The sequence below is a fragment of the Phascolarctos cinereus genome, unplaced genomic scaffold, assembly GCF_003287225.1.
Source record: "Phascolarctos cinereus isolate Bilbo 61053 unplaced genomic scaffold, phaCin_HiC Scaffold_2;HRSCAF=192, whole genome shotgun sequence".
Classification (NCBI taxonomy): Eukaryota; Metazoa; Chordata; class Mammalia; order Diprotodontia; family Phascolarctidae; genus Phascolarctos; species Phascolarctos cinereus.
In genome coordinates, this window is record NW_027555625.1 from 247,847,365 (window position 1) to 247,908,312 (window position 60,948).

Genomic DNA, 60,948 nt, shown 5'->3' on the forward strand with positions numbered 1-60,948 from the left:
AGTAGGTATTTTATTGAATTCTCATAATAGGAAGAGACCTAGGTCATATAGTCTAACATGTATCTGTACAGGAATCAACTCAGCAAGTGGTCATTTGACCTCCACTTAGATACCTTAGGTACTGGTGATGGGGAATTTATTACCTTATAATGCAGCCCATTCCTCTTTTGAACCATCTCAACTGTTAAGAATTTTTTGTTAGTTAGTTTTTGCTTTAAGCCTAATGTACCTCTTTGCAACTTTCTTGCATTGGTCCTAATTCCACTCTCAGGGAACAAGCATAAGAAATCTAATTTCACTTTCACATTGGACTTGAAGATGGCCACCTTTGAGTCCTTCCCTCCATTTCCTAAATTTTCTCTTCTTTAGGTATTCCCATTTCCTTCAACAGAGACTCACACAGCCCAGTTTTGAGTGTCCTCACCACCATTCTGCTCATCTCCTCTGGCCACACCCCAGTATATCTTCTTTCTAAAATATGGCACCTTGAGATGAATACAATATTCCAAATATGGCGACACCAGCATAGAAATGATGGAATTCTCCCTGCTTGGAGGTCTTCAAGTAGATGCTAGAAGACCTATCACGTATGGATCCTTTTCAGGTATAGGTAGGACTAGAATCTCACTAGATAATCAGTAGCACTTCTTAACTCTCAAACTCTCTGGGATTCTGTGTGACTACAGTGGGACTATCATGTCCTCCACACTGCACATTATGCCTCTATTCCTACGGATTGTAAACTGGGTGTTTTTGGCTGCCATGTCACACTGCTGACTAAAAGGGAGTTTGCTGTCCCATAAATTACCCCCTAACAACTAACTTTTTTTTTACAAGGTTTGTTTAGTCACGTATTTTTCGTCTCATACTTTGCAAAGGGTTTAAAAAACTGAAATGCATTTGTGGAGCCATCTCTGTTGCTTCTATACCCACCAGTAAATCTTCCAGAGACCACACCCTGAAGGAGCTTTGGAACTGGCTCCTGATGAATAAGAGAGCAAAAGCAGGTACATTTATTAAGTACTGGAAGGGGGAAGGGCTTATCTGGGTGGCCCCAGATCTGACACCGCTTCCTCTCCTGATTGGTGAATCCCTCACTCAGGTCATCATCTCATGAGGGGCCCAGGCCACCCCCACTTCACTCCCAGATCAACTTTCAGGACTTCATATCCTCACTAGCAGCTTTTCCCCCATGTGGGTACCCTCTTCTCTTCCAGCTTTTCTGTATATGTATTCCCCACTAGAATGTAAGCTCCTTGACCATTTGCTTTTATTTGTATCCCAACCCCAGTGCTAAGCAGAGTATCTGGCACATCTGGTACATCAGAGTATCTGGTCCTGGGTGGCTAGGTGGGACAGTAGATAGACTGCCTGGTGTGGAGCCAGGAAGACCTGAGTTCAAATCCAGCTTCAGACACTCCTGGTGTAGTAGTAAAGTACTGGGCAAATCACTTAACTGTTTGCTTCAGTTTCCTTACTTGTAAAAAATGAGCTGGAGAAGGAAATGGCAAATTACTCCAGTATGACTACCAAGAAAACCCCAAGTGCAGTCACGAAGAGTTGGACATAACTGAAAAACAACAGCACCTCTTGCCCTGGGAACTGTAATCAAATCAATATTACCATTGCTTTTGGCAAAAGTGTGTCAATTGACTACCCTGCCCAGGCCAAAACTCCCCTATATTCTGTTTTTGTTGTCTCCTCCTATTAGAATGTAATCTCCCTGAGGACAAGCACTCCCTCTCCCTCTCTCTCTCTCTCTCTCTCTCTCTCTCTCTCTCTCTCTCTCTCTCTCTCTCTCTCTCTCTCTCTCCCTCCCTTTCTCTCTCCCTCCTTCTCTCTGTAATTTCGTTCCCAGTGATTTAGCACAGTGCCTGATACACAAAAAACAGTTTCTTTTTTTTTGACTTATTAACTACTTTATATTTATCCCTATTAACTTTCATAAAGCTAGATTCAGTCCATTGTTCTGACTTTTGAGGTCTTTTTGGATCCTGATTTGATCACACGGCATATTAGCTATCCGTTCCAGCTTGTATGTTGACCTGCATTAGACAGATGGATCACTAATGGTAACTCAGGTGCTGGGTGGCCTCTTTTCTTCTTCCCACCACATATCTTATTCTTTTCATTTTTCTCTTTCCTTCTGTCCTTTTCTTTTTCTCTCTTCCTCCCTCTATACCCCTATCCTCCCTGCATTTCCTTCCTTATTTCCTCTAGCTGATGCCTTTGTCCTGTCAGTGACTTCCTGCAAGCTACTTCCCAGGACGAGTCTATACCTTGGGCTAAAACAGTTTCTGACCAGCAGTCAGTATATCAAGATCTAATACGGAGATTGAACAAGCTGAGAGAAAAAAGTCCAAAGGAATCAGTAGATCCAGTAGATCCCCAAGGCAGCCCAAGGCAGGAAGCCTACTGTGAAGAGTTGGCAAAACTGTAAGGACTACCCACTCTTCCTGAGCCAACCTGGAGAATAGGCAGTGTCTGCTCCCTTCTGGAGGAGTCTTGAATTGAAGTTATCTTCCTCAAGTTTTATAACACATGTTTTAGCCTTTCTCAGATGTGACATTCTCCTATTAGATGTGCCTAGGTTTCCAAGTCTGGAGGGTAAAAATCTAGGCCCTTAAATAAAAGGAAAAAGTGTCAGCCATCAAATGAAAACTTAACTTTGAAGGTCAGTGATTTTATTGGGGTGGGTATTCCCTCAATGGATACAAATTCTGTCCCCTCTGTGCCTTAGTAAATGGATAGTCTTTACAAGTTACAGCGGCTAAAAAAATCGGTGGCCAGCCCTTTGGTGATGCACCACTCTTGATTTAGATAGGCCAGTCCTTGGTCTGTCCCTGAGCCTATACTTGAAGCCTTTCCAGTCTGGTAGGCCCTGCCAGATCTCATGCTCCACTGGGGTAGCCTTTGAGGAGCCAGGATCACCTCCACAATTAGACATTTGAAATGGATTTTTGAGGAGGTAATGAAAATCATGTTATTGGAAATCTGTAGCCAGAAATCCCCTAGCTCTTCAGAGAAGGAAAGCTAGAGGCCATATGTGGGAATAGTATGACCAGGTGAGGAGAAGCCGAAGGTCTCTTGGCCATTGCATGGTAAGAGATGACTTGCCTACAGAAGAGGCATGGCTGCTCCGACAGATTTTGGCTGAAGCCTAAGGGCCGAACTGCTGACCCAATGACCTATTCAGCCTGATGTTCTACCCACTTGAGATTGACATTTTCTGAATACCACTTTTGGGCTAATGGAAGCTCAGGGTAATGTGCCAAGAGATGGTGTCTGGTGCTGCTTGCTAGCTCCAGGATGTCCTGCCAAGGAGCCTGCCAGGCAGGAGGCAGCTGGTTAGCTGCTGAGAGGGAAGCAGGCCCTGAGCCAGTAAAGCCAGTGAGGATGGTTCTCTGGAACCACACGGTGGCCGATGAGAAGAATGCAGGAGGAAGCAAGCTCTCCTGAGGCCTCCTGGTTACTTTACGGAGGCTGTTGAGAGAGGTGGGGTGAACTGTTTGCTTTGTTTTCTCTCTAAATATGTAGTATAATATGCTCAACATAGGCTTTGTTCTCCTAATGCATACTCTTTCGCATCATCTTTCTCCCAAAAGTCGTTTGATGATTTGGCCCACATGTAAATGTATTGATAGTCTTAATGTAAATAAAAAGATATTCTAGTTTTATGTGAGTTTGAATATCTGGGGAAAAGTTAGCTAAGGTGGATCTTGATTTGCACCATAATGACATGTCTGCAAATAGAATTGTAATTGTAAATAGAATTTGTACAAATATATTCTATCTTAAATGCATGGGGCTAGAGGTGGGGGGAGCTTCTTCACTGAAGGAAAACAACTATGAATCCTTTTAGAAAGTACACAATCACTTCCTAATTTTTATGATTTATGTGTTAAAATTCAGGGTTGCCAGGTTTTCTTAAAGTTAGAGTGTACCTCTGTTTATAGCGTTCATAGAGGTTTCCCTTTGATACTATAACTATTGTTACCAGCACATAGTGGCTCCACATCCATAGTGGGTGGATAAGTTTAATGTGACCTATAGAAAAGAATGGGCTGCTGGGCAGTGCAGTGGAAAGAGCACCAGGCCTGGAGTCAGGAAGACCTGAGCTCAAATACAGCCTCAGACATTTACTCACTGTGTGACCCTGGCCAAGTCACTTAACCCCGTTTGCCTCAGTTTCCTCATCTACAAAATGAGCTGGAGAAGGAAATGGCAAACCACTCCAGTATCTTTGCCAAGAAAGCCCCAAATGGGGTCACAGAGAGTTGGACATGACTGACAATGAGTCAACAGCAACGATGAAATAGAAAAGAGTGGTTGTAACCCAAGTCTACGTTTTGGGTGTGTGCAGTCTGTAGCCAGTTACCAGGGACAACTTGTGTCGAGAAGCAGCCCACAATATTACATTATGACACTATAAAGCTAAAAAAGAAGACATGGAGAAAATTGGAAGACATGGACAGAGCTGCCAAGCTCCCCGAAGTATGTGGGTGGTGCAGCAGAGAGGGTGCTGTGCTCTGAGACAAGAAGACCGGAATTTACATCCTGCCCCAGAGACTCCCTAGCTGTATGGCCCTGAGCAAGCGACTTCACCTTTCTCAGTTTTAGGGTTTTTTAATCTGCAAAATGGCGATAACAATACCTACCTCACTGGATTATTGTGAGGACTGAGCAAGATGACATGTAAAACACTGCAAACCTTAAAGCGCTGTATATAAATTCTAGTTATTGTTATTCATCTAACTATCAGTTCCTATGAGAACAATACAAAGCGTCCCCTTCCCTCAAGGCAAGCCTTTAGGGAGGAATTATGGGGGGAAAGAAGGGCAAAAATGACACAGAATGAAGAAGCATGAAGGGGCCATAGTTTGGCTTGAGGAAGGGACTACCTATGCAGAGGAAATCATTGACCTTTCTAAGTATGAAAGTTCAGAAAGGAGAAAGTTCATGGTTTTACAAAGCTTACCCCCGTTAATACCAGATCCAGATGTTGCAAAGCCCATATGACCCAAACACATAACATACATCTCCCCCAGCCCCCAAACAAAATATAGATGTGTTTAAACACAGAATTTGTGTTTATAAACAGAGTGGGTCTGTAAACATTCGGTGAACTCACAAAAAATACTGAGCCATTTTTCTTAATAAGCATTCATCTCTGTAATCCTTGTCCTGTATTACATTTCAGTAAAATCACGGGATCGTAGATTTAGAACTGGAAAGGACCTCCAAGGTGTTTCAGCCCAACTCTGTCATTTTACAGATAAGGAAACTGAGGCCCAGGGGTTAAATGACTTGGTCAAGCTTATACAGGTACTTAGTAGCAGAGTTAGGATTTGAATCCTAGTTCCTTTCACTACAAATTCAGTACTTTTCCTACAGTATAAGACTGCCTCATTGAGAACCACTGAAAGTCACAGGCTATATGCCCATTTGAAAATGTTTATTGCTGCTATTTTTTCTATTTTTTTGCTGGTATTTTTTCAAAATCACAGACTGACCCACAGAATGAAATTAATATTGATCCATTGCTTAGCAGTGCCTGACATGTAGTAGGTGGTTAATAAGTGTCTACTGATTGATCAATTGACTCCAATGTACCAACTTTTGTCAAAATTAGCCAGCTTCTTTGAAAGTTATTGCAAAACAGAAAGATAAGAAATGTGGGATTCTGCTAAGGCAAGGGAAAACAAAATAACGAAAAGACTTTACTTCATTTAGCCAAGTCATTTCTTGATTTCAGACCATTGATTGTTTATTTGTACCGAGCACCTACCATGAGCTCAACATTGTGTAAGATACAGTGCAGGATTCAGAAGAAATTGAAGATTTGATCCCTAACCTCAAGGAACTTACAATCTAGTTGGGGAGACAAGACTAGCCATGGGAAAGAAGTGACAGCATATTGAAGTGCTGAATTATGCAGTACATGAAGTAAATTACCTAAGAGGAAAGAATTGTCATAGAAAAGAGTGGTACCTGAGAGGTGAAGGTGACACTCACCTCCTCATGGAAGAGATGAGATTTGGTCTGGGCTTTGAAGGAGAGGCAACATTGGGATGCACAGACAGGAACTAGGAGAATATTTGAAGTGGGAGAAAAAAGAATGAGAAAAACTTAATTTTGTTCATATTTGGCATATCAATAAGATATAGACCCTCCCATAAGTTTTCCTGGAAGTGAAGACTGAGTTTGAAAAGAGAGCTGTGTGGTGTTTAGGATGAGAGAGTATGAGGTAGGGCAACATGTGCAACTTGAGCAAAAGAGAGAAGAGAGAAAGGGGAGCCATACCCACAGAGATTGTTCGATGGGGTAGAAAGCAACTGGACTTCCTTTAGGGAGGTTGGCGTCAGAGTCAATGGCAGCCAGACAGGAATACAGCAATTGGATTAGAGAAAGGACCTGAACAAAAGTGCATTCTCTCCATCTCAAATGAGTAGAGGATGAAAGACATCTTTTCCCTTCCTTTTCCCTCCCTCCATCTGTTTGGTAGGAACTTAAAAAAAAAAACTACCTGTGTCCCATTTTCCAGTCCACCAGGACAGGATGCTGATGGTGTTTTGGAAGACATTCCCTATTTAAAAATAAATTAGTTTGATCCCATTTTCTGCAGGCATGTCATTAATGGAGATCAGAACGTGTGTGAGGTGGTGGTGGTAGGCAGGGTGGGCAGGTCAGTCCTAAGGCTTCTTTGTATTTCTCTCTGATAGGACCTGTAGTTCTAGTGTGGGAGATTAAAAGACCTCCCCGTGTACTATCTAGTCAAAGCTTGGTTTTATGAATGATTCTGAAACTCTTCCAAGCAAAACTCTAAAACTTGAACTCAGGATTCAAGGTACTTCATTTTTCTGAAGGAATGGATTGGAGGACTGGTGTTTGTAGGATGTGAGTACAGGTCAAGGAGGCTAACTCCTCCTTTTCTCCAAGAAATGTAGACCTAAGAGGGATTAGAGGAGAAAGTTCAGCTTCTGGGCTGGTCAGTAGGCTTGGTCCATGAGGATTTCAAGCTTTCCTTTTTCAATTGGCAGGGGAAAGTGAGAGAATATAGCATGTTTTCCTTTAGAAGACATTCTACCCAATCCCTCCTCCCCACCCCATGCTTCACAGTGACATCTAATGTTCAAAGGACTGGAGAAAAGGCAAGGAAACTCAGGAGTACAAAACGGCTTGGCAGTTGGTGGGAAGGGGAACATAAAGGAGATGATTTAGCAGGAGCAAGGAGGCCAGAGGATGCTGGGAGGAGCACAACCAAAAGTAAGGAAAAAGATTCTTTTCTTATCAAGGCCAATGTCAAAAGGCTCTTTTCCCACCATCCTGATGGACAGAAAATAGGACACAGGTAGTTTTGGTTTTTTTAAGCTCTTACCAAACAGATGGAAGGAGGAAAGTGGAAGGGAAAAGATATCCTTTACACTGGTGAGCATAGTCTCAGACTCTCATTGCCTCTTGGTTCTCCAGGGAACTGCCCAGAAAGGACATCATCTTTTAATAGTAGAGTCCCAGTACAGACCTTCTGTTTTAGACTTCATTCAGAGCATCATGGAAAACAGAGTTGGGGAAGAAAAGATCGTGGCCCTTTGGCCTCCACCTTGTCCTGTGGACATGTACATTCGTTTTCCATCTGGCTTTTGGCCATGGGGCTCCACCCTTTTCTAGGGAATTTTAGCCTTTTTTAAAAAGCAGACTTTTGATGAGAGAATAAAGTGACCTGACCTTTCTTCCCCAAGCTGTGCTGGGCTTATATGGAGCACAAAATAGGTCTGTTTACTCCACAAGCATACAGAATCCTAATTAATGAGAAGTCTCTCCATGGAATGTCTTCAATTTTTATAAACTGAATAGTAACTTGAACTCTATACTTATTCTATTGTCATCCTACTCATCAATATCCAACAAACTTGATATGAGACATCTGAGGCTGAGCAAAGACAGTTTTCTCAGAGCTAAATTTCTAAGAGATGATTCTGATAGGGACACACGGAAAGCAGGGCATAAACATATCTCATGCCTTGGTACCTCACTACACCAGCTCCAGAAAACTTTTGGTTCAAGGAGAGCATAAACTTTGCTCAGCCAGATAAATGAATATTATTTTCAAGTCACTGATGTGGGATCTCATAAGAGGACTTTATTAGCGAAAAGAGCAAAGAAATTCAGCTTCTCTGCACCAGATGTTATTTGAGCTCTGCTTTTTTTATAATGCTGAATGCTTTCAGTTCCAATTAGAACCTTGGGCAGTTGAAACTTCTGCCCTTTCTTGAACAATAGTTTACTTCCTGGCGGAAAGCAAGGCCTGATTTGTTTTCCGTTGTTTACTCCTGGCTGATTAGCACTACTTGGAAGCGTCAAAGCTTTCTCTAGGACATCTACACCAAATCTTTCCACAGCTGAATGTGCTGGAAAGCAGATTTCAGCCAATGGCTCTAGAGTAGAGGATAACATGATGAAATTTTTTCATTCGACACAGATACGTGGAGTGCCTACTGTGAAAAAGGTACCATGGTCAGTGCGGAGGCGGATACAAGTACAGGTAAGACATAGTCCCTGTCCTCAAGCACCTGACATATGACCAACAGGGCATGGAAAATGGATGCAAGGTTCCAATTCAGCCCCCTAGACTTCAGTTACTGAAATAGCTTTGAATGCCTTGCTCCTGGCAAGCTTTCCCCCAGAGACTGTCTCGAGTTGGCTCCCTATAACCATGTAAGGGCAGTGTTGTCTTATTTCACCTTAGTTCAGCTCATTCCCTTTCTTGGTTTGAGAAGGGAACTATTCTTGTCCCTGGGCAGCTAGGGGGCATTTTGCCTATCGTGAGTCCTTAGCAAAACTATCTTTAAAATACCTCTTTGGAAGAATCCCAGGCAAACCTACTAAGCACTTTTTTTTATTGTGAAAAATTCTGGCCACACTCTGACCTTTTTCTTAACTTTTAGAGAATCAACTTGTTTTTTATTTCAAAAAATGCCTTTTTTCCTTTTGTTTAAATACTGCTTCAGTTTCCCCTCTGCCTCCTTCTCTGTTTATTCTTTTCTTCCCTTGCCATACACTTTTGTGGTTTTCAAATAAATTGAACCTGAAGAATGGGACAGCAGCTCTAGAAATTCTGGTTGTTTTATAACCTGTGGCCTGTTACCCCCACCCTGTCCCCACCCACCCACCCAAGACTCTGGCCACACACAGACCAAGTTCAGTTCTGGGATATAATCCCCATAGTGTCATCTCCTTTTGGTTCATTCTAGTGACTGACCCCAAGAAAACAATTTTCTTTTTTTGGCTCATTGTTTTTACCTGGAGTTACTCCAGGAAAAATCTCCAAATATAGCTTATGTTTGGCTTGTGTCTTGCTCTTCTCAAATGTGGGCATCAGAGTCCCACTTCTCATGCAGGCACTCAAGGCGGTAATGCATGTAAGTAGATCAGTTTTTATTTTACCTTCCAGAAATTTGGAACATGCAGGACCCAGAAACTAATACGGGAACACATACAGTACCCAAATAGCTCATTAGCTTCCTGAACTTGGGGTTGCATTTAGGATGACCTTTTGACATTCTGGTGGATCCCTCGCCTTCCCTACATGAAATCCTGCAGGATCAAAGTATCCCCCCTGTGTTTTGGATTCTCCACCATCCCCCCTCCAAAAGACAAGCATACTTTGGGGCTGCTAAGCAAGCACCTTCCCACAGGACCTACACTGTCTGAATAACTCACTGGCTTTTCTACTTAAGAAGGATGCGGCTCAGGGACTATGTGAGCAATCTTCTTCAAAGAAACACACTATAACTGATGTCTTGATTTTGGGGTTGCCCATAAGGCAATCCTAAAAGCTGATGCTGCTTAAGAAATGTACCTTTTCTGCTCAAAGGCTAGAGATTCTGGTATCATACCGGTTAGAGAAACAAAAATCTCCCATCTTCTACCCAGGATTTTGAAATTCATGACCATTGTCTATGAACCACCCCCTCAGATCAAATGGCCATTTAAATGTTACCCCTGCCATGTGCTTCCAAAGAAATCGTCAGTGCCTTAATTGTTATCCCTTGGGCTGGGAAAGCCTGCTTTTGGTTCTGTCCTCAGGCTGCTTGAAAGCACATACAATTTCCAGGTGCCTCTGCCACAAAACAGCTATTTCCAGTTCTTGGGGGAAGAGGAGGGGGAGAGGCTGTGCACAGGCACAGGTTTCTTTCCCCCTAGCACCAGGCCTATTCTGTAGCATGGTAGTATGTCTTCTAAACAGAGAAAGGTGAATAAGAAATTAAAAAAGAGAGCTGGTCTGTCAGCTTTCTTCGAGGCCACGACCCCATGAGGTTTGTGATAACCCAGTCAGAGGGTGAGAAAATGAATTACATTTTCCCCTCTCCCTTTAATAATTTCTAATTATGGGGCTTGTTTCCAACACAACTATACTACTTTTCATCCTTTATCACCTTCTACTCTCCCACTCCATCCCTTTCTGCTACTGAGTTCCCAGTCTTCCTCCTTCTGGGTTAGCTGTTTGTCTCTTGGGGGAAATTATAGTCCAACTGTGACTCAGATAATACAGGAACACATACAGCACCCCAGCAGCTGCCGCATAGATACTATTGGGGAAATCCTTGACAATCTCAATCCACTCTCTGCCACCAGATCATGGCTGTGGCAGGTGCCCCTTGGAGAATGAATTTCAGGGTAATAAATAATGAATAGTCAACAGTGAACAGCAAACTCATTCCCTTCCATTTTGAGGGGAACAGAAGGTGTCGCGTGGAATGAGCAGGCGTGCATGGGTTGTAAACTGCTTTGCAGATCTCGTTATGCTAGTTTTCTCTCCAAATCCATCTCTGCTCTGAGCATCTATATTTCTGTTGAGGGCACCGCCACATTTCTAGTCATCCAAGTTGATATAAAGGTGGGGTTGGAACCACCCTACTCCATTTTAGGCTTGATTTCCTAATTCTGAGGTAAGAACATGTCTCAGTCAATCAGTTACATATTGGCCCTAAATGAAAGGCTAAAACTTCAAATGGGAATGACTGATGTTGCACAATAATTGTGTTTGGATGGGCCAAGAAAATTTGACCATGCCAAAGGGATCATCTATAAATTATCAAGTGAATTGAGAAGAAATTTATTTCAGAAATTAGAGGGAGCATAGAATTCTAGTTGAACCCATCTGAAAAGAAATCACCTGGGTGGAGGGACAGTGAAGGGGAAGAGATCTCAGCTTCAGTCTGGGCCAGATCTCCTTCCCTTTTTCCCATCTTTGGCCAGAGGAGGACCTTTCAAGGTTCATAGGGTCTAGAAGATTCTGGACTTCTCATCATTCCATCTGTGTCCTAGTAGCATCTCCAGATCAAGGGATAACAGGGTCTGCATTGTAAGCCAAGGATGCTGATTTACGATACTTAAGAGGGAAGTTCTTGGGTACCCTACAAATAGGAGAAAAGGGCTTCCAACAACCAGGATCTGTGTTCTCTTAAACTTGAGCCAACTTTCTCTTGAACACTGCGTCACAAAATTGAGATGGATGTTTGGTACCAAATGTCCTTAATGTACCACTTTAATAACCATGACAATTCTAAAACTTAAGGCTGGCTGACTAAACCGATTCCCAACCGAGGACCTGGGGATGGGGAAAGCAAACCAGTGGGACTAAGCCAATGGCATCAGAGACTCATCCCTGAGATCTAGACATATCCTGAGGACCCCATGCATTGATGGGAGTGGGTATGAGGATACCCAGAGCTTATGTGGGCAACATTCTGAATCAGTGGTATTCTCAATTCCTCACTCTTACACATATCCACAGCAATTGCCGAATCTTGTTATTTTTATCTCTACTACATTTCTTACATCTGCCCCTTCTCTCCTTTCACAAAATCACCACTCTGTTTAAGGCCTTCATCACCTCTCTCTTGGACTTGCAATGGCTTCCTAATTGACATCCTTACCTCAAGTCTTTCCCCTTTTCAATCCACCTGCCATGAAGCTGCCAAAGAGATTTTCCTAAAGTGAAAGTAGGATCATGTCACCCCTCCTACTCAGTAAACCTCATTGGTATGTTATTGATTCTAGGATAAAGTATAAATTCCTTTGTGTGCCATTTAATCCCTCTAACAACCTAGTTCCAATCTATCTTTCCAGCCTTATTATACATTATTTCCCTTCCTACATTTCACGGTACTGGCAAATTGGCTTCCTTCCTGTTCCTCATGCTCATACAAAAACAACAAAAACATTTAAACATGAATAGGAAATTAAGATTTGATATCATCCATTCAGCAGAACCACATAGAGAAAGAATGGATTCAAACTGAAAATTTTTGCTGAGTTGAAATCAGTGACAATTTACCTTTACTTGCTGTTTTTGCATTATGTATGATGAATACCTTTATACAGAGAAACATGACTCCTGCTGATAAGCTGGTAATGTTCACTGGCTATTATGACCTACTATCTGATTTTTGTATTGTGTATCTTTCAATCACAGACGTCTTGAAAAAGAAATTCATCTGGTAGGCTAGCTACATTGGTCAAATTAAATGAATAATTAATTACTAACAAGCAATTATTATTTAAAAGATTTCCTTATCCCCAGGACATACAGGAGATTTTAAAAAAATAATGAAGCATATTCAGCCACATTATTTTAAAAATATTGTAGCTAACAATATTTTGGTGAGAACAAAATGGTTTTGGTACCATTAATAAATGGCAGAAAAGAAAGGGGAGAAGAGGGTGTGGAGGAGACAAGAAAGAAGGGGAGGGGAGGGGAGGAGAAAAGAAAACTTTTTTCTCCCAAGAGTAATTCCCTTTCAGGGTCCAGGTTCCTGTGCTACTTCTGGCTCCTGGCTTACACTCACTCAACTGAACTCCCTGAATTTGTCTAGGGTTTAGCTTTTTAAAGTCCTAGGATGGCACATCCAGGTTTTGTTCTTCCAATGAGCTTCCTCCCTATAATTCCATCAAATAAAGGCATTCCTTCTTTGTAAAGTGATCTGATTGTTAACACCCCATTAACTCATCTGCCTTTTACTCCTTGTTTTCCATGAGTATATCAGTTATGGTGGTGGTGGTACATACATGATATATTAATAGATCATATACTTTATGAATAAGTGCACATATGTTGTGGAGGTCCTAAGACTTGTTTGTATGTGATATCCCATAGGGTATGATACTTTTAGAGAACACAAAGCGGGATACATTTGCAGACAAGAGTCCATCCTCCAGAATCCCAGCCAGCGAATCATCTCAAAGGCGGCTCTGATCATTGAGAATTGATGAGGAATTCTGTGTCCTCTCATCAAAGTATGAGTAGGTTGCTTACACTGACATGGGGAGGAGTCCTTCAGATGCTTCCAATCAAAGGCCTCCATCCTGTAATGTGATCAAGGAGGTTAGGGAATGAATCATAATAATACCTAGTATTTATTTAGTGTTTTAAGGTTTTCAAAACTCTTTACAAACATTATCTCATTTGATCCTCATAACACCCTGAGAGATGTGTTGTTGTTGTTCAGGCATGTCTAACTCTTCATGACCCCATTGGGGGTTTTTGTGGCAAAGATAATGGAACAGTTTGCCATTTCCTTCCCGAGCTCATTTTACAGATGAGGAAACTAAGGCAAACAGGGTTAAGTGACTTGCCCAGAGTCACACAGCTTGTAGGTGTTGGAGGTCAGATTTCAACTCAGGAAGGTGAGTCTTCCTGACTCCCGGGCCAGCACTGTATCCACTGTGCTGTGTAGCTACCCTAACAGGTGCTATTATTAGCTATTTTACAGATGAGGAAATTGAGGCAAACAGAGGTTAAGTGACTTGCCCAGGGTCAGTCAGTGTCTGAGGCTGGATTTGAACTCAGGTCTTCTAGACTCAGCACTCTATACATTGTTTCACCTAGCTGCCTATCAAATTCAGCAAATTTAGACAGATATTTTAAGACAAAAACAAAACAAAACAAAACCCAACACTATTATAAGCAGGATTTTAAGGAATTCTTCCTAAAACTACATCACTACCTAAAGTAGGTGCTAGAGAAAGTTATAATGAAAAACAACAATAATAGCTTCCATGTATATAAATGCTTTAAGAATTATAAAATGGTTAACATATTTTACCTCATTTGATCCTCTCAAAGCAAATAGTATTATTATTCCAGTTCTACCTGTCTGGTTGCTAATTCTCTGCTGGATTATTGGCCACCCCTCCCCACCAGTGTATGAGTTTATCCTAGGGCTCTGTCCTAGGCTCTCCTCTCTTTCTACTTTATTTTTCAGTGAGCCCATAAGTTCCCACGGATTCAGTTACCATCTCTATGCATATGAGTCCTACATTATATCCAGCACCAGTCTCTCTCTGGAACTCCACTCTTGCATCACTTAACTGCTTATTGCATGTCTCTAGCTGGATGGCATTTCAAACTCAATGTGTCCAAAACAAGCCATTATCTCTCCTCACTAAATGCTCTTCTCTTCCTAACTTGCCAGGTTCTGTTGAGGGCACTTCCACCTTTCCAAACAGCCAGGTGAACAGTATCTGAGTCATTCTTGAGGCTTCCCTCTCCCTTACCTTTCATATGCACTCACCCTGGGAACTAGCATTAGGTCAGAAAAGCTTGCAGAAGGTGGGATTTCAGCTAAAACTTGAAGGTAGCAGAGAAGACATCAGGGGAAGCTGAGGAGGGAGGGCATTCCAGGCACGAAAGTCAGCAAGGGAAAATGCAGTTACACGATGGAATAGTGTCTGCAAGGAACGGCAAGGAGGCAATTGTCACTGACTCATAATGTACGTGGAGAAGAGGAAGGTGTAAGAAGACTAGAAAGGTAGGAAGCAGCCAAACATGGAGGGCTTCAAAAGCCAAACAGAGGATTTCATATTTTCTCTTTATATTATATTTAATAGATTTGATATTCATGTTATATTTATATCATTTTTCTCTGTCATTGAGTATCATTGTCCTACAGCTATCCAGGCAAAAGCCCTCATTTTAGAGATGAGGAAACTGAGGTCCAGAGTCATTAAATGATTTCTCAAGGTCATAGAACTATTAAATAGCAGAGCTGGAATTTTAAACCAGGTCTTCTGACTCCAAATGGAGTGCTCTTTTTACTGCACCACACTACCTTCCATTTTGATCTTCCTCTTTTCAATAACAGAGCTTTAAAAAGCCCAAACCAACCCTTTTTGCTGTTCTCAGCTTTCCTTGCGAGTTTCACCATATTTTGATCTTTGCTACTTGACACAATTCTTAAAGGACTGTGTCAAGCTCTGTAGTCAGCCTTCTTTAGCTGCCCTTGCTTACATCCTCTGTACTTCTTAAAAAAAAAAAATCTAACCTGGCTGATGAATCACCTGTATTTCCATATAGTTCTTTAGGCAATTCCCTGAAAGGTGGTGAAGAGGAAGGGGAGCATTCTACAGAGAGGGAACACAGATCATGTGATTACATTGAGGTGGGAGATGGGATTTCAAGTTTAGGGGAAATAGCTAGTAGTCCAATCTGGTTGGAATGTAGAGCATGGGAAGATGAGTAATACAAAATATTCCTGGCTAAATTTTTACTTTATCCTAGGGACAATAGGGAGTCATTGCAAGTTTTTGGGTAGGAAAATACATGGACAGGCCTTTGCCATGGGAATGTTATTTTGTTAACTATATAGGGAATGGATTTGAGTGGGGAGAGGCTTAAGATGGGTAGACCAATTAGGAGTCATATATCACAATAGTGCAGGCAAGAGACACAGGGTTACAGGCCTAGAGTCTGAGGGGGCTTCCAAGATCCTTTACTCCAACCTCCTCATCTTACAGATGCACAAACCGAGGCTTGGATAAGTGTCTTGACTGAGGTCATACAGATTTAGGAAAAAATATTTATTAAGTATTATTTAATATATAATTTTTCAAAATAAAAATTAAATTCAGTAAACATTTACGAAGCACTTAGTATGTATATGGTGAGGCAGCTAGGTGGTGCAGTAAATAGAGTGCCAGCCAGTCAGGAGGACCTGAGTTCAAATCCAGCCTCAAACACTTACTAGTTGTGTGATCCTGGGCAAGTCACTTAACCCTGTATGCCTCAGTTTCCTCATCTGTAAAATGAGCTGGAAAAGGAAATGGCAAACCACTCCAGTATCCTCATCAAGAAAACCCCAAATGGCATTATGAAGGGCTGGACGTGACCAATTGACTAAAGAACAACAATAACAAGAAGTATATGGTAATATGGAATAGTGTCTATTTTTTGCTTTTCTCTGTCTCCCCAGTGCTTGGTACAGTACCTACCACATAGCAGCTGCTTAATAAATGCTCGTTCCTTTGACCTTTCCTTGAGAACAGGGACTGGTGACTTGTTGACATGACTTAGAGATTCAAAGATGAAAAACAATGTAACCTGCAGTCTAGTAGAGATGATTGGGCCCTTAACATGAGATAGTAAGACAGCAGGAAGATCACACAGTTTAATGTAGTCCAGAGAAAGAGGAAAAGAGGAGAGAGGATGAACCAGAGAGCCCACTGGAGATGTACAGGGAACAAAAAGGAGGAGGGGTTCATGGGACTTAGAACTGGAACAAGCCTTATGGATCATCTTGCCCAACCCCTTCATTTAAAAAATTATAAATTTGGTCAAATCAATAAGAAGAAACAGACAAAACTAGGGTGAAATCTTATCCCAAGCCCTAAGTTTTAACAACAGGTAATCAAACAAATTGACCAACAAGTAGCTGGTTGGTTAATTGGTCGGTTGCTGTCCTTCAGTCTCAAAGAGGACCAACTTGACATCACTATGTTGGGATTGAGATACAATGTTTCTGACTATGGCTGGCAGACCAACACAAACTCAGAACATTCTGCCACAGGTTGGGCACCAATAGTCCATGTGAACATCTAGAGTGTAGAGGTCTTTAAATTTGTATATCTCATGTTTCTTTTGAGCTACTTCAATTCTGCTTTGCTCATAGAGTACAGTTTCTTCTTTGATGTGGGTATACCATGCTGGGTATTCTTGTGCCAGAGTCTTCTGTGGCTCACAATCAATTCCAAAATTCTTCAGAGAGACCTTGAGAGTATTCTTGTATCCCTTCTTCTGACCTCCTTGTGAGTGCTTGCCTTGTGTGAATTCTCTGTAAAATAGTCTTTTAGGCAAACGTACCTTTGGCATTCAACTAATGTGATTGGAGTTGTGCTCGCTGCAGTAGAGTTTGAATGCTTGGCAGTTTAGCTCAAGAAAGGACCTCAGTGCTGAGTACCTTATTTTGCCAAGTTATCTTCAGAATCTTCCCAAGACAACTCAAATAGAAGTGATTAAGTTTCCTGGCAAGATGTCCAGGTTTTACAGTCATACAACAATGAGGTCAGCACAATGGCTCGGTAGACCTTCAGTTTGGTAGGCAGTCTAACATCTTTTCTCTCCCACACTTTCCTTTGGAGCCTCCCCAATACTGAGCTAGCTCTGGCAATGCATATGTCAATGTCATCTATGTGTACATCCTTGGAAAGTATACTCCAAGATAAGTGAACTTATCTACAGCATTCAAAAATAAACAAGTAATCAAAGAAAATGCTTTTCTTCTGTGACTTGTATTCTCAACATCTAATGCAGAGCATTGAGCATATTCTTAATAAGTATTGATTTGAACTGTCTTTTTTAGGAGAGCCCTAGGTTCTGTCACTTTTGTCACTGTTTTATTTCCTTCTTTTCTTTAACACACACACACACACACCACACACACACACACACACATACACAAATCTTTTATTTTATAGATGAGGAAACTGAAACTTATCTCTCCTTCCACCACTCTATGGTTCAGCCAAATTGACCTCTCTATTCCTCAAACATATATTCTGTCTTCTATGTCTGTGCCTTTGCATTGTCCATTCCACTCTACTCCCCCAATGCCTTCTGCTTCATCTCTACTTCATAGAATCCCTCACTTCCTTTAAGACTGAGCTCAAGTAAGATCTAGAGGAAGCCTTTCACCCTAGCTACTAGCACACTCTCCAACCATCTACTGTTTATTTTGTATATACTTACAAATGAGGTGTATGATGTATTCAGGGAAGACTGGAACCTCTAGCATGAGGGCTTGCTAAACTCTTTTCAAGGTTGCTCATCAATTACCTTCGGGTCTACCTGTCACCAATGCTCACCTGTGGCTCCAAGAAGCTACAGCATAAGCAGCAGCTACCCCCAGTAAAACTATCTCAGCAGACTAGTTAAACCAGCTTGAGGGTAACCAACAAGCCTTAAACCTGTTGGTGAATTAGAGGGATATCTCACCTAAGCATATGATGACTTCCAGAATGGGCTTATGAGAACATTTTGTTCCAGTATCCATGAAGGTGGCTAAAACAGGGCTGTGAAGTGCCTAGAGCTTGGTCAGACATCTAAGATGCCAAGGCCATCCACTGCATCCAGGGTCATCACCAACTGTCCTGACTTTTATTTTGCCATTGGACTTTGATTATTCTGGAAGAGAAAATGAGGCTGACAACTTTGTGCAACTCTGCCTCATTTAAATCCAATTCACACACAAGACATGACATCACCACCTGGATCACTGGTCCTCTTGGAAAGGAAGAACAATGACACATACATAGGTATAAATGTGTGTAGACATGCATATATACAGGCACACATATACATACACACAATCACACTTTTCTCCCTTCTCACCTCCCTTTGAAAGCAAAGCTTTTTTTTTTGGTCTTTGTATCCTCAGCAACTAGTACAAGTGCTTGGCACATAAGTATTTATTTAATAAATGCTTGATTTGCTGATTTTAGATAAGTAGTAAGCTTCTTGGGCTTCAGTTTCTATCACTGTAAAACGAGGGGGTTGCATTTATGGTCTTTAAAAAACCTTTTTTTCCAGTTTTACATTTATGATTTTTGAGAGGTAGAGTAGTCCAAGGTCACCCAGTCAGTAAGCATGAGTAAGCAGTACAGTCAGGATTCAAACTCGGTGGGGTGGGGGGGGTGTGTGTGGTGTGGTGTGTGCGTGTGCGTGTGTCTCTCAAGATAGTGGGAACGGTGAGGACGCCCTCTGGGTATGTACCACTCGGTGGCACTTGGGACAAAGTGTGAGGTGATGGGGGACATCATCGGATATACGCCACTTAGAGGGCATGGGGAGTAATTCAGCGGGACACAAAAGTGACATTCAGGATGATTTGTATTATTGCTGTTTGGTAAAACAGAGAAGATAAAGACAGAGGGGAAGAACCTTCCAGAGTTGCCTCGAGGAAATGAAAGTGGGAGGGGGGAAAGGGAAGGGATTCGGGCACAGTGCGCAGACTCAGTACTCCGCCGCCGCGTTGTGCCCCGGAAGTGTTTCCTGCGGTTCCGCCTCCAACCCCTCTTATCCGTGCTTGGAGAAGCGCCGCCTCCTTTTTCTCTTCCGCCGCTTTCGTGTTTGCACTCGGTAAGTTTTCTCTGCTGCCCCAAGAGCCCTCTCTAATCCCCCCCGCCCCCTCCGCTGTAATTTCGGAGGTCCAGGGCCGGGTCCCCCTGTCCGAGGTGGGGTTCAGCCGCCGGCCAAGTTCCTGGGCTGGCCGGCAGTGCTCGGGCGGGTCGGAATCAATCCTCGTGGTCGGTCTGAGAAGGAAGGAGGAGGGCGGGAGGCCCCCAGCCGAGGTCTGTGCTCACTCCCGGCGGTGAATCTTTGTCTTCCGCAGGCCCCTCAGCTTCCGACATGCAGAACGATGCCGGTGAATTCGTGGATCTCTACGTGCCCCGGAAATGGTGAGCAAGGGCGGCTCGTGTCCCCCCCCCCGTGGCCGGTTCCCGACCCCCGCCGTAAGGGGGACATCCCCTCCCCCACGCGCACCCCAACCATTCTATCCTTGTCCCGTCCTCCCGCCGAGCTCCCCTGACTCGGACCGTTGTCCCCGCAGCTCCGCGAGCAACAGGATCATCGGGGCCAAGGACCACGCGTCCATCCAGATGAACGTGGCCGAGGTGAGCGCCACTTGGCTGGAGGAGCCGGGGTCCGGTTGTCAGTTTATTGGCGTGAGGCCAAACTAGCGTCAGCTCGGGAATCTGGGAGCCTAGATCCTTGTCTTAGGAGAGAAACAAATGGAGGAATGGAGACAGGAACAGTAATAGTCAGCTCTGAATGTAGCATTTAAGTTTTGCAAAACGCATTGTGTGTTGTTTAGCCTCAGAACAGCTCCAAGGTAGGTGCTGTTATCCACATTTTACAGATCAGGAAACTGAAGCCAGGAGAGGTTAAGTGATTTGTCAGAAATCATGCCCCTTGTTTAAAGTCACAGTAAGTTAGTGTTGAATCCAGAACCAGAATTCAGATCTGCTGGCTTCTCAGCTGCTTGATATTAGTCCTGAAGTTTGAAATCTTAAATCTTTTGACATGTTGGGAACTAGATTACAGATCCATGGTTTAGAAGCCAGGAAATTTGGAAGTTCTTATTTAACGTTGGAAATGAGTAGCTCTAATATATTACAGTACACTGGGATGGAGACCTGCTGTAGCCTAAAAAACAAAACAAAATAAACCTGTAAAATTGATGATGGGCCTTCACCAATGAGCAAAAGCTTAAATGAATGATACTATGGAGATTCAGCCTCCATAAGTTGTTGATTAACTCTCACAAAAGATTAACTCTCAGCAGAAGTGTAGTGTAAGGCAGATTTATGTTTAGTATAATGCTGAATAATTGTCTTTCTTTGTCAAGCAATAATATCCTAATTCAGAGTTTACTTAGAAACCCAGAACATGCTGAAACAAACTCTGCATACAAATGGTTGGGTGTATTTTTTCCAAATATTAAATGAGATGTTTTTTCCATAGCTTATAAAAAATAGAAATAATTTGTTCCAATTGAAAAGTGAACTATAATTATCTTTTTTTAGGTTGACAAGGTCACAGGCAGATTCAATGGCCAGTTTAAAACTTATGCTATTTGTGGAGCAATTCGTAGAATGGTGAGTAGTTTTTCTCTTAAGTAGGTAACAAATTTCAAAACATTAAGCACGCGATGAGAAATAAGGTTTGAGAATTGTAACGTGAATATGACTGGTGGGATCATAGGTCTCTACAAGGCATTCTGTCTACTTACATTCTGACAAAAAAAAATTCGGGTCCAGTAGTTGTTCTAGTCTGGTTGATTAAAGAAAAAGGGGTAATAAGGTGGAGAACAAGGTAGCTGTTATAAACTACTTGAAATGAAGAAGGATTAAACCAAGAACACATTACAAAAGCACCTTTTAGCTTGATTTTTAAAAAATTTGCTTAACAGTTTGAGTTGTCCAAAAGTCAGATGAGCTGTTGGAGAGTTGCTTAAACAGATTACATGATGGAGAGAAGGTTCCTAGTTAGGTATGGTTTGAATTAGATGACATTAGATTGGATTAAATCTTGCCATTTTTAACTTGAAAAAGCACAGCTATTTGCTCTGCAGCTGTAGTCAAAAGACTAGGTTGGTTGTCAGATCCAGTGCTCTTTCCCCTTGATAAAGTCAAGGATACTCAATACTCACTTCCTACCTCACATGTAAAGCATTCTGCGGTGCTGTGCTCACTTTGTTACGAGGTTTAACATGTTCATAATCTCACTAGATTTCTGGAAAAAGATAACCTTTTTAGTTACTCAACTGAAACTTAAAATCTTATAGCTAATTAAGTATCAGATAAAGCTAATTCAAACTAACTTATTTAAGGGAGAATCTGATGACTCTATTCTTCGGCTGGCAAAAAATGATGGTATTGTTTCAAAGTAAGTACATCAGTCCTACTTGAATACCCTTAGTTTTTTTTTTCTTCTAAGTTTCATAATTTTCAATAATTTTTCTTCTTGTTCCCCTTAGGAACTTCTAATTGAAGAAATCTTGTGGAAAATGTCTTAATAAATCAGAAAAGCAGCATTGTGTGTTGATTCATTTTTATGTTAATAGTTTTTTGAGGTCAACACTTAAAGTGACTTTAGCATTAAGAACTGTTTAACTATTCCCACTATTAGCCATCTCAGTTACCACATACAGAGAATGTCTGAGAAAACATACATATCAAAAGCAAGTTTTATTTCACAGCACATCTCAATTTCACAAATTCATCATCTTACTATTGAAAACAGACCAATTACAAGTGACTCAAATACAATGACATTTAAAACTAAATAGTTTACACAAGTTTACATTAACCTAGTGCAGTTGTGCTGAAAGAAAGCAGCACTACATATTATAGCCACAAACCCAAATACTTAAACACAGACAGCTCAAACATTCCAACATTTTTTCTTGAAAAGTTTTAGGGCTTAATTTTGGTTTAAATATTGGCTTTGTTGCAGTAATTCTTTGCTACCACACAGTGGCAGCTTTTATATTACTAAAAAGGGTACATTTATTATAACAAGGCTTTTGAGCCAAATAGGTTATATAAAACCGATTTGGCAGCTAAAATTGAAAACTACACATATATACACACAGTTAAACTTAAATTACTGTATTTGCCAACAGTTTCACTATTGGCCATACAGAATGTTTAGAGGAAAGTACCTAAAGTATATGTTGTAAACCATAGAGCAAATATTTGGGAATCATACCCTTACAGTGCTTAACATGTATTTTATAAGTACCCTTTTGAGACGATTTCAATGGCATAACTTATTTTTAAGAAGACTCAATGCCCAGTAGGTACTGTGCATGTAATTTCATAGTTAGACCAGCCAAACTGAAGTAATAACTTTTAATAATTTTAGGCTGGCTCCTTAGTAAAATGGATAAAGGGACAACCTCATGGGGAAAATAAGTTTAAGGTGCTTATACAAATAGGATTGTTATTGGCTCATTTAAAAACTGAAACACTGTCCCATAAAGAGTATTTGAGCATAGCATAGTTCATACTTTTTGTAGCTTCCGTAATAATACTCATCTGTAGATGATTCCAAAGCTATCGTAGCTATATTGGTAGTACTGTGTCAGGCAAAAAACGATTTTGATGGACAAGATGATAAATATACCTGTTTCATGCTGATCTCCATCCCTGCCTCCCCTAGCAACTGTCAAACTAATTCATTACCTGTAATTGTTATATGGTGCAACATAACCCCAGTAGAAAACAGAAATCTTTAAATGGCTGGGAGCTAGTTAAAAAAACAAAATAGGCAAAGGGACTAGTAGTCTAGTATGACATGTTTGGGAAAAAAAAAGACAAAACTGGGAAGGGATGGTGAGGAGTGCAAGTCCTTTAATTATGTTCAAATATTTAGGCTTGATTGGACCTGGGTTAATTTACCACAATGTCTAATATACCCAATAGCAACCAGTACTTGAGAGGCCTAAATTGTTTGGACTGAAGATTGGCCGGTAACCTGGCCCTGATTTCCAGACAGTACTGGCAACAAGTGTTTTTAAAAAGGTTTTCCCCATAAAGAAACTTGTTTCAGTTCTTGTATATGTCAGCATGCTTTTCAACTGTGTGGAACTCAGCTTACATGTTTATCATGCAAGTTAATTTTTCAAAGACATATTTGATAAAGATTGACCTGAATACTGATCATGTGTTGCATACAAATTCATAAAATACAAGTTTATGACCAGTTGGTATCATCACTGTAGTATATACTGTGTAAGACACATCAACTATTTGAAATTTGCAGCAATTAAAGTCTAACCTATGCCTTTACAAAATTGTGTACACAATTTGATACTATGTGTACAATATTTAATGTAGCCCAAACAGGCAAAACAAGTTTACAGTACTTTAAAGAGCAACTGTCCCTCTCTCTCTTCCAGAGCAAGGTATGTTATTCAAGTTGGTCTTAAGTAAATTCCTTAATCAAAAAAATCCAATTATTTTTGTTCGCTTGGAAAAACCAAAATGAACACCAATTTTCTCAATCACAATATTGCTTAGGAAAAAAGAAAATGTTAATCAGCAAGTAACTACTGTAGGACCAAAGTGTTGCAAATTTTATCCAAACATTTGTTTAGTACTTGAGTTATATGTCATTTTCCTGCCCATGACAGTTACAAGCATTGTACTCAAGTCTTACAAGTGCCTGTTTGGATAAGCAACATGCCAGTTTCAAGAGGAACATCACAGTGGCATGATGCTTGGAAGAACAGAATTCGAGTGAAAAAATACAATTAAAAAACTTCAAATCTTGTTTCATTGGCTTAATTTGATAGCAGAAACTATAACTGCTGACACTTGAGAGAACTGCATGCAAAAAGTAGTCAAAAAGGTACTTTGCTTTTGGTACTTAAAACAATGGCAAAGACCATCCTGAAGTGACAGAAACCGCAAATCACCCTTTCAGCCAATGCACTTCTCAAGTATGACTGCATGATGAGATATTTCCCAACATTTAACATTCTAAAATTTTAACTATCCCTTTATCCATATATTAATGCTTAAATGAGTAATTAAATCATCGATGAACCAATTGTTCAAGATCTGGAAATCCATGTCCCATTGTTATGATAATGCAGTTGTGGAATTCTTTTCTGAATGCAAGGCAAATGCAGGTAAGCATAAAATGCTATTGTATAATTTAAGAATTTATAACTTACGCAAGAAAAAGACTGGTACCAGACCAGTTTCAGGCACATAAAAAAAATGCATTGTGTTCATATAAAAAAATGCAGGAAAAATTTCAAATACCATTTGAAGTATGACATTTTGGAATGAAAGTAATGATGAGTAAGTAAGAAAACAAGATAAAAATCTTTCAAAGGAACAATAGCATAACATCTTTTGAAAGGAAGAATAAACAGCCACAGTGACAACTACATCATGAATTACTTGTGCTTTAGTGTCTGAAGGAAATAATCCTTTCTGTGCCAATAAACCTGTTTTCACCCAACAAATACTCAACTATGCCATTATGAGAACACACATTTTAAGTAACTGAAAGCTGTGACATAATAGGGGCACACAAAAGATTAGTAGGAAGTGGAAGTCATTCAGCAGCAAAGCATTCTGTAAATCTTCCTGCCAACTGGGTAGAACTTGGCTTTGGCTACGACTGCTGCGTGAGACGTCTATAATGAGGTAAAACTTGGTTCTCAGGAAGGTAAAGGGCCAGTTCCAGAGCCACAAGCACTGTAAATTCAAATCCAATTAGATCTCTTCGGTTGAATCGGAATCGTTCTTCTAACTTCTGCAATAAAGAAGAAAGAATAAGATTGTTTTCTCCATTATTTTCTAGCTATGTTAACAGACATCACTTTGCTCAATTGTGGCTGTCGCTTTTTTCCGGGATCAAACAAAACAAAACCAGAAAAAAAACTTAATTGCCTTCATGTCTAAATCTGAAGACATTGGGATATTTCTGTTAATGACTTAAAACATTTCCAAAGCCTGGGAAGAACAACTAGTAAATGCACAAATCATCACCCTCCTTACATCTGTGTTGTAAAGGATAAAGATCTGTTAGTTTAAGTGAGACCACCTTCCTTCCAGTTGCCATCATGGGGAAAATAGCACCAGTCTATATTTATATTTGATCTTTAGCTCTGAATTCTATAATTCTATGTCCTTATATATATGAATTTTAATGTCCTCTCATCTTCCCACAGCAGCGGAGATCAGAAATTACACCCTAGTTAATGTCTGTTGCTAGCAGATACAGGTGGAATTTAGGAAATTTGTAGAAACCATTCAGCATGCTCTGACTAGACAAACCAAAAGCTGGAACTGCCAACAGGCTTGGTACTTATACACTTCATGTTGTATCATGAAAACAGCAGAATTCTGGTTCTACTTACATCAATGAGCTGCTTGACTTCGTTCTTCCTGAGGTCGCTGCTGATCTTTGCTGCAAGGAGCACACAAGCGCCAGCGCACAGTTTGCGGTTCTGTTTGTTTAGCTTGCCTTGTAAGACAAGCTTCTCAAAGTAAACATAAGCCATTGACACGGTAACTGGTTCGAGGTTGCATTCTTCAGAGAGATTCCTCATTTCCCGTTTTAAGCTGTGAGTAAACAAAAACCAAATCATGTTTCTGGTCATGAGGCAGCATGGATCCTAATAGTTTTACAGACTAAGCAGTTTTATAAACAAGTGGGAGATGATTACCTTCCTACAAGTTTAAATGACTGCTAGCCCATCTTTACTCATGTTTTTCTTACCTTCTAATTTTACTCAGCGTAAGTTTGATGTGAGGAAACTTCTCTTTAAATGTTTCATTCATGTCCTTTTTAAGGTCTGAAGGCTTCACGTATTCTATCACGGTGGTCTGAAATAGGAAAGGAAGTTGCCTGTCATTTAAGGCATTTTCATAGTTGAACATTTACATTGCTTCAAAGCCAATTTACCCTCAAACCCCATCTTGGCACCTCCTACTGCCATAACGATTATGGGTACAGCCTTGGGTGTCAAAATGAAATGTCACTGTTTAGTTGTTTTCATGCCAATGCTTGTTAACAGCCAGGTTTATGCAAATAAATATGGACTGTTTTCAAAACCTTAAAATTCTCTATGGAAAGCTGTTTTGGGAGGTTTAATGAAATGAAGATGAAACCTTATAATAAGGTCCTGAAGCAGGGTTTAGAATATAGAATTATGCATGAGTTCTGTGCTGCTTAGGGGGGTTAAGTAACTGAATAAAAAGAGACAATATTGCTGACTAGCTGTTCCCAGACTGCCAAGAGGCACAAGAATTCCACTAATTTTTGTTATTTATAATCAATCTTAGTTTCCTTGAAACAAGTTTCTTAGCATAATTCTAGTTGCTAAGTTATTAATCTGTTTTAAATGGGAACCATTTGTCCAAAATGAATGTCACTTAAACATGTGTGGCCATCAGTCAATAAGCATTTATCGAGTACCTACTATGTGCTAGGAACTGTTCTAAGGACTGAGGATTCAAAAAAAGGAAAAAATAATAAAAAGTCCTTGCTTTCAAGGAGTCCACTGGGGGGAGACAATATGCAAACAACTATGTACAAACAAGATATATGAAGATAAATTGGAGGGGGCAGCTAGGTGGTGCAGTGGATAGAGCTCAGGCCTTGGAGTCAGGAGGACCTGAATTCAAATCTGAAATTAGATACTTGACACTTACTAGATGTGTGACCCTGGGCAAGTCACTTAACCCTGACTGCTTCACCAAAAAGCCAAAAGAAAAAAAAAGATTGAAAAAGGCTGCTTGTAAAAGGTGGGATTTTAGCTGAGAAGCAAGGAAGCCAGAGATGAAGGAAAGAATTCCAGTCACAGTTACAAGCCAGGGAAATGCAAGCAGTGGGGAGATGGAGTTTCATGTTCTCAGAATAACAAAGAGGCCAGTCACTGGGATTGTAGAGCAAGGAATATGTGTGGAGAATACTGAAGGTGAGAAAGGAAAGACTGGAAAAGTAGTTGAGGGCCAGATTATAAAGGGCTTTGAATATCAAACAGGATTAAGTGGGGGAGAGGGGTATGACATGATCAGACCTACATTGAGGAAGATCGATTTGACAGCTGAGTGAAGAATGATCTGGTGTGAGGAGAGACACTTGAGGCTGGGAGATGGACCAGCAGGCTATTTCAATAGTCCGGTATAAGGTCACGGAGGGCCTGTACCAGGGTAGCAGCAGTATCAGAGGAGGGAAGGGAATATATATCAGAGACCTTACATCAATAAAATTGACAGGCCTTAGCAAAAGACTGGATATATGGGATGAGTAAGGATGACACCTATGTTGGAACCTAGGTAACTAGGAAGGTGGTGGCAGCCTCACCAGTAAGAGAGAACCGATACTAGAAGAATTTAACCACTTAGCCTTAATTCTTCGTCCAGTTTTAGAGGATAATGCTACTAATGATTTGTTTTCTTCATATACAGGCACGTTAAAATCCACTGTTGTCAAATCTCTTTTGTAACATGGTTTATTTTCCCACTAATCTTCCTAAGGACAGATACTCAAAGGTTTTACTAATCTGATTCTGTAGCATTGTATGTATACAGTCAGTGTTAAATTAAGCAACTTTTTTTTTTGACAGAATGAACATTCTAGCACCTTGATTGATTACACAATCTGCCACTAAATCAATTCTTTAGTAAATGCTAGACACAGAAAAATACCACTGTTCAATTTTTATACACTTTGTTGTTTTCTTACCATATATGATGCAAAGATAAGAACACGCTTGTGTTTCCCACAGGGCCACTGAGGATCATCAAGGAGATTAGGATTATATTCTATTGAATCACCTGTCTCACTCCCTAGAAGCACAAACAATCGCATCAGACATAGGAATCAGTCAGAAACTGCTTTCAGATAAAAGGTACCCAGCAAATGTTTGGTGTTATTTTTTTTCCCTTTAAATCACTGATTTCAGTTTCAATTTTTTTTAAGTCACCAGCAAGGTGGACAGAGTACTAGCCTTGAAGTGGAACACCCAATTCAAATGCTGCTTTAGATACTTCGTAACTATGTGACCTTGGATAAATCTCAACTTCTTTCGTCTCAGTTTCTCATCTGTAAAATGGGGATGATAATAGCACTTACCTCACAGGTTTAAGATCAAATAAGATAATCTGTAGTGCTCTGTAAGCCTTAAATTGCTATATATAAGTTACTAATGATAATAACAATAATATTAATATGTTTAACTGAGAAAAAAGTTAAAGGTTGTTTATAAGGAACAGAAAAAGATGTTAGATTACTGACCCCTACTTCTACTAAGGATAGGGAAAGCAGAAGTGGGTCTAATAAGGCCATTCATTGTGAATTTCCTCTTCTTCCCTTCTCATCTCACATTACCCAAAGGCCTTTTGCTACTATCTCCTCCTTTACCTTTGTCTCACATGAAAAGGTGGGCCTTCTCCTTGCCAAGGCTAATCTGTGCAAGTGATCCTCCGTCCTATCCTGTCTTCTCCAACAGGTTGCCTCCTCTATCATCCCTATTCTCTCACTTATATTCAATGTCTCCCTGACTACTGGCTGCTTCCCTACTGCTTAAAATATGCCAATGTCTCTCTCATCCTCAAAACCCCGCCATTTGCTCCATCCATGCCCATTAGCTATTGGCCCATATCTTTCCTTTGTGGCTAAACTCCTTGAGAAGGCCATCTACAAAGATGCCTCCACTTCCTTTCCTCTTATTCTCTTCTTAACTTTCTACAGTTTGGTTCCTGATCTCATCATTCAGCCAAAATAGCTCTCTCCATATCTAATAATTTATTAATTGCCAAACCTCATAGTCTCTTCTCAATCTTCATCCTTTTTGACCTCTCTACAGTCTTTAACGCTATCAATCATCGGCTTCTCCTTGCTACTATATTCTCTCTAGGTATTCATGACATTATTCTCTCTTGCTTCTCATACCATCAATCTGACCACCCTTTAGGCTTCTTTACTAAATCTTCTTCCAAGGAATACTTGCTAGCCATGGGTATTCATAGGGCTCTGTCCTGGGCCCTCTTCTCTTTTCCTTTTGAATGACTGACTTATACTATAGAGTGAAGAATTTAATTTAGATATTATGTTAAATGGAAAAATTTCCTGGGTGGGAAGAAAGCTGTAAAATTTCTTTCCTTAGATCTTTCATAGAAAACTAGAGCTTCATCTCTCTGAAATGGGATAAATGTGTTCCCAGCAAATGGACATAAATGTGCGTGCATGTTCATACATCTCAAAAATGCCAGCATACCCATCATTGGCATTTCTTTGGGTTTATATACTGTCATAGTGAGGAACAAGGGCATAGTCCATCGTGGAAATTCTCCTAGTCATATGCTTAAGGTAGAAGGTCAAGTGTGCATGAATTTGACTGAATGGTTGGGAGTGGTAGAGAAAAAAAGATAAATGTAAATTGTGAGTCAACTACAACATTTAGATAGGACACATGGATGGAAATTATTTTTCTAACTAAAACTGAATTTGCCTATTTCTTCCCTGTTAAGTGAAAATGGCAGGAAACAGTGTTTCTACTAATGAAACTCTCAGACATTTGTTACAATAAATGCTGCACTTAGGATAATTAGTGAAAATGTGGTGAGAATCAGTAAATGAACATACATGTACAATATATCCACATTCACTTTTGGGGTATTTTTATTGGTTTTCAGTTTTGTTTTTGCTTGTTCAGTTTTTCTTTTTGTTCTTCATATATGTATTGATGGAAGACAAATTTGGTCAAAAATAAGTATTAATAGTACCATACAACTATAAAGGTAATATTATTATGTCACTGAAGTTACTCAGTGAAGCAGTACTCTTGACAAATGGTTAATTTTTAAAGCTGGATTTCCTTTTGTGAGATCTGAACCAATTTAGTCCTTAACTGAAACACTAAAAACAACACAGGCAACATAATAATTAATGTGTACCTGCAAGTCTACTAAACAATTCTAAGATGATTTTCCCACATTTAATTTTTGAAATTTATTCTTGGCTCCCTTTAACTTCTGTTAAGCCTTTATCAATCTGCTTTCTCCATTTCCTCCAGTATTTATCTTTCTGGGTATGTATCTCAGCATATTAATGCTGGTCTTAAGTTGGCTTAATTTCAGCTACTGGTCACGTCATTGTTGCTGGCATGCTAAGTCTTTGTTCAAAATAAGCTTATTAGATTCGCTTTACTTTTTCAGTCTCCCCCATCCCCAATCCATCCTTCACACAGCTGCCAAAGTAATATTCTGAAAGCACAGATCTGACCACATCATGTTCAAGAGGCTCCAGGGTACTCTTGTAGCTTCTAGGATCACACATAAGCTCTTCTGTTTTCCATTTAAACTCCTTCACAATGTCGCCCCAGCCTGCCTTTTCATATTCTTACATATTTCCTTCCTTCTTCCACTCAAGGATCTGGTTAAATGGGCTTTTCTTGCCATCCTTCAAACATGACCCTCTGTCTCCCTCCTTGGTACTTTGGACCAGACTGCTCACTTCTCCTTTAGAACTCTTGCTTCTTTCAAAGCTCAACTCAAGTGCCACTGTGAGACTTTTCCTTATCCTCCCAACTACTAGTTTCTCCCTGTCAGAAATTCCAGTGTATTTACTGTGTATATATTTTGTATCAATTTGAGTGTGTACATGTTTCTCCTGATAGAATGTAAGCTCCTTGAGGGCAAAGATTGCTTATTTTTGTTTTTATTGTCAGTTCTGGACACACAGGTTCTTAAATAAGTCCTTGTACATTGGTTAATGAACTGAAAGAAAACCTTATGATATAAAACTTCCTACCTAATTCTGTGCCTGATGGCACAGATTTAGCTGTTGCAGATTTGTATCTTGACCCAGGCAGAGTCCGTGGAACGTTAGATCGAGGCTGAGATGCTGCAGCGTGATTATCACTCTTATGTGTGACAAGGGCATTTGTAGGATACAAAAATTTTGCATAAGATACTACCTGAAAAACAAGTTCACGTTCAGTATTACTCTTCCTCACTTGACTGAGTTAGACCAAAAAATAAACAGCGCTCCCCCACCCTCCAACCCAAGATTCAGGAGGCTTTTCTTGATGTTGAATGTAATGTTGATACAGAAAGCAAAAATGAACCCATTCCCAACTGCTTACTCAGGATGAGAGGAAAAAATCATATTCATAGGCTCTCTTTTCAACTTTAATTTTATTTCCTTTTACTCACATCAGTAGTCCAGTTTGACCCTACTGAGCTCCTATGAACAGAAATTAATGTCTATGTCTGGATTAGTTCCACAAGGAATTTTACCACTGAAAAACCAGCATCTGAATAAAGTCCATTTATATATGATCCAAATGAATATTTTGTGTATTTTACCACTGTTTTGATAATCTGTAGTATTCAATCCTGCCCACTGTTCTACCATTTCAACATTTATGACTTCAAATGTTTCCTATGAAGACTTCATATAATATAATGAATTGAAAAGGATTAGTGCTATGTGATATGAGATTTAAGACACATTCCTCCAAATAAGAGATCTGCTTATATATTTTTGTTTGTGTTAAAGTAGTAGCTTAATATTTAGCTTCTTTAGAAAAATAAAATCAGAAGTGCAAATGGCAATATAATACATAAGTCTATCTTCCATAAGTTTGTATAAGCTTCTCTCCTATTTATATCTTTCAATTAATTATAAACATTTATATACCCAAAGTTAAAATTTTTAAATAAAAGTTTAAATGTTTAGCTCTTTCAGTATTTTTAAAAATTCTGACTTCAAAAATACTATAGACAATAATTAGCATTAGTTGCTCTGAAAATATGAAGACTATTCTCTTACCTTTCCATCAGCACCAAGCTCAACTCCTTCCAATACAAAGACCATCTCAGAAGACACTGAAACCCCACCAGATGGATGCCTCTGTTTCTGGCTTTCTACCTTCATGTCACTGTAAAAGTATTTAGATCAAAGATGGTATATTCTAGGATGATGAAGTTCCTTCCTTTTATAGTAAATGAACTACTGAGGTGGGGGAGGGGGACTGAGAAAGGAGAAAAGAGGAGAAAGGAGTGGCTAGATTTTTTTAAACATCAATACTGATGAAGATGTTTAGATCATTTTTTTTCCTCTTTCTCCATGAAAAATCAGTTCTGGACATCTATATCAATAAGCCACTGAAAATACAAAGGAATAGAATCTGAATGTTCATACGAATAAAACTGGGTTAAGACTATTTAAAAGATAAATAGCATTAAGAGATATTAGGAAATTCCCTAACATTGTATTGTAACATTCCTTTTCATGATGGCTACCAATCTGCTACATAATACCATTTTCTATAAATCAAAATAAAATTTGTATTGGCCAATAAATTTAGTGAGCACCACTACCTACCTCTGTTTAAAGGAATGTGCACATTTCACAGGCAAATTTGTAGGTAAAATCAAATTGTAGCAATACACAGCCAGTAAGCTTTAGAAACTGCCGGAGTAATTGGTGTTTTCCCACACTAGGGGAAGAATGGTTTTCTATTATTGACTATTTTTATAGTATGTTTGCACACAATACTATTTCTACTGCTAAACATCCGTTTCCTTCCACAAATTATGTACAGGACAATCAAGTGGACAGGATGTGGAGAACACAATTGTATTCCATGTAAAGTGAAGGAACAATAAAGGCAATTTATAAATAAACAGGTTCCCAAAAGAAATATTTTTTTTTTAAAAAAGCAGCAACACAAAATCACCTCAAAATGCTAAAAGAACATGAATAATTTTAATTAACAGGAAGTTGAATTAGATCAAACTTTTACTGAGTTCTGAATGCTTTCTTCTGTACTCTTTAGGGGACAATTCTCCATTAACTGTAAGAGGTCTGAGTTTAAGAGGGTGAGCTTTGTTGTTCTATTCTTAACAAACACACACTTCCCCTCTGGGTTGTGTTGTCCTGGACAGCTTTTAAATCGTATCACATATACCACACCTTGTACAATGCTAATGCTCTTGTTATCAAACTTATGGAAGAATACACGGTGCTCATTATGCAGATGTTTTTGTTGTTCAATTGTGGCCCACTCTTTGTGACCTCATTTGGTGATTTTTAGGCAAAGATACTGGAGTGGTCTGCTCTTTCCTTCTCCAGCTCATTTTACAGATGAGGAAATAGAGGCCAATGGGGTTGAATGACTTGCCCAAGGTCACACAGCTAGTAAGTGTCTGAGGCCAGATTTGAACACAGGAAGATGAGTCTTTCTGACTCCAGGCCCTTTGCTCTATCCACCATACCACCTAGCTGCCCCAACGTGCAGGTGTAGAGGTAAGCAAATTATAAATTACACACTATGTCTACTGTGAAACTTGTCAGATCTATACAATTAAAATCATTACTTACCTGATCCGAATGCTTTCTCCATAAGGCAAAATAGAAAACGCTGCACACAAGGACCTTTTAGCACAAATCAGAACTATCCTGAAATGCAATGGGGAAAACAAATGATATAGGAAAGGTCCACAAAATTAGAACCATAAGCTAAGCATACTCATAAATATTGTAAGCAATTCAAATTACATGTTGGTTTCAATTCATCTCTACAAATGTATTAATAATAGCTGATGATTATACAGTGCTTTAATGTTTATAAAAAACTTAATACATTATCTCCTTTGGTTCTCATAGTTAACTATTGAAGCTAGAAGAGATTACATGTGCCCAAGATGACATAGTTAATAAGTATCAGAAGTAGAATTTGAATTTAGGCTTCTTAACTCCAATGTTCTTTCTATTATACCATGCTTCCTCTCAATTACATATTATGTGCTTAGGCTTTGGCTTAAATATTTTCTTTTACCTAAAAAAGCAAGCACATATTTCATTCTTAAAAATTCAGAAGATGGAAAACTTTCTAAGTTATTCCCTCATTTAGATACTTAAGTCCAGTGAACAAGAAAAGGTTAATGTCACTGATAAAACTGTGGGCCACCTCAAGCATAGAGTCTGAAGCTGCTGTTTCCTCCGAGTAGTGATTTTCTTTTGGTTATTAAAGGCTTAAGACCAATAGGTGGGGATTTGATCAACTAGTGCTAGTATCTCCCTTTCTCCACCCACACCAAATCTCATTATAATGGTGATAATTACTGTCAATAGCTAACCCTCTGAGCTGATCGTGGATGACTGAATTATACACACTGCAACATTTCTGGCAGATTAACAAGAGGGCTCAGGAAAGAGTCTCCATGTTCATATTGAACAGATGGCTGGATAGGGTTATTCCTCACTTTGGCCATCTCTATAGCTTCACCAGCAACCTTCCTGTCCTGGGGTCTTGCTCTTTAGATGGGTGACTGTCTCTATTGGTGATGCAGTGACTGGTGACTCCTAATTTGAGGAAAAACTCCAGCCATGATTAATTTACTCCCCAACTCTGACCATCATGACCTCCTCCATAACCTCAGCAGCAGTCTTCTTCTTCTTCCTCAACTATCCTTTCCTCTCCCCTCCCCATTCTGGAAACAAGACCAAATTAACTCTGCCAACCTATTCCTCTAAGGTCCCACTCCCCTTTTTGTGTGGCCTCCATCCTTGGAATTTAAGATCCTTCAGTTGTGAGACTGTCTCTGCTTTTTGTATGTGTATCCCCACAGAAGGGCTTAAAAATGCTTTCCCACTCATTTTTGGTTATTTGCTCATGAAAAGTTATTTACTGCCTAAAGCAAAAAGCAAGGCATTTGATAGGCCAATGATCCAATTAATGAGGTAAAGCCTTAATATTAAGAGTCACAAGACCTTAAAGTTAAAATTTTCTTCCTGTGATCCAAGTTTTTAATACTCCTCCTTCCTGTCCTCACCGTTACTGAAACTGAAGATGGCATATTACATATCGACCAGTAATATTGTGGTCATCCATTCCCTGGGCCTTAGTTTCTTCATCATTAATTTGAGAGGTTTAGATTTTATGACTCTTAAGGTCTCTTCTAGTTCTGAATCTATGATCCTAAAAGATTAGGCAAGTGTGAACCAGAACTACTTCTTTTTTTTTGGGCGAGGCAATGGGGTAAAGTGACTTGCCCAGGATCACACAGCTACTAAGTGTTATGTGTCTGAGGCCAGATTTGAACTCAGGTTCTCCTGACTTCAGGGCCAGTGCTCTATCCACTGCACCACTTAGCTGCCCCTAGAACTTCATTCTTCCTAGTGGAAAACAAAATTATAAGAATAAGCCCTTCTCCAAATGATAAATGGTCTAAAGATTATGAAAAAGCAGTTTTCAAGTTCCCAAGCTACCTATAGTGATATTTAAAAATGTTCCAAATTACTAATTATTAGAAAAACACAAGTTATAAAAGCAACTCTGAGGTTTGACCTCAAACCCATCAGATTGGCAAAACAGACAAAAAAAGAAAATGACATATTGGAGGGGCTGTGGGAAAACTCAAAATCCATGTACTGCTCGAACTATGAACTGGTTTAAACTATTCTATAAAACAACTTGGAATTATGTCCCCTCCAAATTATTGCTCTTTGACTCAGTGATATCACTATCACAACTAGATGCCAAAGATATCAAAGAAAGAAGAAAAGACCCATATGTACAAATATATTGCTAGCAGCTCTTTTTGTGGTGGCAAAGAACTAGAAACTACCAAGTTTCCCATCAATTGGGTAATAACTTAACAAATTATGGTACATGAAAGCAATGAAATACTATTTTGCTATATGAAATGAAGAAAGAGTTGGTTTTAGAGAGACCTGGGAAAACTTGTGTGGAATGATGCACAGTGAAAAGAACCAGGAAAATGATTTATATTATAACATCAGTATTGTAAAAATGAATAGTTCTGAAAGACTTCTGAATTCTGATGAATGAAATAACCAACTACATTTCTAGAAGACTGATGAATGCTACTCAATTGATAGATGATGGATTAATGTGCAGAATGAGAAATGCATTTTGGGATATGGCCAGTTTGTTTTGTTTGATTTTTTATATCTATCTCTATCTATTTATCTATCTATCTATCTATGAGAGATACAAGGGCTCTTCCTTTTTCTTTAAGCATGTGGGAGAAAGTGGGATGGAGGAAAAAATGTAGGTTAACTGAAAAGATATTTTAAAAAATCCAACTTGGTGCATGTCACCTTTATAATATGAAGTATATCACAAATAATTCATAGTAGGTCAAAAGAGCAAGAATTAATTTATCAGGGAAACTTAAGTAAAATTAATTTCATCTTTCCTTCTATCATAAATCCTAATTCCTAATTGCCAATTAAAACTGAGCCAGCATTTCTTTTTGAAGGTCTATTGATGCCTTTTATTTTTATATCAATCTTGAAAAAATATATCTTACCCACTGCCCTCTCTTTGTAACAAATATTAAAAAAGAAAAACTAACACATTGCTTCTGACAGTATATGCAACATTTGACACAAATAATCTCCTCTCAGGCCTAAAAGTTATGCATTCTAAAATACCTATTTTTTATTGCTAGCCTATACTCTCTATCCTAATTTTAACTTCTCCTTTAAATGTTTACTAGAATACTGCCATCATATTTTCTAGATTATCACCAAAAATTCCAAGGATGACTTGTAAATCTTACATGTTTTAAAATGAGCACTTCCATGTGTGTATATATGTATACATACACGTATATATTAGTAATAATATGGAGAAGAAAGGAAAGAAAAGTTGACCTAGTAAGGAAAAAGAAGAATGCTTATTTCTAAATATATTTTTTTTCTTTCTTTCGGGGGAGGGGGTGAGGCAATCGGGGTTAAGTGACTTGCCCAGGGTCACACAGCTAGTAAGTGTCCAGTGTCTGGTCTGAGGCAGGATTTGAACACAGGTCCTCCTGACTCCAGGTCTGGTGCTCTCTCCACTGCGCCACCTAACTGCCCCTAAATAGTTATATTTTTTAAAGATACAACCAAACTGCATCTGTTCAATCTGCATAGGACTGATTCACTTCACATGAAGCCTTCCTTTCCTGATGCCTTAAGCTGATATGATCTTTCTTCTGGAATTACCTTCTATATATTTTGTACCAACTTATAAAAACAGCTAGTGTTTATATATTGCTTTAAGTTTACAAGGCACTTTACATATGTTATCTCATTTGATTCTCGTAACAACCCAATGAGATGGGTGCTAATTATTACCCAGTTTTTTCTGTTTTCTTGATGTATTTTGTTTTCATATTACAAACATTTATAGATTACTCCCACTTTGTGAGAAGTGTCTTATGATGGAGTAAAACAGGTAAAATCACTAATACAGTAACCTTATTGAAAGTTCATGCAATATTTCACATCTGTAGTTACCTTCTAACCTACCCCAGTTGTGGTTTGGTCATTTTTCAGTTGTGTCCAACTCTTTGTGGCCCCATTTGGGGTTTCCTAGGCAAAGATACTGGAGTGATTTGTCATCTTCTTCTCCAGCTCATTTTACAGATGAAGAGCTGAGGCAAACAGGGTTAAGTGACTTGCCCAGGATCACGCAGCTAGGAAGTGTCGGAGGGCAGATTTGGACTCAGGAAGATGAGTCTTCCTGACTCTAGGCTTGGCACTCCATCCACTCTGCTACCTAACTACCTGGTAACACCCTCCCTGCCCCTCCCTTCCCCCTGCTACTTCTCTATTTTAAGAAAATGTGCAAAAATCTATTTTTTCACTCTCCCATACTCACATGCCATCAAAAAAAGGAAAAAAAAGCAAATTTCTTATAACATATCTATAGTCAAGCAAAACAAATTTCCCCAGTAGTTGTACACACACACACAAAATATGTTTTATTCTGTAACCTAAATCCATCACCCCTTTGTAATGGCTAGCATATTTCATCATCTGTCCTCTGCAATCATGAATGGTCACTGTATTGATCATAGTTTACAGCTTTCAAAGTTCTCTGCTTTTACAATGTTGTATAAAATGTTCTATTGGATCTGCTTGTTTCATTCCTAATTAGTTTATAAAAGTGCTCAGAAAGATTCATTTTTATAATATTGATCTTTTAGTATAAATTGTTCTGTTTCTGCTCATTTCACTCTGCATCACAACACAATAATATCTCATCATCTTTATATATTGCAACTTATTCTGCCATTTCTTAATTGTTGGACATCCTCTTAGTTTTCATTTTTTTAAACGACCACAAAGAGAGCTGCTACAAATATATTTGCACACATCAGACCTTTTCCTCTTTCTTTATCTCTTTTGGGTATATGTCTAGCGCTGGAATAGCTTTGGGAAAATATGCTCTTTAGTAACTTGGCTTGTATAATTACAAAGTATTTTCCAGAATGGTTGTACCTACTGATAGGTCCACCAACAGTGCATCAAGATCCCTGTTTTCCCACAGCCCTTCCCATGTTTATCATTGTCCTTTTTGGGTCATCTTTGCCACTATGATGGGTGTGAGTTCCTAATTATAGATGAGGAAACTGAGGGGCAGAGAAGTTAAATGACTTGCCCATATTTGAACAGCTATTAAGTGTCTGAGGCAGGATTAGAACTCAGATCTTTCTGATTTTAAGTACAACACTGCCCACTGTGCTACCTAGATGGATATATGTTGTTTTCCCTGATGGAATGAGTTTCTTGAGGGCAGGGATGGTTTCATTGGTGTCTTTGTGTCCATAGGGCCTAGCACAGTGCCTGGAACATAATTAGTGTTTGTTGATTAAGCAAGTGAATAATTCACTTAGGCATAGTGATGGCTAGGTGTCAGGGACAGTAAGAAGGACAGTTTGGCTGGACCACACAATGCATGTATGGAAGTAGTGTGTAATAAGCTTAGTAAAGGAGGTTAAGATGACAGCGAGGTGTCCCAGTGGATGAAATGCCGGGCCTGAAGTCAGGAAGACCTGAGTTAAAATCCTGCCTCAGACACTTACTAGCTATATGGGCAAGTCACTTAAACCCTGTTTGCCTCAGTTTCCTTCATCTGGAAAATGAGCTAGAGAAGGAAATAGCAAATCACTTTGGGATCTTTGCCAAGAAAACCCCAAATAGGATCATGAAGAGTTGGACACAACTGAACAACAATAAAAAAAAAAAGAGGTTAAAACCAGGCTATTTAAGTCTTTAAATTCCAAACAGGTGCTTGTATATAGATCCTACACGTAATAGGAAGTGCTTCTTAAGGAGGGGAATTACAGTCAGAACTATATTTTAGGGATGTCACTGGAAGATATGAGTTTCAAGTCAACTGGGTAATTTCTAAAGTTCTAAGATTCTACTGCAAATGAAGCCTCCCCCCCAAAACCACACATTTAATAATTTGAAAATCTTCATATATTAACCTGCTCTATTGGTCTTATGATTTTAAGTAGACTTATGGAGATAGGTATTTCACCTGAAAATATACTGTAGAAGAAACACTCAAACCATGTAAAGAACATTATGTTTCTATATTAAAGTAATAAAAAATCAAAGGTCACCTGCTATTTTTTGTGTCATACTGTCTCATGTTCTTAATAAAATGAGTCTTCTTCAAGCCTTTGTGTCTTGGTGATCCAGATATGTGTTTGGTCCTGCAATTGGAAAGGAAAAAAATAAATAAATTCCTCCCCACCCCCTAGACTCTTCAATAGGGATTGTATGATCAGATAGCAGCACCAGCATGCAGGACCTCCGGCACTTTTCTCGGACAAGGGTAGCAGGGGGAAAAGGAGTGCATGCAACAAGATTAATGCTGCTTTGAAAGAGTACCTTTGTACAGTGGCATATTCCACTATGTCTTCTAAAAATTCTAGAGAACAGCGCTGGGAGATAAAACGCCTTCTGCAAAAATGTACACCAACACGAAGAGTGAACAATATTAATTGGAAGTTGTAGTGAATAGAAACTAAAAAAAGTCTGTGAAGGATCCCTTAAAATATTTATCAAAAAAGTAAAAACAAAAAAAATAATCCTCTCAATAGTCATTCTTTAAAATTTCAGGAAAAAAGACAGACTCATTAGTATGCAAAATTCAGCTTAAAAGAATGGGTCAAGAAGATTTTTATTATCTATTTTAATTAGAAGACCTTATACTTAAATGGGATCTATGAACTCACCAATGTGGGTAAATCCCTCCATTAGTCCCAAACAACCCATCCATACCTTTTCATTTTTGGGTACCTTACCCATGTTTTTTCCTACAGATCCTCCAGAGGTCTTCCTCTCTAACATTACATTTCTTCCCCTCCAATCCTACCTTCCATACCCTCTTTGGTACTAGAGTACTTTCTCAAGATCTTTTTACCTTTCACAGTACAATGGAAACACTCTAGTGGTCTATTTGTTACCATTTGCTCTTGTTACATGGCTGGCCCACTTCCTTTTCAAATCACAAATTTATTTCTTCAATGATATATTACTATAGGGTATATATTATATATCATTATATATTATAAATAATATATTATATAAAATATCAATTATATATATACTAGTTCTTGCAGACTGTGAAACAATTGATGCTTCTAGAAAAACAGATCTTTTAAGAAATGCATTAAAAAAATCTGAAAAAGTTGCTCTTCTGTCTTTGAGGACTGAGATTTCTGGATGGTAATATCAATAATCCACATGAAAAGCAAATTAGTGTGCTAGAATCTCATCCTTACTAATACTTAATATTTACTTAGCATAGTGTAAGTTACAGTTATTTTGTATAATTTCTGGGAGAAAACTGGTTTAAGATGAAAATCCCATATCTCTACTTTCCTAAACATTATTGCTTCCATTTTAAGGAATTATTGTATAGAAATAAATATATTTCAAATATATCTATCTTTTTGGAACATACAATGGCAAGTGAGACATATATGTATATATGTACATGTATGTATACGTGAACACATATATATAAATGATTCTGCCTAGAAGATGCATGAAAGATAATTTCTAACTTCAAGGCAGTGTCAGGAAAGGTTTCACAGAGGAGGTGGCATTTCAGCTAGGTCTTGAAGTACTGGTTCAATTTCAATGGCTGGAAATGGCAGGGAGGACTGGTGGAATGGTGGAAAGACATCATAGGATGCTAGAGGGTAGAATAATTGGTGAACGGTACTGTAAAACAACGTTAGAAAGAGAGCAATTAAAAAAACCCCTTCCATTTTATTAACATTTTCTTTTCTACATAAACAATTTATGGCAATTTCTGTGGAACACGTAAACAACAACAACAACAAAATTAGGGAATACTAGCAGGGACATTTGTTCCCCCAAACATAAGATTTATTGGGAAGATGAGAAGAGAACTAATTTTACACAAAAACAAATATCCTATGCTAAAAACGAGGCAAGTACTTTTAAACTTTAATATATTTAATATATTGTGTGATTAAAAAAATTTATTCTATATCTCATTATGTCAGTGACCTCCCAAAAGGAGTACACATGATCCACTGAGTGTGGGAATAAAATACTCTTATATTTTATTTCTACTTATTATCTAAAAAATAAGTTAGACAGTAAGTTTTACATATAGTGTAGTATTTGAGGCCTCCTTTAAGAAAGTATGGAGGGGCAGCTATGTGGTGCCATGGATAGAGCACCAGCCCTGGAGTCAGGAGAACCTGAGTTCAAATACGACCTCTGACACTTGACAATTACTGGCTGTGTGACCCTGGGAAGTCACTTAACCCCACTGCCTAGCAAAGAACAACAACAACAACAAAAGTATGGGAATTCACCAAGCACAGAAGAGATGAGAGAGTGGGACTTTGTTCACTTTCACTCTTACCTCATACTTTAAGGGGTTTTTTTTATAATGTACACAATATATTGGCACAGTAGTACATGTGTGTAACAAATAAATGTATTTTTATTTTAAAAAAAATCTTTTTTACGTATAAGTGTGTGATTCAAAAAATTTAGAGACTGTGATATTATCATGGCCTTAATAAAACCACATGACTGACCTATGTTTTCCACAAGTGAACTGTTTTAAAGAAATGACATCAATGAAAAAATTGGTTCACTGAAAACCAAGATCCAGAATTACACATAAACTGTGTGCCTGATTAAATATATCAATATATCATCCAGTTTTAATTAAACTAACTCTCATAAAACGGACAAGTGTGTTAAAAAGATTCCTGTAAAGAAACTGTGGACTGATAATACCAATAATGAACACAAGTGAATGATAAGAAAATGGGAGAGCTAACACTTTTAGTCCTAAGGGGATCTGTCAGCCATATTACAAGTAAAACAATGACAATCTAATCATATCTAACAAGAAGGAGCACCCCCAAATTTAAAAAAAGTTATCAAGAAGACTGAAAAATGGATTACATCCTCTACTGTTAATGATTAACCCCTGCCCTAAGTGTATGATGTGCCTTCTGATATTAGCTAATAATAGCATAAAACCATTGTGACTAGCAAGACTCTTAAGAACTAGGCTTTTGTTGTCAAAAACGTGTCAAATCTAAAAGTCTCATATTTGCACACTTTAAAAACAATTTTCTAACTTGATTAAAAATATTCCAAATGAAGAATTTCAGTGAATTTTTGCTTGATATCAGGAAAGATGGAAATTTACCAACTGAATGTCCACAAAGACTTGTGGATAATTTCTGGATAGGATGAAAAAATAAGTACCATGATTTACAGTAAGCAGGGCCAATGATGTACTTTTTCTACTTGTAACTACATACATTGGTGAGGTATCTTTTTCACAAAAACTATGGCAATAAACTGAACTTAGTACATGAACTTAGCTGTGTTGCAAAATGTTAAAGATTTTTAAAAAATAAATGTTCAATAACCTGGCTTACTAAAAACTGAATATTTAGTGATAAAAAGTTTGTGTACCATTTAAATTTATTTCACTCTTATCTCGTACTTTAAGGGTTTTTTTTTGGTTTGGCTTTATAATGTACACAATATATTGGCAGAATAGTACATATATATAACAAATAAATGTATTTTTTTTATTAAAATTTTTTTTGCTCATAGGTGTGTATGATCCAAAAAATTTGGAGACTGATATATGTGATATTATCATGACCTAATAAAACTCACATGACTGGCCTATGCTTTCCACAAATGAAGTATTTTAAAGAAATGACATCAATGAAAAATTGGTTCACTGAAAACCAAGATCCAGAATTTCACATTCTAGTCTATGCCACTGATAATGCTATTCCTTATGCAATAGCAATTTGGTGCATAAGAAGTCAATACTACATTCTCTCAGATTTGGGGAAATTTTCAGTAACTTTATGTGAGCAAAATTATCTATAGTTCAATTTCTGCTCAAGTGATTGTTAATTTTTCTCAAGGCACTGGAAGCACATTTTGTTAGCTTAGGCAAAGTTCACTGTTCATAATGTGCTAATTAATATATTAAGTCAGGAGCTAAGATTTTATTCTGGAGCACAACATTCTTACTATCCTATTTGTGCAAGGGACTCAATTAGATTTATGTTTGACTACTACAAGATGAATGTGTCAGAACCTGGGCTTATGTAAAGTGTGTTGTAAACCTTGGTGTTATATGTCACCTATTATACTTTTATTAAGTGAAGCTATGAAAGAAAGGCAAAAATGACTCTAAAACAGAATTCAGAAATATTATGAAATATTTCATCAGGGGTCTGTGCTGAGCAATGATAATATTAACAGCTAGTATTTACATAGCGCTTTAAGGTTTGCAAAACACTTTCCAAAATTATTATCTTATTTTATTCTCCTAATGCCAGGAAGAGGGTGCTATTATCTTTACTTTACAAATGCAGCAAACAAAATTAAGTGACTTCCCTTGGATCCCATAGTCAGAAATGTCTGAGATCACATTTGAACTCAGATCTTACAGACTCCAGGTCCAGCATTCTACCCACTGCCTAACACTTTGCAATGTGAGAGATAAAAAGGATGAGGCAATGGTGGGAAGATGGATCAAAAATCCAAATATAATTTCATTTTATTCTCAAGTATGCAGGTATTACATAGTAGGCAAAAACCTGTTACCTTATGATGAATTAAGAGAAAGCATAATGTGCAGAATGAGGGAAGTGATGATGAGGTCATATTCCTTATGAACTCTGCTCTAGTCAGACTATGCCTGGAATATAATGATATTGATGATAATAAAAATAAATACTTCCATTTATACTGCACTGTAAGGTTTGGAAAGTGTTTTACAAATATTATCAGATTTTTTCCTCACAATAACCTTGGGAGGTAGATGCTATTATTACCTTCATTTAACAGATGAGGAAACTGAGAAAGACAGATGTTAACTGATTTACCTATGGTTATCTAGCTAATAACTGTTTGAGGCAGGATTTGAAACTCAGGTTTTATTGAGTCTAGGTCCAAGCACTCTAAACTGCTGCACTGCCAGCTGCCTAAGTAGAATTATGGTGTCCAATTCTAGGCAACATGGGGCAAATCTAGGGAAGTGCGGTCAGGATGGTGATGTCTCTGTATCTGAGGATCAGATGAAGAAAACAGAAAGGCTGAAAAAGCCTGAACAAGAGGAGATTTGGCTGTCTAGGTACTTAAAGATCTGTCTTATGGAAGAAGGACCAGATTTGTTCTGTCTGTCCTCAGAGGGCAGAACTAGAACAAAGTTGTAACTAGCAGACAACTCTGCAAAGTGTGTTCTCCAGGAAACTGTGAACAAGTTCAGTTGGGGGCAAAGGAGAGGATGGAGGAGAAACCTTGAGATACAAGGCTTTGGCAGGACACAGTGAGGCTGCTGCTTGGCAAATATCCACAGGGTGGAGTGGAAAAGCATCAGTAACTTCCTATGTTAACTAATTATTCTTGATAATTAGGTGTCAAGGAATTCTATCAACACCCTCTAAATCTTAGAGCCTGCCCTTTCTCATTATGACTCTTGAATAGAAAAAAAATGATAAAAGCTGTAGTGAGGGAGATTTAGATATGGAGACAGATTTAGATGTGATGTACAGAACTATTTCCTAAAAAATTAGACTATTCTTTTGTGGATAGTAGAGTTTCCCCTTCCTGGAGGTCTTTAACTGGAATCTGGAAGATTACTCATCAGGGACAGTGCAGAAGGATTACTGTTTAAGCGCAGGTCAGATTACATGGCCTTTGGCCTCTTCCAAATGTGAAATTCTGTCATCGGGCTAGAATATTTTATGAAAATGAGAAGTGATTTAAAAATTACATAGAAATGACACCCTAAAGCCTAGAATGATAAAAATGCACATCTTTCCAGTAAGTAATAATAATAATGATAGCTGACATTTATATAGCACTTCAAGGTTTACAAAACACTCTATACTTACATTATTTAAATTGTGGAGAATATTCTTAACCAAATAGTTTCTATTAATTATTCTGTTAATACAGACACATGATATAACTGAAACTCAAGTTATTTATAGATTCAATAATCCCTCAAAGCTCAGACTTGGAAACTCAAATTGCAATGTGTTGAAAGTCACAGGATAAAGTCAGTCACCAGGTCAACTAAAATGAGGACAAAGACACTAGGCTTCTTTACCACAAAGTATATTGACTGAAGTCAGGCATTGGTCCCATCTACTTAGAGACAAGAGAATGAACAGTCAAGTAATTTGAGTTCAATAGTTAGAGCAATCTACTGCATACCAGAATACTGAGTGCTCCCAAAGTCTTAGCACAGTTAGAAGCTTTAATAGTGTACAACTACACTAAGACTTTTGGAGCATAGGGGGAAAAAACCTTTTAAGTTATATAAACAAAAACACAAATATATAAAGAAGTATACCCTTTAATGCTAGCCTCAGAAGAATGTTGTGAGGGTTACTACTTATAGGGGCAAAGAAAATTGTAAAATATTTTGAACGCAGATGCTTTATATCATTGTTCTTGAAAGGTTCCAGAAGTATTTAATGCATTACTTGAACCACTTATTTTGGGGACACACATGCATAAGAAACAAAGTGGGATTCTGGCCAGTAGCTGACAGATAGGGTTATGTTTTCAAACCTGAGAGGATGAGGCAATTTCAAGCCCTTTCCTTCTCCATACACAAGGCAAATTTATTCTTGGCAGTCTATAGAGTGACCCCATATCACAAGTGTATCACAGACATATTTTGTTTAACTCAATCATAGCTCTAAGCATAGATTTAAGTTGGAAGGGATCTCAGAGACGATTTAGTCTTTAGCGCACCTGAACAATAATCTTCCATATCACTTACTTATGACCATCCAGTCTCTGCTTGAACACCTCCAGTGAGGTGGAAACTCTAACGTCCAGAAATAGTCCATTCTACTTTTAGACAGCTCAGACTGTGAGAAGGGTTTTCTTACAAGCTAAAATCTGCCAACGCAAACTGAATTGTAGACTCCTAATTTTTCTCTTTGGAAATAAGAACAAGTTTAATAGTTCTTATAAGTGACAACCCTTCAAATACTTGAAGACACCTACCATGTTTTCTCTAAATCTTTTTTCTTAACTAAACACCCCTAGCTTTTTCAATTAAGATGCACCAGAGTATAACTATAACTGAATAATTACTGGATATGCACTAGTCTTTTTGATAACATGGAAACAGATGGAGACTACTACACAGGAGAACCCACTGTTTAAACGACTTAAGTTACAGTTCCCAAACTTTATTCTCCACATCCTTCTGATATCCCTCATAAATCATTTTAAATGATAATAGTAATAATTATTTTTAAGAGAGAACATACAGCATTCGTATCTACAGCTATACCACAAACGTACAATTTTAAAATGGGTTTCTGAATCTGACAGTGGCTTCTTCACCTAGAAGTGGATAGTTATGTGTCACTGTCTTGTTATCTATCTGGGAAACAAAAATATTCATCTTCATAGATATTCTATGGAAAAAATGAAATTCATTTGATATTTGTAAAAAGATATACCTAATCACTCTCATGCAGGAGGTACAGCAATGTGTTTTGGGTTTCTAAGTAAATTTAGTTTTAAGAGGTCAGCTGATCATGAAAGGCTACATTCTTAAATACTACAGGAGGTACTAAAGAAAACTTCCAACCATCTCTACTCTCAAAGTGGGGCAAGAAAAACAAACCTATGTGACCCTTAACCAGTTTTACATATTTACAAGAATTTTGGGGGGAAGTTTTTTCATTATAGGTGAGCAGAGGTAAATTTTATAATTTATAATTTCTGTGTGTCTAGTACTAAGGGGAATAATGAATTCCCTTTAAGAAGTTAAAAATTCTGAAATAATTATAATAATTATTATCAATAATGATTAATAGTATCATTAATAATAATAGTCACTAACAGCTATAGAATACTTTAAGGTTGGCAAGCTGCTTTATGAACAGCATATGTTCTGGAGCTACTCTTCCAGCTCTTACTTATGCTAAGGAGTCAGTCAAGTGCCTGTGATGTGGCCATGTGTTCTTCTTAGGGTTCTGGGGTTAACCCTGAGGGGTTGGGGTTTTCTTTCCAATACTATATAGCTCTCGAGAACCTGACAGTGTGCTTTCTGTTAATATTATGAGTCGATTATCAGTCAGCCAGACTTAATTAACTTTTAGAAAACGGGTATTTTACTATAGTGGGCTCTGTATATTTGTTTTTAAAACTAGGGAGAGGAAGACTATAACTACAGGTACCTAGTGAGACAATAGGAGTGGTTTTGGGGAAGGAACCCTGAACCAGAAGTTGTAAGAGTCCTGGCTCTGCCACCAATTGGCTCTATAGCCTTGGGCAAGTCAACCTCTCGTAGCCTTAATTTCTTCATCTATTGAAGGAAAAGAAAGCTGTAATATACTTTGTGGTAAAGAGGCCTAGTGTGGCTGTCTCTTACCTTCCCACAAGTACATAAAGTATCTGGGGAAAGTGGGCTCAAGGTTAGAGCACATGTGGCAAACTCAGAGCTCAAGTCCTTTTACTGGAGTCCTCAGATCTTCCCTTTAGGTGGAGTGTAGCTTTTTTTTCTGGGCTCTTTGTAGAACCTTGAGTTCTACACAGGCAGTCCTTGACTCCACTGCAGACACTGCAATCTATGCAACTGGGGATGCTTCTAGGACAAAGATAGGAAACTGGCCAGTACTCTGGTGGTTCTGAACTAGCTCCCTGGTTTTGAGCAGGCCTCACCTGATTGGAACAGACTTGCTGTACGATGTCGCTGCAGCTCATCCAATAACTTTCAAGGCATTTCTGCACTTAAGTCTAAAGTTTTTGACTGACTAATTGAGAAGTAGTCTCATTTGACAACTATATCAGAGTTAAATGGGTGATTTTGATCCCATCTTTACACATACATTATTTCATCTGATCTTCAGATCTGTCAGGTAGGTACAATTATTATCTCCATTTTGCAGATGAGGAAACTGTGGCTGAAAGAGATTAAGTGGTTTTATCTTTACAAAGCTTTAATCAGTCTGTTAATCAGTTTACAAGTTAGCAGGGTTGTGTATTTAGACCAGGAAGAGATCTAAGGGCCATCCGGTCCAATCTTCTCTTTTCACAGATGAGGAAATTAAAGCCTAGAGAAGTTAGATGACTTGCCTAAAGTCAAAGGCAGTAGAAGTATTTTAACCCAGGTCCTCAAATCCCTTACTTCTTGCTTACTTTTATCGAAGTTAAAGTTATCAGTCAAACTCTTATTCAAGTTTTCATTCTCGCCAGGCCGTTCTATCAACTTATCTTTCACTTCTCAGGCTACTGGACCCCATTTAGATCTCCAATAATTAAATCTTAACTGAAGAACAAGTAATTCAAACTTCAACTGGGAACCATGTACAGAGAACCTCCAAATCTCCTGCTTACTAAGTTACTAGTCTATTCCTTAGTCCAAGCATGTAAATCTCACAAACCCTAGAACTAGGGTAACCTTAAAGATAATCTGGCAGATTTGCTCCCTACCCTCATTTGACATATAAGGAAACTAAAGCTCAAAGGGGGTAAGTGACTTCTGGTGGCCTTGTGCATATCTAGAATGAACTCAATGGGAAGCAACTGACAGGCGTGAGCATCAGGATAAGATATGCTAAAGAGCAATGTCTCTTAAAGCAAAATATAAATAAAGTGAAGAATGGATTTTAAATGAATTTTTAAATCAACAGGAAACTAAAACCATGGTCAAATATTCTTGAATTATGGAATCAAAGAATGTTAGCACAGAAACGAACTTTACAAATCATCTATTCCAACTCCCCAGAATTTTTGTCAGCAATTTTTGGGACAAGAAACATGAGATATGCCCAGAATGAAGGGAATTGCAGAGGTAGTCCTGGGATACCATAAAGTTGCTGCTGAGAAATGGAAACATCAACTAGTAATTTCCTATTTTAACTTCTTGTTAATTAGGTGCTAAAGGTCAGTTTCTATACTGCTGAGAAACTGCAACTGCTGTCAAAACTCTCCAAAGCTGGCATCTTGGGACAAAGCCCTGTCACCCTTCCCTGGTTACAGCTCTTTCTTTTCCTTCAATAGATGAAGAAATTAAGGCTACGAGAGGTTGACTTGCCCAAGGCTATAGAGCCAATTGGTGGCAGAGCCAGGACTCTTACAACTTCTGGTTCAGGGTTCCTTCCCCAAAACCACGCCTATTGTCTCACTAGGTACCTGTAGTTATAGTCTTCCTCCCCCTAGTTTTAAAAACAAATATACAGAATATATTTATTTTTGCACAATATACACAGTAATCATGTAAAATAATTATCTAGTTCTCTTTTAAATAAACTAGCTGAAATGGCTGCTGTGCTTTAGAATTGTCATTTTTGGCACACAGAGGAGGCATCCCGTGCTTAATAGTGTACTTCCAGTTACCACACAGTGTTCACTTAATTTTAGACAACTGTTCAATAATAGGATTTACATCCTCAATGGATATTTTATGGTTTCCAGCATTTGACAAGTTTTCCATTTTGATTCTGAATTGTCTTAGGCCATAAGCTGTCACAGTTCTGAAAGGCACAAATTACTCCCTCCCCTCCTGCAGTCAGACCTAGGAATGACTTAATTTTAAGGTTAATTTTAGACAGTGGCTAATGAACCAGCCTAATAAAGGCTTACATTACAAACCACAATATTCCTGACAATGACAAATCAGAGAAGCACACAGTCCAATGATGTGCTGAGCAATGGTTAAGTAAGAAACAAAATTACAAAGGCCAGCATAGTTTAGGGGAGATTAACAAACAAACAGAAAACAACTTCAGTCATTAGTATGTGAGATAAGGACAAAACACATGGGTAGCTGGAATACTTTTGGTATCAGAAATTATACCCATGGACTTCTCAGTAATTTTAGCTGGTTATTTACACGCTTTCCCTCCTCACTGTGGGAAAAGTGGTCTGGTCTAAACAACTATCAATAGGAATTTGTATTTTTTTAGGAAGGTAGGGAAAATTTATTGCTGATAGAGGCCTCTATGCACTCTTTTTGGGAACAAAGGGTAGAGAGTCAAGGAAGAGGAAAGATGTAAGATGGGAAGGTAAGACTAGTAAAAGTTTGGTGAGATCCATGCAAATTTATGGAAATTTTGGTTTTTTTTTTTTTAAGCAGAACTACGTAAGTGAATCTTTGCTTTCATGGATGCAGATGTTCCCTTAATTATGAAGATTACAATATATTCCCACCTGCTCATCCTGGGCTACTCTTGTCTCTGTGCTCCTATGTTTGACACAAGGAATCTGCCCGATATGCTGGGTCCCTTCGTTATTTTCTTTTGACACTGCAAGGATACCAGTGGAACACAAGGATTATCTGTTATTTCTTGACACATGATCAGCTCAAGTTTTTTCACACTTGTACATTTCTTTGGTGACATCCTTCACTTTGGTTCTTCCAAGTAGTTCCTTAGTTGTTGCATATTACAATCTGCCCACACCTTCCACGAGCTTCTGTACTGCCTTATGAGTGACAGTAATTTTCAATTATTTGGAAAATGTAAGGTCCCATGACCTGCAACTATACAACAATGCTGGTAGAGTATTAGTATTGAAAAGATACACCTTTTTTCCCTGGAGAAATCTGGAGTCATTAAAGGAAATTTTCTAACGGTAATCTAGCCCATTCTGTTCTTCCCATTTAAGTCTGGGACAGTTCGCATTACTGGCCCATATGTATATATTTAAGTAAGCAGATACAGTGGGATGTCATTTAGATTTAAAAACATTATTTAAAAAAGCCTCTTTCTGCACCCTGAATGTATTACCTCTCTGTCAGATGGTGGGTAGCATGCATCATCATCAGTGCCCTGGAATCATGGAAAGTGATTACAGTGATGAGAATTCTTAAATCTTTCAAAGCTGTTTGGCTTTAAAATGTTATTATTATTACATAACTTGTTCTCCTGATTCTGCTTACTTCACTCTTCATTAGTTCATACAAGTCTTCCCAAGTTTCTCTGAAACTATCTCAAGTTTTTTTTTTTTTACAGTACAACAGTATTTCATTACATTCATATATCATAATTTGTTCAGTTATTCCCTAATTAACTGGTACCTCTTTAGTTTCTGGTTCTTTGACACCACAAAAAGAACTGCTATAAATAAGATGTTTTTTTTGTTCTTTTCCTCTTTCTTTGATCTCTTTGGGCTATAGGCCTAGTATTAATATTGTTGGGTCAAAGAGTATGCACAATTCAGTAACTTTTTGGGCACGGTTCCAAATTACTTTCCAGAATGACTTGATACTTTCATAGTTCCATCAGCATGGCTCAGTGTGTCATTCTAGTTCTTTGCTTTTCTTTTTTCCCTTCCCCCCATTAATCTTCCTTTCACATCAGGAAGTTTCTTTTGATTTCAATTATGCCCTCCCTGATTTTATCTTCCCTCTTAACTCTTTGTCCCTGCTTGTTTCCCAGTTGGGTGTGAAGTATTTCTACAACTCTGTGTGTTCAATCCTCCTCTGTCAGTTTCAGATTAGCGTTCATCTGATGTTTACTTCCTTTGCACCTTCCTACACTGAGGAAGTCTACTCTTCTCACATACTCCAAATATTGGAAATAACAAGTTCCTCTCAGACCAGACATCTGACACTTAGTAGCTGTCTGACCACCGGCAAGTCACTTAACCCCACTTGCCTTGCAAAAATAAAAAAATAAAACAGAACAAACAAACAAAAAGAAATAGTAAGTTCCATCTCCTTCTTTCTAATGTATCTCGTTTACCCTCCCTTCTTTTTCCCTTCTACAAAACCTCAAAACAGAACCAACCTACCCTCAGGATTTCTGCTTTCTTTTTTAATTCCCTCAACACTTCGATGACATTAAGGTTCTGAAAGCCACTTGTTTCTTCTCCCCGTTAGAATGTTAGCACCACATCATCATAAAGCTTCTTCTAATTGTCCATTACCTTTCCAGGTTCTTCTGGATTCTTCTGCTTGTATTTCAAAGCCTCTATTCAGCTCCAGTCTACACAGAAATACTGAAAGTCCTCTATTCCATTAACAATCTACCCATACTGCATACCCCCTGCCCAGTCTCCCTTTTCCACAGCTGTATACTCAGTTTTTCAGGGTGAGACAGTCTTGGTTGTAAGCCTCCTTCTTTTGTCTTTTGGATTTTAAGATCTCTAATTTACAGTAGAAACTGTCAGGTCTGTGTGATCCTGACTCTAGTTCCTTGTCCCTTGTTCCTGAACAGCTTCTTTCTGGAAGCTTGACATATTTTTTTTTCTTTGATGGAGGTGTTCTGGATTTTTGCTATGACATTCCTGTAACTTTTTCTTTTGGAATTCTTTTCAGTGGATTCTAGTTTCACCTTGCTCCCTAGTTTTATGGATAATTTTTCAGGCGGTTTCTTGAAATCTAGTGCCCAGGCTTTTAAAAAATTATCATTTTTAGAGAGCCTAATGATTCTGAAATTATCTCTCCTTAACTTATTTTTCAGGTGAATTCCTTTTGATATCAGATACACCTTACATTTTCTTCTATTTTTTCAGTCCTTTGATTTTGTCCTGATATTTCTGTGTCATGGAACAACTGATTTTTGTGTGGTCTACTCTAGTTTTCAGGGAGTCCATTTCATTACTCTCCACTTTCTCTTTATTCTCTCTTCCAATTCTTTCCTTCAAAGTTTTTTTTTTAAATCTCTTCATTTTTTTCCCTAGGTGTTCATGAAGAAGCTCCTGCCAAAGAAGACCATCACATGTTCTGCAACTTAAGGTTTCAGAATTGCCTGAAGCAGAGTCTGGGCATTGTAGAAGTTGGAAGGACTTGAATCTAGGTCTTCCTGGCTCAAGATAGGTTCTTTATCCACTGAGTCATGTTGCCTCTCATTCACATCAAAAATATACACATGCATTTCAAAGCTAAATACTTGTATAAGTCATTTTTGAGTTATTCAAATCTTTGGTTCCTCCTGGCTGCAGAAGATCTATTATCCACAGAGAGCTGACTGTATTTAAAATTGATTTAAATGGCTAGGAACTATTTCATTTAAGTTAAAGTTGCATATACTTTTCTTTCTAACAATTTAGCATTAGGAACAGATTATATTTTTTATAACTATAAGAACTTAACACATTGTACTTCTGGAAAAAGACATGACCAAGAGAAATGGGAACACAGAAAAATTTTACACATGTACACAATTTGTCTACATTATGTGATCTTGAAAAGAAGAACTGAATTATAAATAGGCACACCTGTGAAATGGTGTCATTAGCATACAATGCTCCTCATCCAGCAAAGAAGTTTAATGACAGAAGTAGCAACATTTTGTTTCTCTTTGGACTCTGTAGTTATGAAACTACTTGTTGAAAATATACAATGTTAGTACTTGAATTTTTATGCTGTATATGAAAAGCAAAAAGACTTCCATAGAATGTTATAGAATTTATTATATTAAAATTATGTTTTATCAATGTTAAACTTGCTTTTTCTAAAGTTCTTTTATAACCAGTCACACATCCTACACAATCATTTGGCAACATCACGGACATTGGGTGAATCCCAGTCTGCTTAGAAAAGTTTACTAGTAGTCAGAGCACTTCCCCAGACCACCTAAGATGTATGCTTCTTTCACTGTGGACATTTAAGAAGTTTGATAGAAAGGAACCTCTAAATAACAAGTCATTAGGGAGCATGGTGCAGCAAAAAGAACCCTGGACTAGAAGACACAATACTTGAATTTTAGTTCTTGGTAAGTTGCTTCATTTCTGAGAATGTTTCTTGCTCATTTTTTATAAGATCTCTGTGTAGGGGGAGTTGGATCAGACGATCTCTAAAGTCTTTTTCATTTCTGAGATTCTATGATTTTGCATACTGGGACACACCTGAAGAGAAACTTGTGAAAGGCTTATAGTTTAAAAAAATTATTATTATTGTTTAGAGCTGAAGCTTGGAGTTTAGCCCGTGAGCTTGGTAGTTTGATTCCGGATAGCCGTGAAATCTTCATCTAACAGAAACACGATTACAAACCTGCTCTATTCTAGGTAGTATGTAGCATCAGAGAAATAGTGAATGGCTTCAGTCTGACAAGCAGAAAAGTTCCACGTACACAGCTTTATCTCTTTAAATAAGAGGAACAGTTTTAAATGTTTCTGCAATCCAGTTTACACTGTCTAATAGAAATTAGATGCTTCAGTGTTACTTTTGTTCATAATTAGGCAGTAAAGAGTTTAGTTAAAATTTTAAGACTTCAAGATTCTAAAATGGGTAAGTTATGAAGAAGGCAATAAATAACCACACAGAATTCCATTCTGTGAAGCTTCTCCTTCTCTCCTGAGTTGGTTCCCTAATCTGACCATTAAATGGGGTTTTTGCCAGTTACTAATTAAACTGATGTTTTAATATTGAGAACTTCTCTTGAATCATTTTGTAATGTTTTGTGTGAATTTTTTCGAATTACTAGCAATCTGGATTTAGAAACTATAAGAGACACAAGGGATATATAAAATTATATACTACTGAAGTATCTATATTTAGATTATTAACTCCAAATTTATAAGCATTTTGTTACATACCCCCCCCCAAAAAAAAGCATATTTATCAGTGCTCTAAAACCAAAGTCTGGGAAAAAAGTAGAATGGTACAGTAGAAAAAACACTGGCTCTGGAGCCAGAGAACTTGGGTCAAATCCTATTTCTGAAGCTTCCCACCTGTCTGACTTTAGGCAAGTCACTTCACTTTTCCGGGCTTTGGTTTCTTTTTCTTTTCTTTCAAGGCAATTGGGGTTAAGTGACTTGCCCAGGGTCACACTGCTAATAAATGTCAAGTGTTTGGTCTGAGGTCACATTTGAACTCAGGTCCTCCTGACTTCAGGGCCAGTGCTCCATCCACTGTGCCACCTAGCTGCCCCTGGGCTTTGGTTTGTTTAGACTGTGGGACTAAGGTTTCTTTCCTCTTTGGATTTACAATCTGGGAGATACTTCCAATGACTGATTATAGAGAATATTCTTAAGGCAATAAAAATGCTTCATTTAAAAAAAATAATTGACTTTTGCGCAATAAAACTTTGTAAATCTTAATTAATGAGGGTAGAATGATACCTAGGATAAAAGCCACTGGACTTGATTAAGAGGTCATCCTCTTCTCATCCCTATCTAGAAATATTTATCATTTCTACTGTGGGCAGCTGGGTAGATTAGTGGAAAAAGTGCTAGACCTACAGTCAGGAACACCTGAGATCAAATTCCTCTTTGGGCCTCAGTTTCCTCATCTGTAAAATGAAAGGGATGGACTTGATGACTATTAAGGTCCCTCTCTCTTTTATAACCACACTCTTAGAAAAAGTTTTCTTCTCTCTTTGGTGCCATTTCCTCAACTTTTCAGTACTTTGCAATGTAGTTTCTGACTTTAATGGAATGAGGTTGCTCTCAAGTTGCCAATGATTTCTTAATGGCTGGATCTGGTAGCTGTTTCTCATTCTTTATCCTTCTTGAGCTATCTGCAACATTTCACACTGGTGACCGCCCTCTCATCTCTGGTTTTTTAATGACACTACTTTCTCTTGGTTTTCGCCTGCTTGACAGTCTTCTATGCTGGATAATGTTTCAAATCCTGCCCCCTTACTGTGGGTGCACCCCAAGGCTCTGTCCTGGTTCGTCTTTTTATACTCTTTCAGTGACCTCATCAGTTCTTATGAGTTTAATTAGCATCTCTGTGCAGATGACTTCCAGATCTAAACATCTAGTCTGGTTATATATCCTGGATTATAGAAGTTGAAAGAGCACTGGCTCTAGAATCAGAAGATGTGGGTTCAAAACCTACCTTTTACACTTAGTACTTGTATGGCCCTTGGCAAGTCACTTGATTTCCTTGGGCCTCAGTTTTCTCATCTGTAAAATCAGGGGATTGGTCCTGTCCAACTCCAGATAAATGATCCTATGATCCCACATCACCAGTGTGGTGGAAATGTCCAGCTGGATGGGTGTTCTATAAGCACCTCAAACTTAACATGTCCAAAACACAGCTTATTATCTTTCTCCATAAGCATTCCTCTCTTAACTTCACTGTTTTTATTGAAGGCATCAACATCCTTCCAGTCACACACTTGAGTCATCCTCAGCTCCTCATTCTCCCTTACCCCAAATATCCATCAGTTGCCAAGTTTCCTCTATTCTACCTTCATGACAACTCTTGAATTAATTGCCTCTCTATTACTATGGCCACCATTACAATTCAGGTTTCAGGCACCTCTTGATAAGAGTATTACAAGAGTCTCCTACGTGGCCTTTCTGCCTCAAGCCTCTCCCTTCTCCAGCCATCCTCTTCAAAGGGGCCAAAGTGACTTTCCTAAAGCTCAAGTCTGGCCAAGTCACTCCGATTCTCAAATTCCAGTGTCTATTTCTAGAGGCAAAAGCGACAAACTCCTTTGGCTTTTCAAGCCCTTCACAACTTGGCTCTAACCTGCCTTTGCAGCTTTATACATTACTCCCCCTTTACACTCTCCATGATCCAACCAAATGGGCTTTCTTGCAGTTTTTCACACAATACTCCATCTCCTGTCTGCATGCCTTTGAACAAGCCGTCCACATTTGTAATGAACTCCTCCTAGACTTTACCTTCTAGAATTTCTAGTATCCTTCAAAACTCAGCTCACCTTCCAAAGAAGTGTGACAAAATATGAAAGGCAAAGACAAATAAGGACAAAAAAAAAACCAAAAGAAGAAATTTTTTTAAAAATCCTTGTTTTGAAGAAAATCAAGAAACCTGTAAAAATGCAGCTTATTTGTTATTTTTAAAGCATCTTAGCATAATAAAAATGAAATCTATCTAGGAGATAATATTTTTGTTAGGAGATTAAGAATTCAGATGATTCATTCATTTACTCAGTGGCATAACTACAATGATCAATTCCAGACCAAAAGTCAAGCCATCACATTAATAAAAGTTATATCCAATGCCTAGCTTACTTTAATAACTTCAATATACTTGCTATTTTTGTATCTTAAAAACAACTAGGAAGAGAACTCTAAGGAATGGTAGTTACTATCTGAACCTCTAAAGTAGTATCAGCATGAGCCATGTATCACTGAGAAAATCATATTTTTAAAAATCCCAATGTATAACAAGTAAACTAGGCTGTGATTATCCTATCTTCAGATTTCTCTAGTACCCACTCAGAATAAATGATTTAATTAATAGATAACCTTTCAGGACACATTGCAAATTGACTACAATTGTAAGTCAACACATAATTATCCATAGTTTTTCTATACAGAAAGCATCATGTTACTATAGAGATAAAATAATCTTGTATAATGCAAAAATGACCTTAAAAACATAGGTAATTAAACACCATGTAATGATAGTTTTCTACTGCTTCACACTTCTACTGCAGTGTTTATACCAGTCACAAGGCTGGCAATGATTTTACATACGAAGTTTGAAAAACATAGTGTTTTAAACACATGACAACATTAAAACTCAATTTTCTTAAGACCCTTGTTATTACAGCTAGAATAGATCTGTTTTCCGGAGATTACTTTCCTAGACCACATCAGAAGATTGAAATCCAGTAAGATCAACTGAACAAGCACTTTTATGTTGGATGCCTTTCCTGATAGGCCCAGGAAAATCACTGTAGTTATAATTACACTTTGGACTAACTTGTGTTATTTCATTCTGGTTAAGAAATTTAAATTTTTACAATTAAAAAAGGTGTTTCTGTTAGTTTTTTAAAAAACAAACGGCATCAGACTCAGCCCTAAGAGTGACTTATAAATCCAGTGCCTTATAATCATTTATTAGCTAAAGATCTCTCTCTCTTTCTCTCCTCCCTACCCCCTTTAAAGAAAATCACTAACATTTAGAAAATGCTATTGTAAAAAAGATCAATTATTTTACTGATGGCAGATTCAAAGCTCAAGTCCCATCTTCTGCAAGAAGGCTTTTTCTAGTCCTCCTGAATCTTAGTGCCTTCCCTCTGAAAGTTTCCCCAATTTATCCTGTAGAGTATATATCTTGTTTGTACTTAGTTATTTGCACCATTAGACTGGGGTTCCTTGAGAGCAGGGGCCTTTTCTGTTTACTTTTCTTTGTATCCCCAGAACTTAGCACAGTGCCTGCCTGGTATAGAGTAGGCACTATAATGTTTGTTGGCCCAATTTGACCTAGAGATTTCTTTACTATTGTAAAGTATCAAATGACAGCTTTTATAAAGCTCTCCCTAAATAACTCATCGGGTAGAACTAGCTACACATAGCTACACCAAAATCATCTTCTGAAATACATAAGAGTTTCACTTGGGGTGAAGCGCCAGCTCAATTCAATTTATTTTCCTCTAGAATTAAAAATGAGCGCACACACGAAATAGTTTTCAAGCAAAATATGTAATTACTTACATCTATCTGCTTAAAAAATTAATCTTTTTTATTTAACATAAATTTAGGAATTCAACATAAATTAAAATGCACAAGATAAGCTTCTGAAGGCTCTCTTAAAAAAACTGAAATTAATTTGCTTTCAAGGAAGCATCTTTGGGGAGTCTTGGCTGATAATTCAAGTGGGGTTTGAATTAATGTTCACTTCTTGGGAAAAGAACTGTTATAAGTAGAACTTTTTACAGCTCCAAGTAAGAACTACTTCAAATATAAACTATTTTCTGAAGACAAAATAGCCATCAAGGTCATGAAAACAATTCATAAAAAACGCTCACGGTTGGTCTGCTTTAAAGAACCTAAAAACAAACCTCAGGACGGGACCCTATTTGCAAACACTACAGTTTTTAAACGTGAGATATGCCTAAGCATCTTCTCCTGCTGACAGAAGGGTCAGAAGATGCTGTCAGGAAATGATGGGAGGCAGGTAAGGCATCAGCACTGGAGCAATGGCCCAAACACTTGTTCATGAGGTGAAAGCATAAACTGGGAAGGGGGGGGAAAGAAAAAGCAAAAGCAGAAGCCTGGATATGCTGCTAAAAAAAAAAAAGTCATCTACACACTGTCATGTGTGTTTCCTGAGACGGAAGGGAAACCACAAAAAAAAGGTAAATAAGTTAGATGCTGGAGGGAGTCTTTGGAAGGAGTTGTGGGGGGCGGGGTGCTCGGGTCGAGGGGTGCAGAACTCAGCAGCAGCATCCAGGCGAGCACGGATACCCCAAAGTGGGGCTCCACGGTGCTCCCACCTCTCCCCGCATCCTCCCAGCGCCCCCCCACCCCGGCCCTCTGCGGGGCGCTCCCCGCCCCCATCTGCCCGCAGGACTCTCACCTTTGCCGCTGGACCTCCAAGGTGAAGCCGCTGCTGGTCTGCGTGGGGCTGAGGAGCCCCTGCGGGGTTGGGGGGGCGCCCTTGCCCCCCAGCACCGACATACCCGCGGCGGCTGCGGCCCCGGCGGCGGCGGAGGGGGGCGCGGTGAGCGGGCCGGGCGAGCCCAGCTGACCCCCAAGCAGCAGCAGCTGGGGCAGAAAGACGCCGCTTCGGGGGCCCGGGGGCTCGGCTTCGCCGCGGGCCGGCGGCAGGGGACTGTCCTTGGGCAGCTGCAAGAGCAGGGCCGGGGCTGGGGGAGGCCCGTTGGGGGCCCCGGGACGGGACGGCCCGACGGCAGAGGGAGGCAGCGGGTGCCCGGCGGGGGACTCCCCGGCCGCCGCCGCCGCCTGCCCGGACGCGCTCTCATCCTGAGTCTGAGGCGGGGGCTTCTCGCCGCCAGGGAAGAGGCTGGGGGGCCGGCCATCCAACGAGATGTTGTTGAGGAAAAAGAGGGCGGCCTGTCGGCGGCGGGAGTCGCCCCGCTTCCTCAGCTGCGGAGGATGGCGGGGCGCTGGGTGCTCCCGGGGGGTTGGCGAGGTCGGTGGAAGCTTGGAGGACGAGCCGGTGCCGGTGGCGGCGGAGGCAGAGGCGGCTGAAGAAGAGCCGCCCGCTGCGGCCGCAGCCATTCTCTAAATGAGCCGCAGCGGCCCCAGCCGGCCAGAGTGGCCCTGTCGGGAACGCGCACGCCCATCGCCCATTGGCCACGGCGCGTGGGCATGCAAATAAGAGGATCCTTTGAGGAATTCTATTGGGTATCCTGCTCGGGGGGGCGGGCCAAGCCTTTCTCCAGGGAATGCTCCCCTGGGTCCTAGAGGCTATTGAGATTAGGTCTTGAGGGAGCGCCTGGGCTGCTCGCCCGTCCCCCCTTCCCCCCCTCCCCCCGCGGGGACAGATGAGCAGCCAAGTGGCTGGGCGGGTTGGGAGGGCGCCAAGACGCCCTGTGCCTCCCGCGTAGTGGGTTTGAATCCAGGCCTGGGGAGGGGTGCGGGTACTGGAGTCGTAGCTAATGCCCAGCTCTTGGGAGAAATGGGAGCTTTCGCTC

General features: G+C 39.0%; 2 protein-coding genes and 1 long non-coding RNA gene across 4 annotated transcripts; 2 read left to right on the forward strand and 1 right to left on the reverse strand.

The window, feature by feature from the left end:
* The first annotated feature begins 19,311 nt into the window (after positions 1–19,311).
* On the forward strand, positions 19,312–21,872 carry RPS21 (ribosomal protein S21). Its single transcript, XM_020981539.2, has 6 exons — positions 19,312–19,414; positions 19,668–19,734; positions 19,887–19,950; positions 20,863–20,934; positions 21,669–21,724; positions 21,816–21,872. Exons 2-6 carry the CDS (start codon positions 19,685–19,687, stop codon positions 21,823–21,825), a joined length of 252 nt encoding a protein of 83 aa, XP_020837198.1. The 5' UTR covers positions 19,312–19,414; positions 19,668–19,684; the 3' UTR covers positions 21,826–21,872.
* Positions 21,873–24,833: 2,961 nt separating this feature from the next.
* CABLES2 (Cdk5 and Abl enzyme substrate 2) lies at positions 24,834–60,555 on the reverse strand. 2 transcript variants are annotated; one of them, XM_020981536.2, is made up of 10 exons: positions 59,868–60,555; positions 40,016–40,087; positions 39,745–39,837; positions 33,698–33,775; positions 32,144–32,252; positions 31,121–31,286; positions 28,052–28,155; positions 26,081–26,187; positions 25,719–25,923; positions 24,873–25,111 (listed from the first exon to the last, which is right to left on the reverse strand). In XM_020981536.2, the coding sequence occupies exons 1-10, from the start codon at positions 60,530–60,532 to the stop codon at positions 24,971–24,973; spliced, it is 1,740 nt and encodes a 579-aa protein (XP_020837195.1). In that variant the 5' UTR covers positions 60,533–60,555; the 3' UTR covers positions 24,873–24,970. The 2 variants fall into 2 exon arrangements, with proteins under 2 accessions (XP_020837196.1, XP_020837195.1); XM_020981537.2 differs by lacking the exon at positions 40,016–40,087 and having other exon boundaries at positions 24,834–25,111; positions 59,868–60,554.
* Positions 28,128–32,676, forward strand: LOC144455874 (uncharacterized). The gene is made up of 2 exons (XR_013484698.1): positions 28,128–28,217; positions 32,155–32,676. It is a non-coding gene; the product is annotated as an uncharacterized LOC144455874 (long non-coding RNA).
* Positions 60,556–60,948: the final 393 nt, after the last annotated feature.

Bases quoted from the DNA above. Each gene is read 5' to 3' on its own strand.
- RPS21 (XM_020981539.2), top strand. From the start codon at position 19,685: ATGCAGAACGATGCCGGTGAATTCGTGGATCTCTACGTGCCCCGGAAA. The intron at 19,951-20,862 runs GTGAGCGCCACT...ATCTTTTTTTAG, and splicing joins TCCAGATGAACGTGGCCGAG to GTTGACAAGGTCACAGGCAG. The intron at 20,935-21,668 runs GTGAGTAGTTTT...AACTTATTTAAG, and splicing joins GTGGAGCAATTCGTAGAATG to GGAGAATCTGATGACTCTAT.
- CABLES2 (XM_020981536.2), bottom strand. From the start codon at position 60,532: ATGGCTGCGGCCGCAGCGGGCGGCTCTTCTTCAGCCGCCTCTGCCTCC. The intron at 26,188-28,051 runs GTAAGAAAACAA...TTCCTATTTCAG, and splicing joins TTATCTTTGCATCATATATG to ACCACCGTGATAGAATACGT. The intron at 25,924-26,080 runs GTAAGAAAAACA...GTTTACTCACAG, and splicing joins ACGCTGAGTAAAATTAGAAG to CTTAAAACGGGAAATGAGGA.